General features: G+C 36.8%; 4 protein-coding genes across 4 annotated transcripts; 1 reads left to right on the top strand and 3 right to left on the bottom strand.

The window, feature by feature from the left end:
• Positions 1–40785: 40785 nt before the first annotated feature.
• On the bottom strand, positions 40786–41522 carry LOC132309642 (uncharacterized). The gene is made up of 2 exons (XM_059807931.1): positions 41359–41522; positions 40786–41186 (listed from the first exon to the last, which is right to left on the bottom strand). Exons 1-2 carry the CDS (start codon positions 41465–41467, stop codon positions 40786–40788), a joined length of 510 nt encoding a protein of 169 aa, XP_059663914.1. The 5' UTR covers positions 41468–41522.
• A 5367-nt stretch (positions 41523–46889) lies between these two features.
• Positions 46890–49727, bottom strand: LOC132309641 (uncharacterized). Its single transcript, XM_059807930.1, has 5 exons — positions 49112–49727; positions 48550–48612; positions 47732–48459; positions 47412–47642; positions 46890–47072 (listed from the first exon to the last, which is right to left on the bottom strand). Exons 1-5 carry the CDS (start codon positions 49725–49727, stop codon positions 46890–46892), a joined length of 1821 nt encoding a protein of 606 aa, XP_059663913.1.
• Positions 49728–50629: 902 nt separating this feature from the next.
• LOC132309640 (uncharacterized) lies at positions 50630–51076 on the top strand. The gene has a single exon (XM_059807929.1). It carries the CDS (start codon positions 50651–50653, stop codon positions 51074–51076), a length of 426 nt encoding a protein of 141 aa, XP_059663912.1. The 5' UTR covers positions 50630–50650.
• Positions 51077–62760: 11684 nt separating this feature from the next.
• Positions 62761–63658, bottom strand: LOC132309639 (uncharacterized). The gene is made up of 2 exons (XM_059807928.1): positions 63383–63658; positions 62761–63279 (listed from the first exon to the last, which is right to left on the bottom strand). The coding sequence occupies exons 1-2, from the start codon at positions 63656–63658 to the stop codon at positions 62761–62763; spliced, it is 795 nt and encodes a 264-aa protein (XP_059663911.1).
• Between the last annotated feature and the right edge of the window lie 8431 nt (positions 63659–72089).

Here is a 72089-nt window from a genome sequence, read left to right as displayed (position 1 = left end):
CCATTTAGACACATAATCCACCGCTACAAGGATGTACTCATAGCCATAAGAAGATGGAAATGGTCCCATGAAGTCAATCCCCCACACATCAAAAATTTCAACAATTAAAATGTTGGTGAGGGGCATCATGTCTCTTCGGGACATGGATCCAAGTTTTTGACATCGTTCACACGATTTGCAAAAATTGTATGCATCCCGGAACAAGGTAGGCCAAAAGAATCCGCTTTGAAGGATTTTGTTAGCGGTCTTTTTGGCACTGAAATGGCCTCCACAAGCAAGAGTATGGCAAAAATTTAAAATGCTCGTGGCCTCGGTTTCAGGAATACATCGCCGGATGATTTGGTCCGGGCAATACTTGAATAATTCCGGATCTTCCCAAAAGAAATGCTTGACTTGGGAGAAAAACCGGTCCCTCTCTTGTTTGGACCAATGAGCTGGAATTTTGCCAACCGCAAGATAATTGACAATATCCGCAAACCACGGAAGAGTAGAATGTGAAACTTGAAGAAGTTGCTCATCCGGAAAGGAATCACGGATGGCTGCAAATTCTGAAGATTTCTCAATAAGCAAGCGAGAGAGATGATCGGCGACAACATTATCGGTCCCTTTTTTGTCCCGGATGTCAATGTCAAACTCTTGAAGTAAGAGGATCCATCGAATTAAGCGGGGTTTTGTCTCTTTTTTCGCTAACAAATGCCTAAGAGCGGCATGATCTGAAAAGACGATGACCTTGGAGCCAAGAAGATAGGAGCGAAATTTATCCAAGGCGTACACCACAGCTAGCAATTCTTTTTCAGTGGTGGTGTAGTTCAATTGGGCATCGCAGAGAGTTTTGCTAGCATAATAAATGACATGCGGAAGTTTATCCACACGTTGGCCCAAAACCGCCCCTAATGCATAGTCGGATGCATCACACATGATCTCAAAGGGAAGAGACCAATTAGGGGGTTTCATGATCGGGCCAGAGGAGAGGAGAATGCGAAGTTTGATGAAAGCTTCCATGCAAGCGTCATCAAAATTGAACGGAACATCCTTGGCTAAGAGATTACACAAGGGCCGTGAGATTTTGCTAAAATCTTTGATGAAGCGACGATAGAATCCGGCATGGCCAAGAAAAGAACGGACTTGACGGACGGAATTCGGAGGAGGAAGATTAGAGATTAACTCAACTTTTGCCTTGTCTACCTCGATTCCCCGCTTAGAAATGACATGTCCTAAAACAATGCCTTCTTGGACCATAAAGTGGCTTTTCTCCCAACTTAGAATGAGATTCGTCTCTTTGCATCTTTGGAGCACAAGAGATAAATTTTTGAGACACGAGTCAAAGGAGGAGCCAAATACGGAAAAGTCATCCATGAAAACTTCCAAGAACCTTTCAACCATATCGGAGAATATGGACATCATGCACCTTTGGAACGTTGCCGGTGCATTGCATAGACCAAAAGGCATGCGTCGATAGGCAAAAGTACCAAAGGGACATGTGAATGTTGTTTTCTCTTGATCTTGGGGGGCGATGGCCACTTGGTTATAGCCGGAATAACCATCAAGAAAACAATAGAAGCTTTGGCCGGCTAACCTTTCTAGGATTTGATCAATAAATGGGAGTGGGAAATGATCCTTCCTAGTTGATGAGTTGAGTTTACGATAGTCAATGCACACACGCCACCCGGTGGTGGTTCGTTGTGGCACGAGCTCGCCCGCTGAATTTTCAACAACGGTGAGCCCGGATTTCTTGGGGACAACTTGTGTGGGGCTCACCCACTTGCTATCAGAGATAGGATAGATGATTCCCGCATCTAGCAATTTGATCACCTCTTTCATGACCACTTCCTTCATGTTTGGATTTAACCGGCGCTGGACCTCTCTAGTAGGCTTTGCGTCATCCTCCATATGAATGCGGTGCATACAAATGAAGGGGTCAATTCCTTTCAAATCTGCCACTGTCCAACCAATAGCTTCTTTATGCTCTTGGAGCACCGCTAAAAGGTTGGTCTCTTGGTCTTTTTGAAGGTCCGAGGCAATAATGACCGGAAGGGTTTGCTTTGGACCAAGGAACACATACTTGAGATGGGCCGGGAGCGGCTTAAGCTCAAGTTGTGGCGGAGATAACAATGATGGGACCGGAGGAGTGGTGGAAAGTTGGGGAAGTGGTTCTTTTGGAATTTTCCAAGGAGGTACATCCATGATAGCATTAATATCAAGCAAGGAATTGACTTCTTGAATGGCTTGATCAACATCAAAGTTTGAGAAGTCAAAATGAGACATGCAAGTTTCAAGGGGATCTTTGCTTAGGATGAAGGGGAGAGATTCTTCGACCACTTCATCAATGACATCCACAAGAAAACAATCATCCTCATTGGAGGGATGTTGAGTTGCATGAAAGATGTGGAGTTTGACTTGCATGTTGCCAAAAGCAATGTCCATCACCCCGGTTCGGCAATTAATTGATGCATTAGCCGTAGCTAAAAATGGCCTACCAAGGATCACGGGAATGTGCTTTTTTGGGTCATGGACTGGTTCGGTATCAAGAACCACAAAATCTACCGGGAAGTAGAATTTGTCCACTTTGATGATGACGTCCTCAAGAATACCTCGTGGATGCTTGACCGATCTATCGGCAAGTTGCAAAACCACGGAAGTTGGCTTAAGATCGCCCAAACCAAGTTGTAGGTAAACCGAGTATGGAATTAAATTCACACTAGCTCCTAAGTCAAGGAGGGCCCTCTCGATTTTGCTGTCACCAATGACGCACGAGATTGTGGGGGCACCCGGATCCTTATACTTCGGGGGAGTGTTGTGCTGAATAATAGCACTAACATTTTCAGTCAACCTCACTTTTTTTGGCAAATGATTTTTAGAAGTGCACTTTTGAGTGCACAAATCTTTGAGAAATTTTGCATAGGGAGGGATTTGCTTGATAGCATCCAACAGGGGCAAGTTAATCTTCACTTGCTTGAAAACTTCCCACATGTCTTGAATTTTACAATTCTTGTTCCCAAAATGTGTCGACTCTTGAAGACGTTGAGGAAACGGAGCTTTTGGCTCATAAGTAGTTTCCACATTTGGGGAGACATGTGTGGGATATCCGTGAATGGTATTGGGACAAGAATATGGATTAGAAGAGCTTGAATTTGGATTTTTCAACGGCGAAACTTCCTCACTTTTGTCTCCATCGACCTTGTTGTCCACCACTCTACCACTCCGAAGGGTGGTGATAGCTTGAACTTGTTCATGAGTCGGCCCACTCGGAGGAGGGGTTTCGTCAATCACATGCATTCCTCTAGGATTTTCAAAAGGTTGAGAGGGAAGCTTGCCCTTGTCCTTTTGAAGCAATTGATTCACCGAGTTAGCTATTTGGCCCACTTGATTTTCGAGATTAGCTATGGATTGAGTATGAGAGTGAACCATTTGGAGAGTAGGCTGCAAGGATGTCAAGAGTTGCTTGTTGGCATCCATTATTTGCTTATTTAATGATTCCATCATTTGCTTGTTTGCAGCTACTATCTCGTCAGTTGGACACACAGGAGGTTGATTGGAGACATTTGGATTGTAAGGAGGACGGTAGCTTGAAGAAGCTTGGAAAGGTCTACCTTGATATTGAGAAGAGGGCTGATTTTGCCGCCCTTGGTTTTGGAATTGGGAATTCTGTGGGGCTTGTTGCCGCCACGAGAAATTCGGATGATCTCGCCAACCCGGATTGTAGGTGTTGGAATATGGATTGTTCCCGGGCCGCGAGAATATGGCATTAGCTTGCTCTTGGTTGGGACTAGGAAATTGCTCCGGTGTGGGGCAATCTTCCGAGAGATGGAATGGACTAGTACATGAAGCACAAACTGAACTTGCCGAATTTTGAGACAATGAAGGAGGAAGATGTGGTGCCATCAATTGATAGAATTTATGAGCGATGGCATCCACTTGAGATGATTCCTCCCTTATTGACTTTGGTTGACAAGGGTTGGTGTTGTTTGGAGTGGTTGCGGTCGGAGCCCTACGAGAATTGTGTTGAAGTGAATTTTCACTCAAATTCTCAAGTAAGGTCCAAGCCTCATCCGCATTCTTGGACATGAACATCCCACCACAAGAAGAATCAACCATGAATCTATGGGTTTCGGTCAAGCCAGCATAGAAAGCTTGCACTAATTGCCATTTTGGGATCAAATGATGAGGACACTTCCGAAGAAGATCTTGTAACCTTTCCCAAGTCTCGTGGAGTTGTTCTCCATCAACTTGAGAAAAGCTTAGAATGGAACGCCTCATTTGGTTGGTTTTACTCACCGGATAATACTTCTTAAAAAATTCTTGTTGCAATTGAGCCCAAGAAGTAATAGAGTTGGGAGCGAGTGAGTTCAACCAATATTTTGCCCTATCCTTTAGGGAGAATGGGAAAAGATGGAGATGAAGTGCATTGTCCGGAAAACCTCTCAACCGGATGGTTGAACAGATTTCAAGGAACTCATCAAGATGCTTATATGGATCTTCATTATCAAAGCCATGAAATGATGGAAGCATTTGAATGGTACTAGACTTGATCTCATATTGAGCTGCATCGATGTTTGGCATCACTATGCAAGATGGAGAAGCATAGGTGGTAGGGATGAAATGATCTCTAAGAGTCATTGGCTCGATATTAGGAATTTCAGCCCTTTCATTCCCCGGATTTCCTACGTTATCCCCCATTATATTGAATTCAGTTTCAAGGTCCCTTGTAAGAGTGGGTTCCCTAAGGTTCCGTCTAAGAGTTCTTTCAAGAGAATTGATATCAATGGGCGAATCGATTGTGGGTAAGGAAAGTGACCTACGACCGAACATCAACAACAAAACATATACTCAACAAAGCAATTCATCAACCACAACTCCACATACGATGTTCCCTTTCTCCTCAATTATCAAGACGGAAAATGTAAATGGCCACGACAAGGACCGATGCTTTAACACAAAATTTAAACAGGATAAGAGCCTCAACAAGGGCTTCACAACTAAACTAAAACTAAATTTAACACATGCACAATATTCACAACTCGAAACTAGAAGTCACGAGACTTACCTGGGGTCCTCTAGACTTACAATTTGCTAGCATTCCCACAGCGAGCTTCGAGTCCCTAGAATCTTACAACACTTAAAACACAAAGGTGGTCAAAACACACAAGGAATATTCACAAGACACAATATTCACAATCAAACTAAATTTAACCCTAGAAACTTCGGTTGCTAAACCGTTTGCAGTCCCCGGCAACGGCGCCAAAAATTGATCGGTTGGTCAATTAACATCAACCTTCGCAATAGCACGAATCATTGTAAAATAGGGCTATTGGTCGGGTAAGTCGAACCACAGGGACTGCGCTAGTCTAATACAACCTAAATGTCTAGACTCATTCTTAGAATGATGAAGGGTGTATAGAGGTTTTGTTGGATGTCACTTAAGCTAGGAAATTAAAAGTGCATAAAACAATAAATTGCAAGAATTCAAGGGAGTGAAGTACAAGTAAAGAAGGCTAGGGAAATGAATCCACCTCCATCCCTATACACATGCTAGGTTAAGATTAATTTAAGGGGAAAACAACATATATGATAGTCATGATACATAACAATACTAGGTTGCTATAATATCCTTAAGAAGTTCATTTAAATAGAAAGGCAAGAATAAACCATCAAAGGTTCACATGATCAACTACCTAAACTAAAATGTAGCTTAGAACATGCTTACTAAGCCAAGGATTATCAAGCCCTAATTTAAATGGTGAATGCACATAAAGCTAAGAATCAAGTATAGCCCATCAAAGGGAAACCCTAAGCCATGAACTATCTAGGTTCTCCAACTCCATGCCATTAAAACCATTCCATGATCTAACTTCCATTGTCACCATGGAAGTGCAAGCAATATGATTAAGAAAAGCAACCATCCAAGACAAGATGAAGAACTCACAATAATCATTTAAAACATTCAACATTCATTACAACAAAAATGAGGCTCTTGACCATGGAAAGACTATCAAAAATACATTGTAATCCCCAAAAATAAACTATACTAACACATGCTTACAAGGGAAGGGTTTCATCACCTCCCTAGATGAGGTTTAGTTGCCCATTGGTGAGCTAGAAGAAGGAAGAAGCATCATCCTCATCTCCATTTTCGAGCTCCTACTGTAGCACTCAAGAACACCCTTCTCCTTGCTCTCTTCTCTCTCCTCTATCTTGCTAAAGATGAAGCTTAATCATATATGTGGCCTTTGGGTAGCCTTTTATGCTCCAACAATACCCTCTCTCCTCCAAGGAACACCTCCAACCACTTCATAAAGAAGGAAGATGGCATTGAGGAAACCAATGTGCAAGTGGGCTGAAATGAGCCATTTCCGAAGGGCATTCTGCCTGATTTTTGAGCACACGCTTGGTGATCTCGAGCACTCTAACTTAGTGCAATGTGCAACATGCTCCTCTTGCTCAGCGCTGACCTATTTTGGGAAAACTGCTATAACTTTGTGCCCCAAACTCCAAATGATGATCTGTTTGAAGATTTGGAGAGCTGATTCAGTGCTTTAAAAACTTCATGTTTTGATGAAGACCCAATTCTCAAGTCTGGTTGGTCGAAAATGGGGAGAGAGGCAGTACATCAGTGCTGCTAGGCAGTTCTGCACACCTCTGTTGTGAAGATCATAACTCTCTGCTCCGAACTCCGAATGATGAACCAATTGAAGAGTTGGAAAGCTGATTCAGAGATCTAAATCTTTCATGTTATGATGGAAGTCTAGTTCTTGAGTTTGCTAGGTCGAAAAATGGCGACAAAAGTCAGGATCACCGCTGCCAGAAAATCAGAAGTGGCATCCTTTTTGTTCAAAATTCCACAAGGCCTCATTTTTTGCTTCCTTTTTGCACTTCAACCTGAAAATGAATAAAAACATGCAAATGGAGTTAATCTACATAAAATAATTAATAACTGGACTTTTTTAATGTAATTTAGGGCGCTTGAATATACAATATTCGGCGCTTATCAGGGCCTAACCCACTCCCTTATTTTTCAGGTGTTCGTCACTTCCAGGGTTAGAGCTTGATCATGCAGAGTAGATATAGTCACTCACTCCTCCGACTACATAGGATTGCTTTTTATGTTTCGCTTTAGATCTTATTACAGTTGTTTCCTTTTCAGAGTGGGATTTGGATAGGGGTTCACTAGATAGATTCCCGAGTTGTACAGATATTGGAAAGTTTGGAATTTATATTAATTTATAAATTTTGAAGATTTTATAATTAGAATTCTTTTCAGCATATTATTTTATTCTTATTTTATTTTAGTATTCTGTACTTATTTACATATTAATTATCTGGTATCTCTCAGATCTGTGCTCGGACTTGATCACATGTGGCTCTAGAATCGAGGGGTATCACAGACAACCTCTTGAACAGAGGGATCAATCTAAACATTGTGCTTTTCATAGTGACTTTGGTCATCAGACTAATGAATGCAGGAACTTAAGGAGGCAAGTGGAGATGCTGATCGCAAGGGGAGACTTTGCAGGATATGTTCAAGGACCAGCATAGGAACAGAATCGACCAGCTGAGCAAGTCAAGAGAAATCAGAAGCCAAATCACTATAACGCTCAGCCCGTTTAGATTATAAATGCAATTCATGGCTGACCTGAACAGACAACAGAATCTGAAGAGTTGCTCCGAACGCGTCTCCGTTAAGCACAGATGAAGAGGAGAATAGGCAGCGTGAACGCTCTGCACCAGCAGCATGCAGTAACGCAGATAAAGTTCGACAGAACGGATTTGTTGTGAGTTCAGGTTCCTCATAAAGACCCTTTGGTTGTTAGCTTGACGGTCGCAGAATGCTTGGTACGAAAGGTGCTAATTGATCCAAGGAGCAGTGCGAATGTTATGCCAAGGGTCACTTTCGATTGGCTAGAGATCAAGCTGGAGGCGCTTAAATGCACTGGAAATCCGTTGTTGGGATTCGATGGAAAATGAGTAGAATCGATGGGCATGGTAGAATTGCTTATCCGAGCTGCCGAGAGGGAACTTGTTGAAAGCTTTGTGGTAGTTGAAATCCATCCATCGTACAATCTGTTAATGGGAAGAGGGTGGATTCATAGGGTCCATGGAGTCCCATCGACCCTGCACCAGGTAATGCGATGTTTGAGCCCAGATGGAAGCAAGGTGATTGATATCCATGGGGATCAAGTTGCTGCCAAGGAATGTTACTCGGTAACTCTAAAAGCCGCAGGGAAGGGAAAAGCTCCCGTCTACTCTGCTAGCCCAGGATAGATATTACAGAAGCCTCCCCCCAGCACGAACGGGGAGGAAGAACCTCCGATGTTGACCGAGGAGCCTTTAATTGACGTCCAAATTGATTATTTGAGGCCAGACCGAACCACAAAAGTAGGTTTAGGGCTTACAGAGGAAGAAAAAAGCCAGTTAGTTGATTTCCTCTCTCAGAACACAGATGTGTTCGCTTGGAGTCATTCGGACATGTCGAGGATCCACCCCTCTGTCTCTTGTCATTCCCTTAATATAGATCCGAGCGTTAAGCCTGTATGGCAGAAGCAAATGAGGTTTGCCTTGGAGCACAACCAAATAATCACTGATGAAGTTGATAGATTGCTAGAAGCTGGGTTCATCAGAGAGGTTCAATATCCATCTTGGCTGTCGAACGTGGTTGTAGTGCAAAAGAAGAATGGAAAGTGGAGAGTTTGTATTGACTTCACCAATCTGAATAAAGTCTGCCTGAATGATAACTTTCCACTTTCAAAGATTGATCAAATGGTGGATGCTATAACTGGATATGAATGACTAACCTTTCTGGATGCCTATTCAGGCTACAATCAAATCCCAATAGATCCGAATGATGAGTAAAAAATCTCTTTTATCACTGAACGAGGGATCTATTGTTATAAGGTCATGCCGTTGGGTCTAAAGAATGCCGGAGCTATGTATCAGAGGTTGGTCAGCAGGATTTTCAAGAATCAAATGGGCAAGACTGTAGAGGCTTACATCGATGACATGGTAGTAAAAAGCAAACAAAAGGACCATCATTTGCAACATTTGCAAGAGGTGTTCGGAGTACTGAGAAAATATAGAATGAGGTTGAACCCAACCAAGTGCTCGTTCGGCGTAGGATCTGGGCAATTTCTTGGCCACGTAGTCAACAACAGAGGGATTGAAGTTAGCCCAACCCAAGCAGAAGTTCTACTAAAAAATGCGGAACCAAGTACTGTCAAGGAAGTAGAAGCTCTCACCGGACGCATAGCGGCATTGAGTAGATTCATCTTTAAGTTGTCAGACCGATACAAGCCATTCTTTGATACAATAAGAGGTCACGGAAAGCAATCTTAGGGGGGTGAGCAGAGGCAAACATTGACCAGGTTGAAAGAGTCTATGCAAAATCCACTAGTTCTGACTGCCCTAAAACCAGGTGAGAAGCTTTCCTGTACATTGGAGTTTCTAACATTGCAACTAGCGGCGTTTTGATACGATGTGAAGAGGGTAAGCAGTTTCCAGTTTTCTATGTTAGCAAGACACTGAACGAATAGGAAAGAAGGTATTCGAAGGCCAAATGAATAATCTTATCTTTGGTAAATGCGAAGAGGAAACTCAGGCATTACTTCGAATCCCATCCTGTAGTCGTTCTGACCACATTTCCCATAAGGGCGATCCTACATAAGCTAGATTTGTCCAGACGAATGACAAAGTAAGCAATAGAGTTGAGCTCCTTTGACATAACGTATGAACCCCGAACGGCCATCAAAGGGCAAGCAGTGGCTGATTTCCTACTGGAGTGTGATGCGGCAGAGCCAGAGGAAAATCCTGAAAACTCTTCATGGAAGCTTTTTGTTGATGGTTCTTCAAATCAGATGGGGGCAGGAATTGAGGTCAAGTTACAAACACCAGAAGGCACCACACTGAGCCAAGCGATCAGACTTGAGTTCAAGGCAACCAATAATGAAGCAAAATATGAAGCACTACTGGCTGGGTTGAAGTTGGCCAAGGAACTAAAAGTTAAAAGCTTAGTCACTTTTAGTGATTCGCAGCTGGTCGTTTGGCAAGTGACTGGGGAGTATGGAACCAAGGATGAAACAATGGAGGCATATTGTTCGGCCGTTGTGTGTGAGGCAGACAGTTTTGATTAAATCAAGTTTATCCAATTATCGAGAGAGCATAACGAGGACGCCGATCGGTTGGCATGCAGTGCGTCGAGTTCTGGGGAAACACTGACAAGGGTGATTCCAGTTGGTGTGTTGTGCCAGCCGTTTATCCTTGAAGAACCGTCAAGCTCGGATCTTTGGCAAGTGAATGTCATACCATATGAGCCGAGCTGGATAGATCCAATTATGATATATATATGAGATAGTGTTTTGCCCGAACAGAGGGATGAAGCAAGGAAGGTCAGATTGAATGCTGCAAAGTATGCCATAGTACACAACCAGTTGTATAAAAGGTTTTTCTTAGGACCTTACTTGAAATGTGTTACCCCCATGGAAGCTCGGCAGATACTGCGAACCATCCACGAAGGAGTTTGTGGAAATCATTCAGGGGGGAGGTCTCTAGCGCACAAAGCAATGACACGGGTATTTTTGGCCGAACATATCGCAAGATGCGGAGGAATTCTCAAGAAGATACTATAAGTGCCAAAGGTTCGGACCACTGATCCACCAACCACCAGAAGACTTGCACGTAATGGCCAAACCATAGCCTTTTGCGCAATGGGGGATGGATGTGGTTGGCCTGCTACCGACTGCCAGATCACAGAATAGTTCATTCTGCTTACGACAGACTACTTTACCAAATGGGTGGAGGCAGAACTGTATCCCAGAGTGACTCAAACTCAAGTGAGGCGCTTCATTTGGAGTAATATCATATGTTGATTTACTGTGCCGAGGTCGATTGTTATGGACAATGGGACTAATTTTGATAGCAAGCAAGTGAGGGAGTTATTAGAAGAATATGGAATCAACCGGAAATTAGTAGCGGTCAGCCATCCACAGTCAAATGGTCAAGCTGAGATCACGAACAGAACTATTTTTGCTTGTATAAAGAAGAAGCTTGAAAAAGAAAAAGGGAAATGGTTGGATGAGCTCCTGAACGTCCTGTAGGCATACAGAACAACTCCGAGACGACCGACAGGAAAGAGCCCATTCGCCATGGCATATGGTATTGAGGCAGTAATACCGGTCGAGAACCTATTTCCCACCATTTGAAGCTTAACATGGAATCAAGAGCAGAATGATCACATGTTGAAATTCAACCTCGACCTGCTTGAAGAGAAGAGGAATGCAACGGCAGTAAAGCTTGTATCATATCAGCAGACGCTTATGAATAGTCACAACAGAAATGTGAGGCATAAGGACTTTGCACCTGCTGATTTGGTTTTAAAAAGAAAGGTTAGAATTATCAAGAAAATGGTGTCACCTTGCGAAGGATGGTATAGAGTTGCAGAAGTCATAGGAAATGGGGCATATATCCCAGAGACCATGGCTGGAAAGCTGGTAAACAAGCCATGGAACGCCACATCTTTGAAAAGGTATTACCAATAGAAAATTGAGTATTGAGTTTTAGTCTGGGCAATGTTTATTTCCAATTGTGTGTGCCTACAAATGTATAGAACCTTAAAAGATCTATAGAAAGTATTATTTTCTTCCAAAAAGGTGACTGAACTCCAAACACTCGCCAAAATAAAAAAGCCGAATGGCAAGTGGCATCTGGCCGAGCCCCAGGCACTTAAGCAAAGTAAGTGGTAGCTGGTACAATGAGTCGAACGCCAAAAACTTGCTAAAAATAAAAAAGCCAAATGGCAAGTGACACTCTGGCCGAGCGCCAGGCACTTAAGCAAAGTAAGTGGCAGCTGGCACAATGAGCCAAACGCCAAACACTTACTAAAAATAAAAAAAAGCCAAGTAGTAAGTGGCAATCTAGCCGAGCGCCAAACACTTAAGCAAAGTAAGTGGCAACTAACACAATGAGCCGAACGCCAAACACTTACTAAAAATAAAAAAAAAAGCCAAGTGGCAAGTGGCATTCTGGCAGAGCTCCAGGCACTTAAGCAAAGTAAGTGGCAGCTAGCATAATGAGACGAACACCAAACATTTGCGATAAATGATGTTCATATGTGACAATGAAATGTTAAAAGCACTATGAGACAAGAATTGGTCAAAAAACATTCATTCCATTGAATTTATAACCAGTTTACACTTATAAAGACTGTTTTGATGAAACAAATACAATGGAAAAGGAAAAGATACATTTGCTTGCAGGATGTTATTCAATCCTATCTATGCCCTTAGTTTATTGACAGTCCTCGAAGTTCCCCCTACCATCGTTAACTGTACTCTCCCCATGGGGAGGAGAGTCAAGTTGGATGATCGCTCCATCTTGTTAGATTCTGCCCTCAACAGCTAGAGCAAGGGGAACCATGGTGGATAAAGGAGGAACGTGTAATACTCCTAATTTTAAAAGGATAGTGTCGGCATTTTATTTATTTTATTTATTGTTTTTGGGTGATTATTTGGTTTAATTATTTTTATTTATTAATTTGATTTAATTGTTTACCTATGTGTTATTTTTATTTATTAATTTGATTTAATTGTTTACCTATGTGACATGTGTTTTAAATTGAATTAAGTAAGTTATCTTTTATTATTTAATTGGCATTTATTGTTTAAGTGTTTTTAATTGTTTAATTGGGTTATTTAATTGGAATTAATTGGTTAAGTGTATTAAATTATTTGATTGGATTTTTAATTTAATTATGGTTTAAGTTACAGTTAGCTTTGGGTTGTAATTCACGTATAGGTAAGCCGCACTATGGTAACAAAGATAGGTTCATGGGCCGACTAGGCTTAGAATTAGGACTCTGTCTCTAATTAAACAAGGATTAGGGTTTAGGATTTTTACACCTATATATACACGGTTATAATCTGTATCAAGGGTTGGAAAAACCCTATTCACATACAAAAGATACAGAGAGAGAAACCGAGAGCAGTTGTGGGAAACCAGAGTGAGGCTTAAGAGGAATTGTACAGAGAGGACCAAGGGGGTTGAGTAAGGATTAGAGACGGAGTTATAGGAAGCTTGACGGCGTTCGGAATTGCCGGAAAACTTAAAGACGACGCAGGGATTTCATAATTGAAATCACAGGCAAGTTCTTCTCTTTCTCCTTCTCTTTGGCTCGTGTTCTGTGCACCTGGATAATCTCTAGGGTTTAATCAATCAATAACTGGAAGATATATGTTTAATATATGTCATATGAATGATCTGTTTATGTTGAAAACCATTATGTTACAGTTCATGCATGGCTCGTTTCAGTTTTCTGTTCTTTAAACATGTTGCTCTGTTGTAACTCTAGTCTTTAGAATTGTTTTTAGTCTCTGTAAATGAACCATGGGGATGTTATTGGGATTGATATAAGATCCTTAGGTTCAGTGGTGAAGAGGAACAGAGGGTTTGAAAGAGAACTGAAATTTTTTGAAACCTATTCCAGTGTTGTTTTCCAAGCATGCTAGTTTAATGATTTTGTTTAAACTCTGTAATTGTTTTCAAATTTATTGTAAGAAACCTTGGGGATGCTTCTAGAATTAATTAAGACTCCTAAGATTAGTTTTAGAAACCAACAGAGTGGTAGAAATTGATCAGAGAGGGAGTAGACGGACTGAAACGAAGCAACGGGGACAGAGGCTCTCAAAGGAGGTGAGAGTCGGCTCCATGGATGTGGGAGCCGGCTCCCACAACAAGTAGAGCCAGCTCTAAGGACTCCTAGAGCCGGCTCTAGGCTGAAAGAGCCTGCTCCCAAAATTTGGAGCAGGCTCCCTTTTCAATTCACGGTTAATTTTATTTTTTTTTTAGTTTTCTAAGACACTGTTTGGTATTCTGGACACTGTTTGAGCCTTTGGATGTTTCTAATGGATTGTGGGGACTTTACAGAGGATCTAAATACTTGATTCTAAATGTGATTAAACTAGTTTTTATATGGTTTAAATCTCTAAGATAAAGGATGAAACAGTATAAAAACGTATAACTTAGTGCACTGTTATTGGATGGGACGAAATAATTTGTTTAGGTTAATTTAGCAATTTATTGGACTATAATAGGATTATAGAATTTATTTTTAAACGCATGATAAAGTCATTGATATATTGGATTGGGTCTATGCATGCTTTAGATGCTAATTGTGTAAACTATTAAACCGTTTCCTGCAATTACATGGTTTAATTCTTGGATTTAAATTGCTGAAACTTTAAATACTTTTTTGTAATTATTTGGATAGTGGTTTTGAACTGTAAATTACTTGTTCATTATGTATACATTGTAGTTTACCTGGATATGGAGGATTGTATGCACCGGTATGGGACGGTGACATACTAGGGACGGTTTAGCTTAAAACCCCTAAACCTAACCTAACAGATTTAAGGAATGGATTTATAAATATTAAATCCTAATCTTGGTTAAGTCATATCAACTGCAACTAAGTTGAGTGGCTTCCTGGATTAATGGACGGTAGTTAAGTCACATCAACTGAATAAGTTGAGTGACTAACTAGTTGGTTTGTTGTATGTCAGTTTATTTAATATTTGAACTACATACCCTGGATTTGGATAGACTTTATATTTATGTTTATGGTACCACAAGCTGAGCTTGAGTCTCAGACTTGTTGGTTAGGGTGCGTATATGCGATGGATGTGTAGTTGGTTATAATAGGTTGAGGTGTACCCTGTTAGGTCTAGGTACTCATGCCCACCTTTGGGTGCGTATTCGCATGTTGCTTTCTATTCAGGTTGAGACCCCTATTATAGACTAGTGAATGTCCCTTAGTGTGGATATATTTATACGTATGGACTAGATAGATATTGTGAGGTGTCTACAGTATATCTGCTTATCGGGTCACTGTATGGGTTGCAGTTAGATTAGAACTTGCTCGTGGGTCTGACCCACTCCTTTATTATTCTTTTCAGGTACAGGACGGTTCCAGCCTTAGAGCTTGATCGTGTTTGTCGAGGACAGTCTCATATTCATCTGATTACGTAGGACTTCTCTCGATGTTTCTAGCATCATCTATTTTCAGTTTTCAGTTTCAGTTGAACTTTTGGTTAGGGGTCCACCAGTGGATTCCCAAGTTGTAACCTTGAGGTTTTGAAGGATTAGAGTTTCATTTTTCAGTTATACATGGAGGGTTTTATTATTATTATTTCTTTCAATTTTATTCTATCTTTATTGTTTCTTTTTGTCATCTGTGTTCGCTTTAAAATACTTAAATTGTTTGATATTCCCTCGGGTTTGGGCCTGGGCCTGATCAACCAATGTCTCGGATCTGAGGGGTATCACAGAACGTCTAGAGGTTGGACAACAGAAGGGATAGGAATGACCCCGGAAGTAACAAACTCTTGGCACTCGTCAAAGATGTTCTCGGCAGAAGTAGGGTCTGGGTCAGTATAAACTCCTAGGGGATTTATCTCCAGTTCCTTGTCAATATCATTTGGACCGGCGTAGGAGCTGGTCTGACCCTCAGTAGGAAAACGGTCGCTGTAACCATCCCTGTATCCCTCAGTATACCAGAGGGCTTCGATCCGGGAGAAGCGACCATGCAAAGCCGTTACTCCACCATTAACCTTGTCAATGACGTTGAGTAAGGCATTGCACTCGTCCAAAGCCCTCCTCTCAAAAGCCAGCTGCTCTGCCTGTTCATCACCAAACAAGCGTTGGAGATTTTCTCGTTCAGCTATAAGTGTTTCACGCTCGATTTATAGGACGCTCTTCTCGATCTGAAGGGTGTTCTTTCATCCTTGAGGGAGTCCGCTTCTTTCTTCAGAGCATCCCTTTCATTCTCAACTTTATTTAGTTGCACCATCAGTTCAGCGTTTTTGGTGCTAATGATTTTGTTTTCTTTTTGGGTTGAGTCAAGACCGTTGGAAAGCCTGCGTGCCCATGCATTAGCTGATTCAATGTGCTTCTGCATTGTCATCATGCCAAACAGAGTCTGCAAGTAGATGTATGAATACTAATTAAGCCGAACGTATATCCAGAAAAATTAGAATATGAAGACATTTCTAAAGTAACCAATAGAGGGGTAAGGAATTACCTCCATAGCAGCCAAAGGAAAGTGACTGAACACCCTTTCTGAGTCTGAGCTTTGGCAACTTCAATGTCTTTGGGGGACCACAGGTGTTTATAATAGGCCATAGCGGTTGGACCTTCTTTGAATATGGTCTCGTTTGATTTAACAACTGATTCATCCGCTCAGATGAATCGGGGGCTCCATGGAACCACCCCAGAGGGAGAGGCGGTGGCTGAGCCAGACCCAAAGGGAACAGTTGGTCTGTTTTGGGAAGGTGTGGGCATACTCGGCCCAGAAGTTCGAATCCTTCTTGTCAGAGGGACATCATCAAGACTGGGTTCACTGTCAGGCTGAGGCCTTTTTCCTCGCTCCTTATCCTGGGCAGATACAATGATGGCAGGGGTATTACTAACTTTATGAGAGGCGTTCGGGTTGGTAGGTAAAGCAGTGATGATTGGGTTAGTAGCCATTATATTCGGAATGGTGCTGGATGTAGTGGTAGAAGAAGATGCCGAAGCTAGAGAAGAAGTAACTGCAGAAGCAGCAACAACCCTAGGAGGGTCCTTCTTCCTATTGAAGGAAGGAATCCGAAGTTGACTCATGGTGCTGCCGAGGAGTGAGATGTCAGCAAGGTTCTTGGACACAAGAAGATCAGAACAGGAAGGAACGTTGTTCAGATCATATTTCTTCAGGTGATTGATTATATCCTTACAAATACCATAGCTTAATTCGTTATAAGGAATACCTAGGGAACGGCATAGAAAAGTGCAAAAATGAGGAGTGCAAACTTCACTAGGGTAATCACTTTTATGGGTTTTGAATTTTTGGTACGAGGAGACAGAACATTCACCAAAAGCGGTCGGGATAGGGTAATCCCTAGCAGCCGGAGCAAACCAGGTCCCTTTAACCCCAACTATGTTGTCTTTCTAACCTTTCTTCGAGTCAAGTTTGTCCTTACAGATTGACCTCTTTTCGATCGGGTAAAAATGATAATACACGTCGTTCTGCCTGATTTTACTAACCTTGTAACAGAGAAGAAGATCTATAATATCCAGATCTAGACCCCTGTCACGGTTCAAAAGTAGCAGAACGGACAGAACCTTAAGAAAATTGGGGTTCACCTGAATAGGGGAAAACCCCAACCTATTAAAGACATAACTGAAGAAGGGATGCAGAGGGAATCTAATAACATTTAGATGAAAGAGGGAAAACAAGATCTCGCAGGGAAGAAGGCCGGCGCCAATCCTAATATCCACGCTACTAGGGCACTCCCTAATGTGAATGTCACTAGGAAGTTGAAGTTTCATGCGAAGAACATCTAAATCAATGGGCATGGCGAAAGCGAGTAGAGATCACAAGGAAGTATGTAAAGGTTTTTTTTTTTTTTTTTTTTAAAAAAAAAAAAGAAGAAAAAGAAGAAGATGAAGGAAAGCGAAACTAACCTCGACAGAATTGAAGATCACAAAAGTGCTGCAAGATAACTGAAAAGGGAAAATTTTGTATAAGAATTCACCGATGAGGATTTAATTTACTTGGAAGGGCTAAACAGTAGAGTTGATTGACAGTGATGTGTAATAGAGACAATAAAGAGATGTATGAGTACGGGTTCCTTGGTTTATAAAGAGAAAGTGGACCTAAAAGCCGAGACATCAAGAGACTGAAGAGTTTTTGAAATTCAAAACATTGATTCTTGAGCCGACCACTCATTCCCCTCACGTGATCATCTTGAGCTACGCGAGTCATGATTGATTGCCATTAATAATCACACCTTAATTAGTTAGAGAGTGATTATGGGGGCAGTTGAGGACACCAAGTACAGCGGAGATCGGATACGGCCCACATGACACAAAATGGGCCAAGTAGGTGATCCTGATCCCAACCAACCAGTTTCAAGCTAGGCCCAAGATTGAATAGTGGTGTTGAAGGCCTGCTAAAAATAATCGAGCCCATGTCAAGGGAGGCCCGGAACATGGCCTAGCGCGAGGAATTAGCTAGGAAACCTCTAGGACCATGTAACAGTCTATAAATAGACTGAAAATAGAGGGAAAAATGTGAGAAAAATTATTGAAATGGAATGAAACTTGTTAAAATCAAGAGAGAAATTTCTTGCATCTTCAGCTATGTTAATGATTTTGATTAAAGCAAGTACCTTATTTCACATATTTTTATGAGACAAATCGTTTGTTTCATGAGGTTTTGCACAAAATCTTTACCACTAATTGAATAAGTCTTAGTTACATATTTTTCTACAAGATATAACTATAACATATTAGGTTTTAACCAGTGGTCTTTAAAGAACTATTAGTAGCGTTTACTAGAAAAACACTGGTAAGTGCGAAATTTAGCAATATTATTTCATTTTACTATTCTGTTTCAAACTTTACCAATTTCATCCGAGCCCTAGGTTTCTCTTCAGCCTCCCTAATCGCCTCTATCTCTATTCTCGTTCTCAACTTTGAACTTGCCCCCCCTCTCTCTCTGTAACTCCCCAATCGCCTCTATCTTTATTCTTGTTCTCAACTCTGAACTTACCCCCTCCCTCTCTCTACAACTCCCCTATTGCCTCCATCTCTATTATCTTTTCCCAACTCCGAACTTGCCCCCCCTCATCTCTCTGCAACTGCTAGCTAGAAAATCTACAAGAATCAGAAGTTCAAAACCCATATATTTTAGTTTATCTATCTGTCTGCAAGAATCAAAAGTTCAAAACCTATTACCTAATCAAAACCCATATCTAATATGCCAGATTGTTTAAAAAAATAAAACCCATATCTTTCAGTTTCCATCGCTTGCTATTCCTAATTGTATTTTTTTTTTTTTTTTTTTTCATTTGATGAATACATGACTCATCTATGTGATTTTGATGTTAGAGTTGGGCAGAGGAGTTCAATTTTTGAAGAGGATGCCTACTAACAGGTTAGGGATTTCAATTTTTGAAGAGGATGCCTACTAGGAAAGGGTTTCGAAGAAGTGGATTTTGAAGGAAAGTCGGAGACCAACATTGATTGCAGTCGTCGTGGACTTGGATCTAGAGGACGTATTCAAAGACGATAATGACGACCTACAAAATGAATTCCATCAGGTCTCTTTTTCTTAGTACATATTCTTTTTTTTTTGTACATTTATTTGGTTAATTTATGTTTATTCCCTTTCTCCGAGTTCTTGTGCAAATATTCCATTTGATTTTGATTTTGATTTTTATCCTATTCCGAATTAATAAATGAGTCTTGAATATATATATATATATATATATATATAGGTGAGAGAGTCTAACAAAGAGCTGGTGGTGTTCCTGGTGGATGTTTCGCCCAAAATGTTCAGCATTACTTGTCTCGGGGTTTGTACTTTAATTCTTCATTCTTCCTTTTTCTTTTAGCTCTCTCTATGTTATATATTTGTGTGGAATTGTTTGAGTTTTAATGGCAGAGTGGCTATTTATTAACAAAAAATTACAAGATTGAGATTGTTGTTTGAGTAGTGCAATACATATTAGTGCTTCAGTTATAAATTCTTCATTATTGTAGAGTGAGAACTTGATTATGTTTTTGAACAATCTTTTCTTACTCTGAGTGATGAGCGCTAAAAAGTGCATATTTAACCCCCTTAAGCTTAGGCATTCTAGTACCTTTATCTATCTTATTTTATCGTTTTAGATTAATTTCGTATTATTTCCATTTTCAGGCACTTATCCCGAAAATAAGCTAACTTAGCCAAATAAGAGTTTAATTGAAACAATTCTGGGATTAAATGAAGAAAGGAGCAAAGTAGAGAAAGAAAAAAGCAAATGAAGCCAAAGGTGGGAAGGAGCAAAGTTCGATCGATCCAAGTTCAAGGTTCGATCGATCGAACAATGATCGATCTCAGCACTTCAAGATAGATCCAAGCCTTGGCCCAAAAGCATAAAGTCTAAAAGTTCGATCAATCCAACACCACCCTTCGATCGATCGAACACTTTTGTCCTTATTCAAATGATTGATCCTATCCACAGCTGTACCACCCACTAACCACTTTTGTCCTTTTTCCCAAAAATATCTCCCAAAATATCTCAGATTTGTCTTTTCCCCAAAAGCTCAACCAGTTGGATCGATCCAGCCTAAGTTCGATGGATCTCAGCCAGTTCGATCGATCCAAGTCCAAGGTTCGATCGATCGAACTTCTTCCAGTGCGAAAAAGTTAAATTTCCATCTCATTGAAAGTTGTCCTTTATCCAATCATTAGGGAATATTGTGTGCACGACCCCATCTCATTTTGGGTGTCATTTTGACCTACCTATATAAGGATACTGATTATTTTTTACAAATGGAGCCAATATCATTTTCATATTATTTCTTGGAGAGCAAGCTTAGAGAAGGAGGAGGCTAGAGACACCATTGGAGTTCTTCATCAACAAGGAGCAAATTTCAACCATGGAGTTAGCCCTTGAGGGTTGGAGCAACATCACCATGAGTGGCTAGACATCCTCTTAGGGCTAGAGTTAGCCCCAAGCATGTTTTCTATATCTTAATCTTGTGTATTATTGAGGGATTAATATTGTAATTAATGTTTTGATACTTTGATATATATAGATCTTGTTTATTCAATGATTTATGTGGTTTAATGCTTCCAATTGATCATTTCATTCTATCCATATGTCTATGTATGTTAGAATAGATGTTCATGTGCTTGTCTCTAGATTTTGTGTTATTGATGCATGTCATTGTGTATTGATGCTATAGATTTGGAGATTGTCAAGACATAGTGCTTAAAAGAATGCTCTTGTGATTTTCTTGATGGTTCATACTTATTCCTTGATGGATTGTGTAATACCCCTAATTTTAAAAGGACAGTTCTGGAATTTAATTATTGTATTTAATTGCATTTTATTTTATTATGTGTCATTTTATTGGATTATTTGTTTGATAATTGATTATCTGTTTGTTTGTCCTTTTATTTGAATTAATTGTTTTCTTTCATTAATATTATTATTTTTGTTATTGGATTATTTTGAATTGGGTTAAGTTAAATGTTAATTTATTTTAGATTAGGATTATATTTCTGTGGAAGTTATTTAAATGTTAAATTATATAATTAAGTTGATTTACGTATATGTCAGTTAGGGTTGGAGTTACTGTAGCCGACCTAGGTTGTATTAAGTCGCCGTGTATTGTAACTTGGACAATTGCATGGGCCGACTAAGGGTTTGCATTAGGGCTCTAGCTATATACGGATTAGGATTGGAGAATTAAGCCTATAAATATATTTCTTCATGTGGGTTTAGGGTTTAGCAAACAAACATTACACAACCTGCATTCACGTATCAGGTTTTCAGAGAGGGAAAAACAGAGAGTTGTAGAGAGTTTCAGAGAGAACCTTTGGGGATTGAAGGAAGAATTCAAGGAGAAGGTTGGGGATTGAATTAGGAGCAGCAGAGGGAGATAAGACAACCATCATTGCCAGAGTTGACAGAGGTCTGCAGTTCCACAGTCTGAAACTGAAGGCAAGTTCTGTTTCCACTCTATCTCTTTAATTTGTGTTCTGTACAGGCTTAGAAAGACTCTAAGGATTAAACCAAGATTAAAAACAGATTAATGATTAAATTTATCTTGTATGCATGTTCAAACGGAAATAAATCTCGTGAATCAAACTGTGCAAATTTTTAAAGAACTGTGAACTGATGCATGTTGTGTCTTGGGTTCAAGCTTGGTTAATTGGGATTATTGATGCATGTTGGGGGGTTTCTCATATAATCTAGGATAGTGTATAAACACTGGAACAAGGTTTTAAAATACTAAATAGGTTTTGAACTTAGCCAGAGGCGAGGAAGACAACCAGAGAAGGAATTACGGCTCTCAAAGGAGGAGAGCTAGCTCACCAAAGGAGGGAGCCAGCTCTAGGGGGGTGAGAGCCGGCTCCACAAGGGATTGGAGCCGGCTCCACAAGGGTAAAGCCGGCTCCAATAAGGGAGGAGCCGGCTCTACCAAGAAGGGAGGCGGCTCCAATATTCTGGAGGCGGCTCTAGCTTCTTTTCTTGCTTCTGCGTGATTTTGGGTTATTTCTGGACCTATGGGAAGATGACTGGGTTGTTTCAGTGGGTAAAATTGGGTTGTATAATAGTTCCAGAGATGTAAAAATGGTTGGAAGTATTGTTAATGGTATTGTGTTGAACCTTGAAGCAACCTAAGGTTAAACGAAGAAACTGCATATGTGAAGTTGTCTTTGAAATCTTTGTAAACTGTTTACTGCTTTGAGCAATGTTTTGGGTTCTTCTGCATGTTTAAATTTATCAAGCATGTTCAAATATGTTATAAGCATATGTTTATCTATCTAGAAGATTAAGTATGCTGAAATGGAATTAATGGATGTTTTAAATTTATCAACTATTGCATCAGATATGGTTGTGCAGGAGGAGTGGTAGGTTTCAGTCTTACTTAATAAAATGGGACTGGAAAGGGATTTCTAAACCTTATGTAGGATGATTAATGTGTTGTACACATGTTAAACTGTTTATATGCAAATCTTGAAGTATGGTGGATTGGTATTTATTACTGTTCCGTCAACTATATTAACTGGAGGAACTACATGTACAGTCTTTTCATATATATATAAAGCACTGTAATGTGATATTTAAATGGTATATTGGATGCATAAATTGGTTGTAAATATGTTAAACTATATTTATGTTTCTTTTGGAAATTAGTTGATACATGTTTATGCTGTGTTATTAACTATGGAACTGGAGGATTGTATGTACCAGTATGGGACGGTGGCATACTAGGTATGGATTAGTACAAATACTAAGTCCTACCTAATTTGGAATGAGTTGGATTAACCATAAAGAGTTTAAGTCCTACTTATATGGATGTATATGAATCGGTATGGGACGGTGTCATATTAGGGATGGCTTAGTTCAAAACACTAAGGCCTACCTATATTGGGAAGGGATTAGTTCAAAACACTAAGTCCGACCCAATTTGGATTAAGGTATGGATTAACCATAAATGTTAAGTCCATCTCCTACTTGTGTCATGTCAATCAAATAAAGTGAATGACCTACTATGGTTCAGGATGAATTTGTGCTACATATATCAGACCACTATACAGATGGATGATATTTTGTATTAGGAGTACGGACTTTATATATTTATTTTATGTGCCATGGTATGAGTTTGAGTCTCAGGACCATGGTTAGGGCGCGTATATCGCTTGGAATGGATAACTGGACATAGGTATTGTTCCCTGGTAGGTCTAGGTACTCATGCCCACCTTAGGGTGCGTATTTGCATGTTGCCTTCTATTCAGGCTGAGACAAACCTATTGGACTAGCGAGCGTCCTATTAGTGTGCACTATATACATATATGGACTACTCTAGATATGGTTGAGTCTTCCTAGGATGTATCTGCGTATCGGATTACTGTTTGGATTGTAGTAGATCAGGACTTGCATGTGGGCCTGACCCACTCCTTTATTTTTTAGGTGTTCGTCAGTTCCAGGGTTAGAGCTTGGACGTGCAGAGCAGATACAGATATTCATTCCTCCAGCTATGTAGGAATCTTCTCTATGTTAGCTGTAGAATTTATTTCTATGATTTAAACTCCTATTTGAGAATTTTATAAGGGGTCCAATCGATGGATTCCCGAGTTGTAAACTTACAGAGGTTTTGAAGCTTGGATTTTTATAATTATATTTGGAAGATATTTATTTCTAGTTCCTTTCAGCTTTTAAAATTTTATTTCTTAAATCAATTTTGTATTCCGTGTTCGATTTAAAATACTTTAAATTGTTTGATATCCCTCGGACTCGGGTCGGACTTGATCAACCCGTGTCTCGGATCCGAGGGGTATCACAGTTGGTATCAGAGCACTCCAGGTTCAAGTGTCTCTAGGGTGTTTCATATTAAGTCTTCCGCGTAGCGTTTTCTCTTGATTAGAGCTTAAGTTTAGGATTCGTTGAATTCCTTTACGGTTCGTTTAGAAGGTACTGATGTCAAGTTTATTCTGTAATTTCAGAATGGTTGGGACTAGGAAGAGGATGGGGTCCGTGATGAAAGCAAAGACGGGCCTAAGGCCGATGACGGTTACTCCGGCGATTCCCCTGAAAAGGTCGATCAAGAAGGAAGAATTGTAAAATAAGGAATTGATTCCAATGGGTGTTGCTTCGGAGTACACGTCAAGGAAGGTTTCTGGTGTGCGAGATTGGCCACCATACTGTGGACCTAACACAACTTCGGTGGTGCTCAAAGCTGAGCCAAGCGGAGAGGAAGACCCCGAAGAAGATCCAGATGGAGAAGACACCGGAGCATCCACGAAGGAGAGCACCGGAGTTCAAGGATAAATGCTCTTTTAAGAGTACTATGATTTTATCTACTAGTAGGAGTATAAGTATTATTTAAAGAATAGTACTGTTTACACTAGTTTTGGTTTTAAAGAATTTAAGATAATTATTCTTTTGGAGGTTTATGGATTTGAAGGAGTTTTAATAACGTAAACTAGTGGTTTTGGCTATCTTCATTGTGTTTTACGATAGTATTTTTGGATATAAATATACATATGGGTTTGTTAAACTATATTGGTATGTGTATAGTACGATAATGGAGGATTATCACAGTGGAGTGATTGGTTTTGGACAAACAAACAAATATTTGTTTACGTGTATGATGTGTTAAGACAGGACGATTACCAAGGAGTTTATAAATGAACAGGTGTAAGTCGATAGAGTAATTTTGTTTCCGAATGTTGAATCCCCAGGATAGTACGATGGTCTAAAAGGGAATAGCGGCAGTTTTGGTGGGCAGGTATAGAGAGAGACATTGCTCTTTTCGTTTTTCAGTATAGTACTTGTCAGATGGTCAAGATTGATCATCAGAGGTCGCCAGGAACTCTACAGCCACTGCTGATACCGGAGTGGAATTTGGCGAGAGCATATTCTTGGGTCTTGAGTTCATCAAGGATTCTTCTGAGAGGATAGTTTTCTTAGGGATTGCTTGCGTCCGCCCAGGGTAGGCAGATGAGTTGTGCAGATCATTGCACACGTGCTTTGGAAATTTCAAGTTGGGGATCAGGTTTTACTTAGAGTGTAGCCTATGAAATGTGTCATGCGCTTTGGGAAGAAAGGGAAGTTGTCACCGTAATTTATCAGTTCATAAATTACGGATCACGTTGGAGCTGTCGCTTATAAGTTGGCACTTCCAGATAATTTGGATCACGTCCACAATGTGTCCCATGTTTTCATGTTGTGGAATTATCAGCGAGATGAGAGGCGGTATCAACATATCAATGTTGGGAAGTTTGAGTTGTAGCCGGATGCAACTTATGTGGAGCCACCGTGTCGTATTGTCGACCGTCTGGATCAGATCCTTCGTAATAAGGTTATTCCTTTAGTTCATGTGCAGTGGAGTCATCACAATGAGGCTGAATCCACTTGGGAACGGGAGGATGTCATTCGCTCGCAGTTTCCTGGATTACTGGAAGAAGGTGAGAGCGAATTCCAAGGACGGAATTTCTTTTGTTAGGGGGGAAGAATGTAATACCCCTAATTTTAAAAGGACAGTTCTGGAATTTAATTATTGTATTTAATTGCATTTTATTTTATTATGTGTCATTTTATTGGATTATTTGTTTGATAATTGATTATCTGTTTGTTTGTCCTTTTATTTGAATTAATTGTTTTCTTTCATTAATATTATTGTTTTTGTTATTGGATTATTTTGAATTGGGTTAAGTTAAATGTTAATTTATTTTAGATTAGGATTATATTTCTATGGAAGTTATTTAAATGCTAAATTATATAATTAAGTTGATTTACGTATATGTCAGTTAGGGTTGGAGTTACTGTAGCCGACCTAGGTTGTATTAAGTCGCCGTGTATTGTAACTTGGACAATTGCATGGGCCGACTAAGGGTTTGCATTAGGGCTCTAGCTATATACGGATTAGGGTTGGAGAATTAAGCCTATAAATATATTTCTTCATGTGGGTTTAGGGTTTAGCAAACAAACATCACACAACCTGCATTCACGTATCAGGTTTTCAGAGGGGGAAAAACAGAGAGTTGTAGAGAGTTTCAGAGAGAACCTTTGGGGATTGAAGGAAGAATTCAAGGAGAAGGTTGGGGATTAAATTAGGAGCAGCAGAGGGAGTTAAGACAACCATCGTTGCTAGTTCTCTCTAGGCCTGCTAGTTGGGTTGGCCCAACCCAGCCCAGTCCCAACCCAACCTCAACCCGAATCGGGTTAGGTTGAGCCAGCCTAATTGTACTCAACATGGATTATGGTCATAACCCAATCCGAATATTTTCGGGCTGGTTGGGTCGGGTTGACGGGTTTTTTTTTGAAATTTATATATATATATATATATTAAATATATTTGATTATATTATTATTAAAAAATAAATTATATATATATATATATATATATTATATATTTTATTTAGGGCAAATCATTTTAGCCTCCCCAATCGCCTCTCTCTGAACTCCACCCCCCCTCTCGCTCTCTCTCTCTCTCTCTGTGCAACAACTACAAACTACAAAATCTACAAGAATTAGAACTTTAAAACCATATATTTCAGTTTTATATATCTGTCTGCAAGAATCAAAAGTTCAATACTTATATCGGCATATCATTTCAGATTGTTCAAAAAATCAAAACCCAGATCTTTCAGTTTCCATCGCTCGCTGTTCTAGTTTGGGTTCGCCATTCGCAAGCTTCAGTTGCTGTCTCTCAACTCTCAAGCTTCCCCCCCCCCCCCTGCAACTGCTAACTTGAATGTATGGGGGCGGCGGTAGAGAGAGAAAGAGAAAGAAGAGAAAGGAGAAAAAAAAAATGACTAAGAAGAGAGAGGAGAGAGAAAGGAGAAAAAAAAAATGAAGTATATACCAGCGCTCTTTTAAAGAGTGCTGGTAAAGGGTCTATACCAGCGTAAAAGCGCTAGTATAGACCCTATATGTAATACCCCTCGGATCCGAAACACGGGTTGATCAGGCCCAGGCCCGAACCCGAGGAAATAGCAAATAATTAATATTTAAAACGAATACGGAATACAAAATGAAATAAGAAATAAATAAAAGCTGTATGAATTCTAAAAATACAATCCTTTAAAAATTAAATACTTAAAATTCCAAAACCTCCAATAGTTAAACAACTCGGGAATCCATCCATGGGACCCCTAATACGAAAATCCAAACTGAAGTATAAATACTCAAAAGAACATCCGAAATGAAACCATAGAGAGAAGTCCTACGTCGTCGGAAGAATGAGTAATAGTCTCTGCTCAGCACGATCAGGTCTAAGTCTAAAACTGACAAGTACCAGAAAAATAGAAGTGGGTCAGGCCCACGAACAAGTTCTAACCTACTACAATCCAAGCAGAGACTCGATACACATATACATCCTAAGAAACTCAACAATAACTAATAGTCTGTATGTAAGTATATCCACACTACAGGACTCTCACTGGACTATGGAGAGGGTCTCAACCTGAATAGAAGGTAACATGCGAAAACGCACCCAAAGGTGGGCATGAGTACCTAGACCTAACAGGGTATACCTCAACCTCTCATATCTAGCTACGCATCCTTCTGCATATACGCTCCCTAACCAACGACTCTGAGGCTCAAGCTTAGATCGCGGTACCATAAACATATATTTAAAGTCCGTCCTATCTATCCAAAGTAAGTCCAGTTAGTCATTCAGCTTATGCAGCTTCTTTGACTTAACATATATAGTTTGTAATCCAATTAGTCATTCAGCTTGTGCAGCTTCTTTGACTCAAATATAAGTAGGATTTTAATTATATAATCCGTTCCCTTATTCCGATATAGGTAGGACTTAGCGTTTCGAGCTAATCCAAACCTAGTATGCCACCGTCCCATACCGGTGCATACATTCCATACCATCCAGCAGTTGATAATACTAATAATAAAAGTAAATACCAACTAGTCCATAACAAATATAACAAGAATTTATTACAAGTATGATAAGAATATGTATATGACATGCTTGTTATGTACTACCGATACATAATTCTCCAATAAGTTTAAAACACAGGGAATAGGTATAATCCAGCATGTAATTCACTATGAGCATAATAATAACAATATCAGAGTTAACATGCTCACTTTAAACTATTCCACGATATCCAGTAAGTTGATAAGATACAATACTGTATGGTTAGCAACTAAGTTCCCATTAAGCATAACAGAGAATTATCATAATTGGCATGCTTATTTTTATAACACTGCGAGATGATTTAAACCTTAAATTCCTTAAGTCAATTGCTAATTTAGGCATGAGCAACTTGAATCATTCGCATCCAAGCCAAACTCAAACTTTCTGTAGAATTTCCTACTGTTTTCTATATTAGTTTCCTATGGTATCTTACGTATTACCATATTTTCTGAAGCTTTAATAAGGGTTTAGACATCACTGTACTCCCCTAAAATAACTCCTAATTCAACCTGGAACTTTAAAAATCCAACCATAGTAGCCCAAAACTCGCACAAAACCAAAATAACTGAAAAACCATGAGGGAACCGGCTCCAAACAAGTTGGAGCCGCCTCCAAACCCTTTAGAGCCGGCTCCATGCTTCCATGGAGCCACCTCTTTCCCCCTCTCTTCTTATCTGCTTGTTTCCTTCAACTGTGTCCTCTCCCGCGACGTCCAGTTCATCCGTTCTAAATTGCTAAGGCTGCTACTAGTTTAAGTTATGTACCAGTGTGATCCAAAAATAGTTTAATGCTTTAGTCATTCACCGACAACAATCGAAACAAGAATTATGCAACAAGAAGGTAGAACGAGCAGTTTACCATTCAAGAACACGCACTGTTCTAAGTAAATCAATCATGCGAACCAGAGTAATATTAAGGCTTCCCAGAATGTTATAAACTAATTCAACTCTTTATACATCAGTTTACATGACTTAGATTATGAGTTTCGTAGGAAAGAATGTAAAAGAAACAGTACACAACTCATGACCAGGTTCAGTTTAAAAGCATCAAAGATATGAAAACCAGTTTAATTTTAATTCTTCTCTATCCTTGGGGTTGCATTAGACATGTAAAGAACACGAGCCAAAGGAATAAAGTTAGGATTAGAACTTGCCTGTTAAACTTTGGTTCAAAGTCTTAGCGCCGTCTTCCTAAGGTTTCTGGCAATCCTTACTGTAATCCTCCCCTGTTCTCTCTCTGCCTCCACAGTCATGAGTAGGGTTCTAAAACCCTTGGCAAAACCTTATACGTATATTTATAGGCCAAACCAATCCTAGGTTCAATCAAACCCTAAACTGACTTACTCGGCCCATAGAGCAAAACCTAATTTATAACTATGTGTGTTACCAATTAATCCCGTCACGTTAATACTTAAAACATTTAAATTTAAATTCAATTAAAACAAAACATCAAGTAATGAAATGTAAATACACGATTAACCAGGTAAAGAGCTAATTAAATGAAAACAATTACATAATTATTAAACACAATGAAACAGTTTAAATCCAAGAATTTAATTAATACAATTAATTCAAAATTCACAATTACAATTAAGTCAATTAAATAATTTAAAATCCAATTAATTAAAATAACAATCAATTAAACCATTAAACAAATAAATATGCACTTAAACAATTAAAAAATGCCACACAAACAATAAATTAAATACCGGGACTATCCTTTTGAAATTAGGGGTATTACACTATACCAGTGCACTTGAAAAAACGCTGGTAAAGGCCTACCGACGTTGGAATCACCAGCGCTTTTTCAAAAGCGCTGGTAAAATGCTGGTAATTGAATTACGAGCGTTTTTTTGGACTTTGAGCAGCGTTTTTGAGCGCTGGTGAAAGCAATAACTGTTGTAGTGAAAATTTGTAATTGGCAAATTTTATTATCAAAATAAGTCCGATCGAGTTGTAATTTTAAGATCAAATTTCAAGTACGATATCAGAAAGTTATTTGTGATTGATAGCTTGATGATTTCGAAAAGGGTAAGAACAATACTTTAGGAAGCTTAGTTAGAAGGTAAGGGCAATTGCATATTAAGCATTGCAGAATTTTTCTAAGAGTAAAGCCGTCAGTTCAGGTGTGGCTAACTTGAACTGGTTCAAGTGTTAAAACTTTGTTTTTGAAAAATACACTGGCCAACTTGAATCGGTTCAAGTGCAGCTGAATCGGTTCAAGTCTTTTGGTATATTATGGCAACTTTATTTCCTACTCTGTTTTAACTTCTTATATTGTATAGACTTTCTCCTAAAAGCTTATGCATGAAATTGACTTATTTTCCAAGTACAATTAGGGTTTCAAATGCATGTATATAAAAACATACTTTTCTCACTTAGGGTGGTGTGGTTTTTTGTATTAAAATTTTGATTTTCATTAAGAGTCTCTTTGTCATATTTTTAAAAACATATATACTATATACACACACAAGTGAATTAAGGCATTGTTCAATTCTTGATCGAGTTCAAGTCTATTGAAGATTGCATCCATAACGATCAGAGAAGCCGATCTTATTTCTACTATAACAAATTCAGATTTGAAAAAGAATATTTTTCGATCACACTTTGAAGGGATCAAGGCAATTGCGGAATGTTGTTGATCTACCAGCAATCCTTCTAATGATTTGCTATTATTACAATGCTACCATATAACGCTGCCACAACTTCCACGACCACCACTGCTGCCATATCCGCCACCATTGGCATAATCTAGCCCATTTGTCTCACTAGCTGCACATAAACATGTTATTTAATGTAATGACCAAATTGCTTTAGTTACAAATGATAGTATTTAAACTTAAAGGACGTACATAGTGACATGAAAATTAAGATGCATGAAATTTTGTGATACAAATTGTAGATAAAATTACTATATTGTGTGTATATGTGAGAGAGATCAATGTACAACTTAAACTCACTCATTTTCTCAGTGGCAGTTTTAGTCAAGTCTTTAGTTGCCACCTCCGACATAATGAGAAAAACAAGAGCCAATGCAAGAGCAGGGAAAATTGATAACTTTGCCCTTGCAACTCTCTTTGAGATGTAATTTTTGTAATTGGCTAATTTCGGTGTCAAAACAAGTCCGATCGAGTTGTAATTTTTAAGATACCATATCAAGATTAAGATCGATTACGGAATTGGAAAGTTGTTCAAGGTTGATAAACTATGATCTACGAAAAAGGTATGAACAACATTTGAGGGAGTTGTTTTCCACTTAGGACATTATACATACATGGTATGTTCATTCAAAGTTTCAAATTCTTCAAAGTTTCCAAAAACAGAATTTTTCCAAAACTGGTTTTAGCCTTTGTTGTCAATTATGTCAAGTGGGAACCGGTACCACACTTCTTCTACCGGTTCAGATATCTTAACTACGAAGAATACATTTTGTCCTTTGGGAACCAGTTCCAAAGTTGGTTACCAATTCCACTTGCTGATACAGCTTAGGATTCTAGTTTCCTATGCTGCCTAAACTTCCTATTTGATATAGAATTCTTTCCAAAAGTCATATGCACGACAATTACCTTTTCCTATGCATATCTAGGTCTTTGAAAATTCTATATAAACTTTGATTTTCATATAGGTTGATACGACTTTTGTATTACATCTTCTAATTCTTAAAAAGCCTATTTGAGAGATATTTTGCAGAAAATCAAATCTGATTTTTCTGTCTTTATTTCTAGAATATACACATAAACACAAGAGTGAGTTTAGAGTGTTTGTTCAATTCCTGATTGTGTTCAAGGTTTATTGAATATTGCATCTACAACGATCAGAGAAAGCAGATCTATTCTTTTACATCAAATTCAGATCTTGAAGAACAAAAGTGAAATGATCACACTTTGAAAAGGTCAAAGTATTTGAGGAGTGTTGTTTATCCTTCTACAAAGATCAAGAGTAAGCCTGAAATCAAGAGCTGTTATACGGGACGTCGCAAAGCCAGAAGATTGTCAGCGATTGGTGTTTAATAGAATGATAAGTGTGAGCCTAAGTCAAAGTCCATTGTACTTTGTTTCAAACATAGTGTGATTTACTTTGGACTGCACAGTCCACGATGTTTTTCCCACAACAGTTGGTCTATTATACCAATTGAGGTTTCCTCGCTAAAAATCCCGGTGTTATCTCTCAAACTCTATTTGGTTTACTTTACTTTAATTTTTGAATATGATTAATTGCTAAATAAAGTAAAGTTGATTAAAATAGAAAGATACATTTTTTAATCTTTTTCTTGAAAACTCAAACTTTCCACATATATCTTCTGCTGCATAAACTCATATTTGGTATCAGAGCCAATCTCTACACATTGAGTTGATCCTAGTAGAAATTTTTTTATTGTTTTTTTAAAAAAATTCATCATGTGTTATACGTTGAAAGAGGGTGGATCTAATCAACGTGGTCTTTTATTTGAAGGAAATAATTACAATCTTTGGAAAAAAATAATGAGATCTTATTTGCAAAATCAGGAGGTAAAGTGTGGGCTATTGTTAAGACATGCTATACACTTCTTACTGAGGAAAAGATTGTGGATGGTAAGGCTGTTCAAATGTTAAAAGATGTTGTTGCCCTATAATGGACTCTAGAAGGGGGGTGAATAGAGTCCTTGTCTAATAATGGCAGATTTAAAAACCAAGTATATAAACAATATGCTATTTCAGTTTTGACAAGTATGAGCTAAACAAAATCAGCAAATAGATGTAGTAGCAAGCTGTGACTGATTTTTAATTTATGCAACTTCAATTTCCAACAATTAAATTGTAGGTATTGTGCAATACTAGAGATATGAATTGAGTTAGTTAATGGCACAATAAGAAGATAGATAAGGGAAGAGAAATTGCAAACATGGACACCGCGATTTTAGCGAGATTCAGAAACTTCTACTCCTCAGCTCAAGACCCCTCTTGAGACTTCCCAATCCACTATGGCTCCTCCTTACGGGTGGAGAACAAACCTTGTCTTGAAGTAACTCCTTACTTCACCTTGCTAAGAGACAACCTCTCTTAGACTTCCTTTAGGCCAAACCAGCCTTTATAATAGCTCTGCTAAGAGAACCTCTTTCTCTTAGGCTTATATCAGATTTGATAGAAATATGGAGGTGTTACAAACTCTCCCTCTCTCTCAAATATACATAATACACACACTATAGAGAATTAATGAATACAATTGAAACTCTTTCTTTAAGTATGAAATGTATGTGAGATATACAGAACAACAGCTCTGTGGGGAGAGGAAAATGCAGAACAAAAGTCATGCTGAAATGCTAGAACAAAAGTTCAGCAAAGGCTCACGAAATACTCTCTGAAGTTCACTCTGGTTCAGCTATGGAAGCTTGTATATGAAATGAAGATTGATGTCCAGAACAGAGGCTCTATGAATGAGTAAAACCAGAACAAAAGCTCTGTATAATGGTAGAGCAAAAGCTCTCTTGGATGCACGAAAATGGCTTTCACAGCTCTGTCTTTTGAGGCTCAAGCACACACTTTACAGATAACTTATCACAGCATATATAGAACTCTTCCTTGGTTAATAGCCGTTGTAAACCCTCCTCAAGATTAAGACATATCAGTGCTTCATTTGGCAGAGTAACTTCATTTGATAGAGAACCTTATTTTGGCAGAGATGCTCTGTGCATTGGGCAGACATTTGATTTGGAATCACGTGTATGGCTCTTTTATAGACAAAATAGCTGTTGACCTTAACACAAAACATTAACATAACTAGAAGACAGTCAACATGTCAATATACACATTGGCAAGAAACTGCAAAAGCATAAAGTGAAGCATGGGTTAAAAGATAGAAGAGTTCTGCATCAGTTTTCTTTGACCATCAAAAGAAATCGACCTAGTTGAGAACTAAGTCGGCTCAGTTCAAGAACAAGTTGACTCTGTTGATAACTGAGTCGGCTGAGTTGGCTAGTCTCAGGGTTTTGAAAGTGACGAGCCTCGGCCTAATCGAGTCGACTGGGTTGTTAAAGGGAGTCGGCTTAGTTGTGAACTGAGTTGGCTGGATTGCCAATTGAGTTAGCTGAGTTGGCTTGCCTGTAGATTTCTGAAAGTGATACCTCTCGGTCTAAGCGAGTCGACTTAGTTGAAAAAGGGAGTCGGCTCAATTTAATTTTACCAGAAAATGAAACTGTTTATGGTTTGTAACAGGCTTCTGGCTCAATTTAATTTTACCAGAAAATGAAACTGTTTATGGTTTGTAACAGGCTTCTGCACACAGCTTATTTCCATTGAAAACATTTAAGTAAATGTCTTTACAGTATTTATCTGTCCATTTACTTTAAGTTTACAATGTAAATAAGGAAGTACCCCCATTTGGATTCAATAAAAAAGATAAGAAATTTGAAATCTAACTAAATCAAAATGTGAAAATTCAGTTTTAGTACAAATTTGGATTTTTGACAGTTGTGGTAAAAATAAATCCTTATGTAGACCAATATAGACTTGGTTATAAAATCCCATAAAATCAATTTTGGCTATTTGAAGTGTAAGGAGTAATTACCGGGAAAAATTATTTTGAAAAAATGTTTTCTTCAAAAATCTATTTTTCACACTTAGTAAAAAACACAGTTTTCATGATGCGCATACAACGGTCTTAAGGCATATGAAAGCTTCATATGCCTTAATTATTGACTAATATGAATCATGTGATTGATGTGCATGGTATTAACATTTCTAGCACAAGTGATGAGTTCTTTCAAAGCTTAAGCAAGTTTGAACTAACTCATTCTTTAGCAATTACTTCATGTGCAAATATATGAATGAAGTGCATAGTCGATTGCTAATGGATATATAAGCATATGAATGAGATATAGAGATGAGCTTCAAATGGATTCATAAATATTTTGACAATGAATCCTAAACACTCACTAACCTATCTACCCCTTTCTTCATGCTTTGTCCATGGTTGTGTAGGCTTTGAGGTAGTCATGCTTTGTTCCTTTCTTAGACTTGCTTTTTTGCTTGTTGTAGTCCAAGCTATCTTTCCTTGCAACTTCAAGTCTTCTTTGTGTCTATTTCTTTTATTAATGTGATATTGAGTAATGGAATACTTAGAATGATCTTTATGATCTTCATTGAGGTTCTTCTTTGAATGTAAATCATCTATAACACTCAATATAAACATTAGTCCTTAAACACCATTAATGGTTTGTAATCATCAAAACACTTAGATTGTCCTTGGATGAAATCCTTATGGTCAACAGATGCTTTTAACTTCACTACAATTGAATCTGAGCGTAATGATGCTAATGGAAAAACTTTATATATAATTATAAATTCTGTTGTTCCTTCTGAATATGTTAGAATTTTTTATTGTAAAACTATTACAGATGCTTGGGATATTTTTCAGGTTACTCATGAAGGAACTTCGAAAGTGAAGCTATCTAAAATTCAAATGTTTTCTCATAAGTTTGGGAACACTGTGATGAAAGAAGATGAATCATTTTCTGATTTTTATTCTAGTCTTCTTAAATTATTTCTGAACTGCGTCACTTAGGCAAAAGAGTTAATGATAAGAAAATTTGTGAGAAAATCTTAAGGTCTTTATCTTAAAGATTTCAGATAAGAGTACGTAGAAACTATCACTGAACAATGGGATTTGTCTAGTTCTAAAGTAGATAAAGTTGTAGGTTCATTGAAAAAATTTGAGATACAAAATTTTGATCTAAATCAAAAGGAAAAGAATTTTGCTTTAAAATCAACTCAAGTTGATAATTCTATTGATGAAAATTCTAATGAAGATGTGGCTTTTATCACAAGGCAATTTAATCAGTTTTTGCAAAGACAAATAGAGGAGAATGAATGGCAATGGGCCAATCCTAGAAAATTTAATAAGGGGTCAAAATTGAGAATAAATGAAAAGAAATTAAGTAGAAAAGTAAAAAAAAACTGAATTCGGATTCGAGCAAATAATGGTGTAAGTCGAAATTGGTTTATGGAGACGTTACTATAGGGCAATACGATGAACTATGATATATAGATCTAGAGATTTCTAACTTTTATCTCTTCAAATTATGGCACTTTTTCGATCAACTTTTGCATCTTAGAAGCAAAGATTTCATGTTGCATGGAGTACAAATTAGTGAAACAAGACATGCATTAGTTATATTTAGTACACATGGATTATCTTCTTATAACATAACAATTAAGATTGTGTATATTTGATATTAGAAAATTGTTTTCACACCGATGTCGGGCACACTAATTCTAAGTTCCATGTGCAAACTTTTTCACCATATATGTAACTTAATTGCTCATGTATATATTACATTTATTAGTTAACATGTTCAGCTTTGACATGATATATATTACATTTATTAGTAACTGTGAAACCATAATATATATATATGTTGTGCCTTATATGAAAATTAATGCTAAGCCTGAGGTTATTGTCTCTGTAGACATTACATGCCCACGTAGTTTTTTTATTTTTTATTTTATCCACACATGCGTAGGTTAAAGAGAATAGCTAAGACCATCTTTAATGCTAAAAGTCCTTTTCACATGTCAAATCTATAATTTGACAGATGCTACAGTGTCAAAATGCTACATTTTAGTAATTTTGCTCCAATGGTGCATTTCATGCAAAATACTATTTTTTTTACAGAATTACCATTCCTACCGTTCATATTTGCATCAATAATATTAATATTAGACACATTTCAAGTCAAGTTGTAAACATTATAAGGAAACTAAAATTAAACCTAATTAAAAAGAAGCAAAAATCTAAAATATCTGGTCAAAAAAGGACAAAAAAAAAAAAAAAAAATTATTATTTTTTTACCACTATTTGTGAATTAATTTTTTTATATAACATTTTTTTTTTCTTTTTCAAAAATTTATATATATATATATATTATATATATATGTATATTATATATATTTGATTATATTATTATTAAAAATATATATATTTTTAGGGCAAATCATTTCAGCCTCCCCAATCGCCTCCATCTCTATTCTCGTTCTCAACTCTGAGAACTTGCCCCCTCTCTCTGTCTCTGTGCAACTGCAAACTACAAAATCTACAAGAATCAGAAGTTCAAAACCCATATATTTCAGTTTATCTATCTGTCCGCAAGAATCAAAAGTTCAAAACCCATATCGGCATATCATTTCAGATTGCTTAAAAAATCAAAAACCATATCTTTCAGTTTCCATTGCCCGCTGTTCCAGATGGCCCCCCCCCCCCCCCCCCCTCTGCAACTACTAACTTATATGTATGGGTTTTGTTTTAATTTTTTTCCTAAATGATTTTGTGTGTGTGTGTGTATATATATATATATCATCAAGGTCTGTAATTCTTATTTTGTAATCAAAAGTTCAAAACCCATACATTTATGTTAGATTTGGCACAAAATATAGAAATAACTATTGCTATTGGTTTTGTTAGATTTGGCACAAAAAATAGCAAAGGCAAATTTTGACAGCCAATATAGCAGGCCATTGGAGAACCCAATTTTAACCCACATGCTATATTTTGAATTGGTAGCTCATATGGTAACCCCATTGAAGATGCTCTAAGAGCATCTCCAATGCTCTCTCATTATGAGCTCTCAAACTCATAATTTGAGAAATGGGTAAATAAAGCTACTCCAATGGCTTTTCATTTGGCCTCTCAAAATTTGAAAATCTCAAAATTTCTCTCAAATATAAGAGTTGCCAAATTTTTTTGGCAGTTCTCTAACACCAATCCCCCACACACACACACATATATAATTTCAAACACACACACATAATTTCAACCCAAATTCGTCTATATATATATATATATATTTAAAAAAGATCATAAAAAATTTCACCAAATAGGATTTAGTTTGCAAAACAAGAATTACAGACCTTGATTAGTTGATTTAGGAAAAAAATTAAAACAAAAACCATAAATACAATTTAGCAGTTACAAAGATAGAGAGGCCAAGCTTGAGAGTTAGCGGTTGAAGCTTGTGAACGGCGAACCCGAACTGGAACAGCAGGCGATGTAAACTAAAAGATATGGGTTTTTGAACAATCTGAAATGATATGCCGATATGGGTTTTGATCTTTTGATTCTTGCAGACAAATAGATAAACTGAAATATATGGGTTTTGAACTTCTGATTCTTGTAGATTTTGTAGTTTGCAGTTGCACAGAGACAGAGAGAGGGGGCAAGTTCTCAGAGTTGAGAACGAGAATAGAGATGGAGGCGATTGGGTAGGCTAAAATGATTTGCCCTAAAAATATATATATATTTTTAATAATAATATACTCAAATATATATAATATATATATATATATATATATATATATATATAAAATATATGAATTTTCGAAAAAGAAAAAAAAATTATATAACAATATAACCATATATATATATATATATATATATATATATATATTGGTCCTTTTTTTTTACCAGATATTTTAGATTTTTGTTTCTTTTTTAATTAGGTTTAATTTTAGTTTCCTTATGATGTCTATAACTTGACTTAGAAAGTGCCTAATATTAATATTCCTGATACAAATATGAATAGTGGGAATGATAATTAAAAAAAAATGATGGTTGTGTCAAGAAATAACATTTTGCATAAAATGCATTATTGGAGCAGAATTACTAAAATGTAGACTTTCAACACTATAACACCTGTCAAAATATAAATTTGACAACTAAAAATAACTTTTAGTATTGGAGATGCTCCAAGTCCTTAAAAAGTTTATATTTCATCCATCTTAAAAATATATATATATTTTGTTTGAGAAGACGTCAGTTTTCACATTAAATAAATAAGTAAATAAAATTTTCTTTTTGAAAAGAGGAAGTATTAGTATATCATATTGACCCATGAATTATATAGTTGGTAGTTGAACTATTGATTTGTAATTAATTCAACCTTATCTTTTTCCCTTCCTTTTTAGGTAGTATGTGACAAAATATCTATATGTGTATGTTCAGCTTGTGCTTGACGTTTGAAATGACAAACTGCCTCAATCAATGGTTGCAAATTATAGGATATAACATCGCCAAGTGTCAACTTAGGGAGGGTACTCAATAAGCATTAAAATCGTATCTAATTTTTCTTCTTTTTCTGTAAAAAAAAGTCGCATCCAATCCAGTGAGTGAACGATGGTCATATCTAATTTTTTTCCTAATGAAATAATTAGTCTCCACTCTCTAACAATTTTTTACTAAAATTTAATTATTTGAAGATGATTATCAAAAAAATTCAGTGAAAACAATCAAAATAGATATGCTGTCTATAGTTAAGTAAAAAGAAAGAAAAGAAAAAACCTAAATTAAATATTATAGAGTTTTATTTTTATGTAACTATTTACCTCGAAATATATTTGTTCTCAATTATTTCAAACTATTATAATATATCATTTCCTCTGCGTTATTTTATTGAAAAAGACAAATTCAGGTGACTTTTTATCAAAACTATGGTAAATTTAACATATACTGAAAACTATGTATATTTATATTTTTATATACTGAAAACTTTGTTATAAACGTCCATATTACTGTATATACACATATGTTACAAGAAGCATAATTATGAAACACGTCAAAAAAATAAACATATCACATAAAGATTTATACGTGATTCAACAAAACCTATGTCTACGATGAAAATTCAGCAAAAGTGTTTAATATGTGTAAAATCTTGAGATTTCAAGTTTCAGTCCCTCACTCTCAATTCTATATTAATTTCAGTGTCTCTCTCACACCCATTTTAAACACTAAACGGTCTTATATATTAGATTACAACAAAGTACTAATTAGGATCCATAACCATGAGCACATTAAAACAAATCAAAAAATTTGAAACGAAATGTCAAGTTGTATGCGGGTTGCGACCTGATACCAACTTTAGGCACACCATCACAATGTATTTACATATATAAAATTTTGTTCCCAACGATAGCAGCATGTCATCATTCTTGTTACAAATCTTTTTCTTTTTTTTTTTTTTTTGAAAAAAAAAAAAAAAAAAAAAATTGTATCACTAAAGGGATTGCGAAAATAAATTCTCACTTAATTTATTGTAACTATTTGTTTATGGGTAGGAATGGCTACAGAATGCTTATATGAGGTTCTCTTACTCGAAAATTTGCTATGTTGTTTATTTATTTATTTTTTATTTTTTAATTTTTAATTTTTAGTGACGAATTTTACAAATTTTGCTTGACTAACGTGAGCTGAGACTAGCTAGGAGATTTCTCTTCATACATATCTCATATATTGCATGAATTTGACTTCTTACCCTTTGTAAAAATTACACGAGACACGTAATTAAATATTACTATCTCCGTCCCTTATTAATTATCTATCTTTGGTTTTATAACTTTTGAGAGGGACATGTAATTAATGTATTGTTCTCTTTTAAAATTATCAAATTATTTTTTTAATTTAAATATATACAATTATAAAGTTTGAAATTTTTTAAAAAGATAAAAGGACAATAATAAAAAAATAAAGAAAAAATGTTTTGACTTTTCAAAGAAGACAACTAATTTAGAACATGTAATAATAGAAAAATAGACTTATAATAAGGGACGGAAGGAGTACTTAATACCTTAAAAGCTTATCATTATAAACTGATATATATATATATATATATATATATATATATATATATATATATACTCAAAATACATCACAATCCAAACATAATCCAAACTCGTGGTACGTACGTACTCATGCCCTTTATTTAAGCTTCTAATGACCTGCTATTAAGTAGTACTGTACTACAAATGCACACCATATCAGGAGTGCACATATACATTGCAGATAATTATAGATATATGAAGCTTTAGTTTCGGTCTCCATCAGCACCATCGCCATCGCCATGACCACCACCTCGGTTCCCGCCACCATATCCACCACCTCGGTTTCCACCACCGTCTCCGCCACCACCACCATATCCACCACCATATCCGCCGCCTCTGTTCCCACCACCGTATCCACCGCCACCGCCACCACCATAACCACCCCCATATCCGCCACCTCTGTTCCCTCCACCATATCCTCCACCTCGGTTCCCACCACCGTATCTGCCACCACCACCATATCCGCCACCTCGGTTCCCACCACCGTATCCGCCGCCACCACCATATCCACCTCCTCTATTCCAACCACCGTATCCGCCACCACCTCGGTTCCCGCGATACCCTTCATGCTTGGCATCATCTACCCCATTTGTCTCAGTAGCTGCTGCACATACACACATTATTTAATATTGCAAATGTTACTTTAAACTCATTGGACGTTAATTGTGACATGAAAAATATGATGCATGAAACATTGTGATAGAGAGATTGTAGACAATATTACCATCTTGTGTGTGTGTGTGTGTGTGATTAATGCACATGCAGCTTAAACTCACTCATTTTCTCAGTGGTAGTTTCAGCCAAGTCTCTAGCTGCCACCTCTGAAGTAATGAGAAGAACAAGAGCCAATGCAAGGCCAAGGAAAAGAAATGCCTTGGAACCCATTTTCTGATGACTTTATACTATTTCAAAGATATCAACTTGGAGAAGGATGAGAAAGCTAGTATGTTCATATCTCTATTTATAGGCTCACAGACTGAGAGTACGCGTATAGACATTAAAAGGAATAATAATATATAATATACATATATAGATATACGTCTAGGTCATACTGTAGTTGGCCGTTGGAGGGTTGGCTTTTAATTCATACCAAGTCAATCTTATCTTATTAATTAATTAAATTCAATCAATGTGAAAAGGAACTTCTTCTGTAACAGCAATACTTGCTAAGACTCCAGCGTCCTCACGTCTTCGAGTTTGATCCGAGTGTTTGACATTACAAAAAAACAAAGTTGATGTCCCACTCAACTTGAGAGAGAGACAGAGACCCAAAAAAGGCTTTTCTTTAATCTCATGAAAGAGACAAAATAACCAATGGGACTAATACCCATCATTTTGGTCACCATGGACTTGCATTTTAGGCCATTTATGGACTCTTGGGTTATACTTCCATAGTGCTATTATATTGGCCCAAAAGAATATGACATGGGTTGCAACCTTGTAGAATGGCACTTTTCTTTGGTATATGGCATGTCATCTCTCTCTCTCTCTCTCTCACGATTTTCAAGTCGGAGACCAAAATAATGATACATATAAATACAACGCAATCGCCCTTTTAATGGAGTTTTGATTTCAAAATTGAGCATCGAAGACGAGTGCCTAGCTTAGTGGTTTGAACTAGAGTCAGCCTTCGATCATATATTTTTCGTGGCCACCAATTGTGGCACTGTCCTCGACTAATTTGTTACAATAAATTACTTAACCGAAAGTCTATAATTGATTATTTATATATAATACAAGTAAATATTCATTTTTGTATTTATTGTATAAGTAATCAATTAAGACAAATAGGTCCGATAATTTATTGAAACAAATTGAGTCCGGAACCCTTTGGACGTAAGAATCATCTTCGTTGCATTCTATATTGCTTTTTCCACTTCAGGCAATATCCATCAAATATATCTATTAATTATCGCAAAAGATCAAGAGAATTAATTAGCTTGTGTTTGACCTTTAAATGCCAAACTGCCTCAATCTTCAACTTAGGGAGGCAGGTCAGTCAATCAGCATTAATTGAAATCGTGACAAGATGTTGACACTTACCCTTATTCTAAATTTTAGAATAAATTGATAAAAAAAAAAAAAAAAAAAAAAAAAAAAAGGCTAAATCAGACCCTATCATTGCTAAAAAATGAAAGATTAAAATTTCACACTTTTATGAAATACCACCTTAGGCAAAAATAGTTCCTCAATGTTTTAAAAATGACTAAATAATTCTCAGCCCGAGATTATGAAATTACAAAAGTACTTTAATGTGTGCAAACAATTTGTAACACTTAAAAATATAGATTACGAAACTACTAAAGTACCTCTATATGTGAAAACATACTGTAAAACTTAAAAAAAGGATAAAATGCAATAATTTCACCTTGGCATGTTGCAACAAACTCTCTTAACTACAAGAAGTTCACCTAAACTATTAAGTTGTTACAAGAAATTCTCTAAACTATTGATTTATTGCATTTCAGCAGATGATTTGCTCGGAAATATTAAGAAACAAATTTTCTCTTATTTAATACTACGTAGTTTTGAGAGTTATACCCTTAACTTGATGACGTTGCAGATGATAATTTTAGAAACCAATCAAAATGCAACAACAAAGCCAATCTTATCTTCAGCAATAATAATAATAAGGGTTAAAATCATAAAAGTTCCCACTACTTTCAAATTTTGATCATGAAACTTCAATCTATTTAAAAAAAACTCTTACGTTTTTAAAAAGTGATCACATAACCGGTTAATCAGGTTGTAATATGTCGAATTTGACCTTAATATATAATATTAAATTAAAAATTATAATTATTATTTTTGAAGTTACAAAAATACCACCGTAAGCAGTTAACCGGGTGTGAAGAGGAGGAAGAATATGAAGTATTTTTGTAATTTCAAAAATAATAATTATATTTTTTAGTTTAATATTAAATAGCAAGTTTAAATTTTACATTTCATAGCTCAATTAACGAGTCAAACATTAATATTAGAATAATGTGATCACTTTAAAATTAAGGAAACGATTGACATAGCCAAAAAAAAAAAAAAGCAAGGAGGGGGAAACATAAACATCACTTAATAACTTAAAAGCTTATCACTATAAAGTGCTTCAAAATACTAGTACATGGTAATCCAAACACAGAAAAAGGACATTCCCTTTCAAGGGGAACAAACGAATACTTCCTATATGCGTACGTTACCGGACACAAGGACAAGGTTATTATTACTCATGCCTTTATTTAAACGTACTTCTAATGACTTGGTATCAGTACCCATGCACCATATAATGAGTCCACATATATAGTACAGATAAAGATGCTTCAGTTTCCGCCTCCATGACCACCACCGCCATGGTTTCCTCGTCCACCGCCGCCACTGCCTCCGCCACCGCCACTGCCGCCGCTGCCTCCCCCATTGTTCCCACGGCCACCGCCACTGCCTCCACCTCCGCTGCCACCACCATTGTTCCCACGGCCACCACCACTGCCTCCACCATTGTTCCCACGGCCTCCACCTCCACCACCGCCACCGCCACCGCCACCACTGCCTCCACCATTGTTCCCACGGCCACCACCACTGCCACCACCATTGTTCCCACGGCCGCCACCACTGCCTCCACCTCTGCTGCCACCACCATTGTTCCCACGGCCACCGCCACCACCTCCACCACCGCCGCCGCCACCACCACCACCGCTGCCTCCACCATTGTTCCCACGGCCGCCGCCACCACCTCCGCTGCCGCCACCATTGTTCCCACGGCCGCCCCCGCCTCCACCACCTCCACCACCACCACCTCCACCACCTCCGCCGCCACCACCACCACCACCACCACCTTGGTTGCCACCATTATTTCCACCGCCACCTCGGTTCCCACCATCATCTACCTCATTTATCTCAGTAGCTGCACATAAACACGTTATTTAATGTGATGGCCAAATTGCTTTAGTTTGATCAAATGGTGCTCTTGAAACGTGTTTAAAAATTAAGCTCATTGTACATAGTACCATGAAAATTAAAATGCATGGAACATTGTGACACAGACTGTACTTGGACAAAATTATGTACATGAAACATTGTGACACAGAGTGTACTTGGACAAAATTATGTACATGAAACATTGTGACACAGACTGTACTTGGACAAAATTATGTACATGAAACATTGTGACACAGACTGTACTTGGACAAAATTATGTGATATGTGTGTTGCGTGATTAATGTAGAGCCTAAACTCACTCTCTCTCTCAGTGGTAGTTTCAGCCAAGTCTCTAGCTGCCACCTCTGAAGTAATGAGAAGAAGAAGAGCAAATGCAAGACCAAGGAAAAGAAATGCCTTGGAACCCATTTTCTTATACTATTTCAAACTAAACTGGAGAAGGATGAGAAAGCTAGTCTGTTACTTGTCTCAATTTATAGGCTAGCTCAAAGAGTGAGACTGACGTGAAAAGCCATTAAAGGGTTTATATATAATATATATTTATCTAAGTCATAATATGGTTAGGTGTTGAAGGGTTAGCTTTTAATTCATAAAAAGTCAAATCTTATCTTATTAATTAAATTCAATCAACTTGACAAAGAATTTGTATTAGAGCAATACTAGCCAAGACACCAGCGTGCTCACCCCTTCATCTATTCGATTGTGTAACATCACAAAATAGTCCACTCAACTTGAGAGAGACACACAGAAAAACAAGGCTTCTTCTGAATCTGAAGAGGAAAATTAACGGATGGGACTAATACCCAACATTTTTGTCCACAATGGACTTTCATTTCAGCCCATTAATGGGCTCTTCAATCGCCCTCAGGGGTCATACTGTGGGCCAAAACAATCACCATTTCTTTATAATTTAGGGCTTAATTGGGTGGGCCACAACGGCGGGTTTCTTTGCTATAGCATTTCATCCATTGAAGAGTAATAGGGTAAGAACTCCATACCAATGCAACTATACAAAGGATTCTTAAAATAAGGACGCGTACATTTATATAGCAACAAACATGTTAAATATACGAGAAAAAGAGGGGCCTTGTTAACACTTTAGCAGCTCAAATCGGGAAAATATATACTTCAAATGACTTTTAAATGTAACTAATTTTATATTAATATATCATGAGATAATTAACAATATGTTAAAAAATAATTAATTAAACATGTAAATTAAAGTAATAAAATAATAATAATAAATAAAGAACTTGGCTGAGGCTAATATTGGATAATATATCCTTAAGACAATTTACAACCCGCATAGTGCTGATGGACTCTGTGGCGCTTATCTCTCAGGATACAACGGTATATATCTACCAGTAGCAGCACTATAAACTCGTGGATGCGGTGAACCTCTTTTGTGTAATACTCTCTCTAACTAAAAAATGCATCTATACTATATAAATGCTAAATTGGGTGCAATTTGAATCAAATGATTCGAACCAATCTTAATATGCCTTGATGAAATTGGATTAGGGTCTAAGTGGCTCAAATCACTTGACCTATGGTTTGAACCTACTTGGGACGTTGGGTTCAAGTCTAGAGAGGGAGAAAGAAGAAAATAAATTGAACGATTGAATTATGGCAGCCCAAAAGGGTATTTATAAAAATAGAAGTGTCTTTTCGGATTGTGTGTGTTTCTTCATCATTAAACATAACCATTTATATGTGTCTATTCATCACTAGACACAACCATTTATATATCTCTATTCATCATGACTAGACACACCCATTACAAAAGGTTGCAATGGTTCACATTGAATAGATTATATTTGTTGGTTTTGAGTTGCATCTTTTCATCTCACAATTAACCAGTAATCATATATGTTCAGTCCAACACATCTGTTCATGACTATTCAAACAATTTTCATTCACAATTTCTAACATGTACTTCTACCCTTTTAATTAGTACCACCACTATGTGTTTGTGCATCATATCTGTGTATTATAATATTGGTAAAAATATCTCTTTAGCAATACAATTCTTTAACACGTTTAAATCATGTTATAGTTTCAACTTTCAACACATTTGTTTTTTTTTTTTTCGAATGGTTAAGCAAATATATTAATAATAATAAAGAGATACAAAGGGCCCAAGAGAGGCCCAGAGGGAAAAGGAACACAAAAAGCCAATCCAAACAGGGAAAGGTCAACCAAATTAAAGAAGATACATAGTAGCCAAACCCAAAAGAGGGGAACAACAACAACGAGGAAGAGAATCCTCAGCAACAATGTGGAGGATAGCCGTTGCTAACGGTGTTAACCGTTAGAAATGGATGTCCTAACAATTCCGGTAACTAAGTTGCTTCCAGCCCCCTTGATGCTTCACCTCTGTTCACTGATCAGGAGGGAGTGGTGAAGGACGAGCTGCGACTGGAGAATAAGACCATTCCAAAGCAAATTGAGAGTAGGAATCCTTGTGGCGAGATCTTAGAGCTTCAGCAACTGAATTACATACAATCTTTAGCACAGATGATTGAGAAGAAGGGGAGGATCTGAATATCCTATTGTTCCTTTCCTGCCAAATGTGATACACCATGGAGGCAAGGGCTAAACGGCAAATATCTATTCTGGGGGAAGAGTGATTCCAGTGGTGAGCAGCCCAGAAGACAAATTGAGGCCAACTTTCACTTCTTGTGTAAAAACAACATTTGTGTTGAATGAACTTCTATAAGGGGGAGACAAATTCACAATCAAAGAAAAGGTGAGAGTGTGATTCGGGTAGGGTTGAGCATAGGTGGCATACATTAGCAGAATCAAGATAAGACATACATTTAGAGTCCAATATGGAGAGTTTGGATTGAACTACAATCCATAGAATCATTTTGTGTTTAGGGATGGCCATGGAGTTCCATACCTGGTTTGACCAAGGTACAGGGTAGTGGGCTTGGGAAATGGCTGCTATAGTATGCTTAAGGCTATATTTTCCATTAGGACCTGCTAACCAAATAAATTGGTCTGGTTCTGAGGGATTGGGAGGTGAAACACTGTTCAGATCAGGAATTTGGGAGGAGAGGGGTTGAGGGAAGCTCCATGAGCTAGCATCAACAAAGTCACTAACCATAGCAGAGGGCGATATACTTGCTGACTGGGCAATGGAAATAGGGTAGAGCAGAGAGAGAGGACCTCTGTCAAGCCAAAATCAAACTAGAGATGGGTGGATTCACCATTGCCTACCTTGTGTTTGATGAGTTTCCATGCAAGAGGCCTTAACTGGAGGATTTTCCTCCAACTCCATGAACATGATTGTGGGATTTTGGTGGTCCAGAAATACTGATCTTTGATTAGACTAGTCCTGCACCAGTGGATCCAAATTCTCTGATTGCTTTCAACTCTGAGTTCCCAAATGTGCTTGAGAATTGCAGCCCTATTTGCAACTTCCAAGTTAGGGAGCCCAAGACCACCATCAGAAATAGGCTTACATACATTACACCATTTAACCCTAGCACTAGTCTTCTTAAGGTCAGGACCAGTCCAGAGAAATCTCCTCAGCAATGCAGAGAGGTCATTGATCACTTTCTGTGGCAGAATAAAAATACTTGACCAGTACAATTGGGTGGACAGTAGGACAGATTTGATGAGAACTAATCTTCCAGCATAAGAGAGGCTTCTAGAGGACCAATGACGGATTCTTACTGTGATTTTTTCAAGCAGCAGATTGTAATCAGCAGCTTTGAGCCTAGTGGAGATGAGGGGAACCCCAAGATGCTTGATGGGAAGTGACCCAATTCCAACACCAAGAAAATTAGAGAACAGAATCTCACTTGAATGATCAATACCTGAAAGGAAGACTGAGCTTTTGGAGGGGTTAGTAGCCAAACCAGAGAGTGAGGAGAAAAGGTCCATAGCTGATTTAAGAATAGAGATGGAGGTGATATCAGCATGACAGAAGAGAATTAAATCATCTGCAAATGTGAGATGTGTTATACCAACTTATTTGCATCTCCAACGATATTTGAACCTTGGAACTTGGGAGATGAACTTCTGGAGGATACCTGAGAGAACTTCCATAGATATAACAAACAGTGTAGGAGACAGTGGATCACCTTGCCTTAAGCCTTTAACACTATTAAAATAGCCATGAAATTCACCATTGATGGCTATTGTAAAGGAGGGTGATGTAATATAGGCCTTAATCCATTGTATAGTTTTGGATGGGTAGCCAAAAAGGGCAAGGGAGTCAAGTATAAAACTCCAACTAACTGTGTCGAAGGCTTTCCTTAGGTCAACTTTCCAAGCACATCTAGGAGATGGTGTAGAGGTATGGTATCGTCTCAAAAGTTTTTGAGCAAGAAGAACAGAATCAGTGATTTTCCTTCCAAGGACAAAGTTAGGCTGTCTGTGTTGGTTCAATTATATGTGGTAGTGAGGGCTACATTTTCAGTGCAATGAGTTTTGCAATGCATTTGTAAATGAAATTGCAACAGCTAATTGGTCTAAAGTCATTGAGAGTGGTAGGGTTTTGGCATTTAGGGACAAGGGAAATGTAGGTAGAGTTGCATTCTTTCAACAATTTCCTATTAAGGAAGAATTCTCTTACTGCCTTGGTGATGGTACCTCCTATAATTGGCCAAGCTTGATGGAAAAAATAGGCATTGAAACCATCTAGTCTCGGAGCTTTATCTTTGCTCATTGAGAAGATGCATTGTTTGATTTCAAGATCAGTGGGGATGGATTCAAGGAGTGGGATGTGTTGTGGAGGGATAGTTTTGGTGATAAAAGGGCTCAGGATCTCTTGACCATGCTGGGGAGGAGGATTATCACCTAGAAGGTGCTTGAAGAATGCAAGTGCTTCAGCTTTTATACCTTCAGGGGTAGTAATAGGTTCACCTGTGGTAGAGGTGAGGCTCAAAATCCTTTTAGAGTTGGACCTTGAAAGAAATGACTTGTGGAAGTAAGATGTGTTAGAATCACCAAGCTTGAGCCAGGTGATCCTTGATTTCTGCCTAATTACATCTTCCTCAGCCAATAGGAGCCTAGAATGTTCTGCTGAAAGAGTCTTTTCTAAGTTCCTGAGGTCAGCATCAAAGGTATTATGATCAAGTTCAGCTTGGCATCTGTCCAATTCCAACTTAACCTTGGAAATTTTCTCCTGCAGGTTAGAAAACTTATCCCTACATTCATCTCTGAGTGGCTGCTTCAGGGATTTGAATTTTTGGACAGCTTGAAACATTGAAGTACCATGGATAAACATAAAACATGTTTCAAAACCTTTATTTTACATTCAAACGCATAAAATATATATTGAAATTTAGAACAAATGTATTAAAAAATAAATTTAAACATGTTAATAATAATAATATACATTATAATAAAAATTAATTATACTTCATCTCCTTCTAAAAAATAAAAGATTGATAATTCAAGTAGCCTTAAAAATAAAAAGCAAGTGCTCACTTGTCCAACTTGGGACCATGTATACCCTAACAATAATCTATGGGTCCTCATGTCCTTGACTATAAACCATAGCGGTGAGCCCATCACGCGTTGTATTGAGGCTATTGGATCAGTTGTCTCTTTAATTATTACGAATATAATGGTTTTCACTTCATATTCAACTTCTAATGCTAACGACTTTCTAATAAGTGTAGTACATACGTATTATATAATAATTATTATTTTTTCCCCATATAAGGGTCTAATATATAATTTTAAAACTGTTCACTGGTCTACGTGGAAAGAATTAATCCACAATTAAATCCTCACAACGGAAAGCAGAAACACACACACATATGGACGAGGGCTGCAATCTATTTTAGGCCCATTGAAAATGTTAGTTTTACGATGCAAAAATTTAGGGTTACTAGCCCACTGATATTTGTTTCTGTGGATCATCCCGTTACCTTGTTTTATACCCATATATATATATATATATATGTTCAGAAAACTATGGCAGGGTCAAACAACAGGCTGAAAAGTAATAGCTTTAGTGTTTCAAATAGCTTATATATATGCATTTGGAATGTACAACTAAAGTCATAACCACCATAACTATATATATATATATATATATATATATATATATATAAGCACATAACCATCTAAGCTTCCTTTTGATCATCATATAAGCCTCAGGTGAGAAGCAGATTATAGAAAATGAGTATAGAAGTGTTAGATGGTGCCACCATTGTTAGCTTTGTAGAAGATGAAGAAGCATTCAACGGTTCAATCCATGACCACTTCACCTGCCTTGACACAGACCATGACGGCCTCCTATCCTATGCAGAGTTGCTGAAGAAGCTGCAGAGTCTCACGGTGTTCGAGACCCACTTCGGTATTGATGTCAAGACCGAACCAGACGAGCTCTCCCGCGTGTACACTTCCCTCTTCGTGCAGTTTTATCACGACTCGAATGGATCAGTGGATTTTGAGGAGTTCAAGGCCGAGAAGAAGCAGATGATGCTCGCCATGGCAAACGGGCTAGGATTCTTGCCCGTCCAAATGGTCCTGGAAGAAGACAGCTTCCTCAAAAAGGCAGTTGAACGCGAGTCCTCCAGGATAGCTGCTGCTGAACTTGTTTAAATCAACTATATAATACATTCCTCTACATTGAATTCAATCTAATGAAGTCACCTGTTTTAATTTCCTTGTCTTTGTATTTTGAATTTTACATGAATATTTTCCAGAGAACCATGCAAATTTTTTCTTTATTTCGTAAAATACTAAAACTAATCCTTACAACGGCTGTTTACTCCAAATTGTCACAAAAAAATAAATGACATTTTTAAGAGTTCATGAAATGTCAAAAAAATCCCGTATAAGAATTCTAACCCAAAATGAGACACTTTGTCTTGGCTTCGTTAATTGAACAAAAGTTTCTCACTCAAAATATCTCAAAAGATAATCGCATTAATTATTGCCTCAGAATAAAAATATCTCCAAAAAATAATCGCACTAAAAAGCCAAAATAAAAATACCTCCAAAATATAATTCACTAAAACCCCAAAATAAAAATATCTCTAAAAGATATTCATATAAAGACCCCAAAAATAGAAATGTCAACCAAATGAAATCGCACAAATACCCCAAGCACCAAAAGGTAAAGTATAAACAAGTGCAACACAAATCCAATTTGATACGAGGGTCAAGCACACAAGTATGAAATAAAAGAAGTGACGGGAACTATTCCCGAGCACTTGACTTAATCCGGTCCAGCCAGACCCGATCCCAAAAAATAAACTGAAAAAGAAAATACTGAAAAATAAACAAAAAAAAGGGACAGGTCCTTATAGTCTCGCAGCCAACCGAATATGGGTTATGTTCTTATTTATCCACGTAGGCCTCTAACCTAGCGGATTATTCCGATGATGAGAAGTTCATATCCAGTGATCGAGACAGACACAACAATCGTGAATTTCAGGTAAAATTTGATCTATTTACTTTCCATAGAAGTATTATTATTAAAGATGTCTTGGACTGGCTTGAAGAAATTGAAGAATTTTTCAAGTATTTTGATGTACCTGAAAACAAGCAAGTTTCACTTGTTGCCTTCAAACTTAAAGGATGGGCTTAAGCTTAGTGGTAACAAACACGGATTCACATGAGGAGGCAAGGAAAACAGCATGTGCGGTTTTGGTACAATGTGAAAAAGGTTAGTAATGGCTAAATTCCTACCACCAAATTATGAGGAGCTGATATTTCAAAAAAATCAGAATTGTCAGAAAAATAATCCATCTATCAAAAAACCTTCAGAAATTTTTTATAAAAAAGAGAGTTGTAATACCTAGGGATGGCAAAATCTCCATACCCAGCGGGTCCCCTCCCCACCCCGCCCCTGTTATGGCAGGTTTGGGGACCCATTTATGTAAATGGGGAGGGGATGAAGATTGTATTTGAAACCCCGGCGGGGACAGGGCGGGACTGAGGAGGGGTAATCCCGCCCCTCCCCACCCCGTTTATATTACATTTTTACAAAACTATCCTTACATGTTATAAAATATTACTAAATTTCATAGCTATATATATAGTATATTCACTTCTGAAACCCTAGATCTATTCCCTCGCAGTATAGTCGTTGTTGGAAGAATGTTATTTGTTTTGATTGATCATGTTGAAAATTTCCAGACTATTCCAAAAAATGTTATTTATGGTTTTGCTATAAGTTTGATCGAGTTGAAATGATATATTTTAAATTGTTATAATTGTGCTAAAGCTTTATTAAATTATTAGGTTCAAAAATATTATAATTGTGTTGATTTTGTTGAAGGTAAATTAGAATTTTAGAAAAGTTATACGGGCGGGGTGGGGCGGGGACGGGGGATAATGTGGCGAGGCAGGGAGGGGATGGGGGAGGGGGTTGAAATTTAAACGGGTATGGGAGCGGGGATGGGGGTAAAAAATTTGACTAGAGATGGGGATGGGGAAGGGGAATAAGATCCCCGCTCCACCGCGCCCCATTGCCATCCCTAGTAATACCCTAAGTTTTCAAAATGATATAAAAGGGATTTCATTATTTATTTTATTGTATTTTAGGTATTTACGTGGTTATGTGCTTATGTGGTTTCATGTTATATGTTTATTTGTTTTAATTGCTATGTGATGTATTTGATTTTTGAGGTGTTAAATGATGTGTTGTTTAATTGAATTATTTGTTTTAATTTAATTGTATACTTATGTGGTAATTGAAGTAATTGTTTATTTGTTTTATTAAATACTATTTTGCATTTAAATTTTAAGGATGGACTTGGATAGTAGTAATGGACCAATAGTTAGGTCTCATGGACTACTTGAATATGGGTTACTTATGGGTACGGATAATTACCCATATATGGTTGGTTGTATATATACTTGGGTGTATATGTTTAAGAGGATAGAATATTATTATTATTAATTATTTATTTTTGTGATAATAATAGTAATATTATGTTAATAGGTTATATATATATATAATTATAAATTATATGTATATATTAGGTTAGCACGTATAGGGCTGTATATGTATATGTAATTATATTTTTATTTTATTTTATGATTAGCCGACATATTATCAGGTTGGGATTAGGGTTGTATTAATCTATATATATGTAAGGTTATGTCTACCAAGGGTTTTAGAACCCTATTCACTTAAGAGTGGAGGCAGAGAGAAGGAACAGAGAGGAGAGAAGAGAAACCGTGAGACAAGAGAGAGGGTTTAGGCAAAGTAATTAGGCTAGAACAAGGAAGAAGGTTGAGGGCTATTCGAGGGTTAGAATCAGAGCAGTAAAAGGCTTGGACGACGGCCAAGGATTGCCGGAAAGAAACTAGGAAGAAGAAGTTAAGGTTTCAATTTGAAACCTAGAGGCAAATTCTAATTCTTGCTCCTTCCCTTTGACTTGTGTTCTGTGCATGCCTAGATAATCTCCAGGGTTTAATCAGATTTTTAAAACTGTTCTGGTATGCATATTAATTTAGAATTTTAACTGGATTCTGTATGGTTAATTGAAAATTTTGATGTAATGTATTAATCGTTTCATATTAGGGATTCTAAATTATTATTAATAATGCGTACTGTGTTTTATAAACTTTTGGGATTTATTGGGATATAGATTGAAGTCTAGGAACCTTAATAAAATATTATAGAGGGTTCACACGTCGCCGGAGGTGAAGAAGATGACGAAATTTGGTAGACGGCTCTCAAGGGAGAGAGAACTGGCTCCCTAATGGACAGAGCCGGCTCCCACTTAGAGGGAGCCGGCTCCCAGCACTACAGAGTTGGCTTCCACTTATGGGGAGCCAGCTCCAAAGAGGGTAGAGCTTGCTCTCGAAGTTTGGGAGCTTGCTCTCGCGCTGGAACTTGCAGAAATTGATTTTTTTTTTAAGTTCTATTTGACAGTTTGGGTTGTTCCAATGACATTGTGACAATTTAAATGAGTCAGATGGTTGAGATGATGGGACTAACTCCTACAATGCATAGTCTACATTAATAGGTTAATGGACTTGAACAATACGACACTTTAAATAGGTTTGCGTATTGTTATTTAAGGAATTAATTGCTTGCTATTATTTAGCAATTTAAATGGAGGAATAGTGGAGTTAAACTAATTCAATCAATTAATTGAATTTAAATAGTTGAACTATGTCTTGGAAGTTAAAATAATCTATTTGAGATGCATGTTAATTTATGATTGTAAAAATTAAATGCATTCTACTTAGAGTTATTATTTTGCTTGAGTAGATATCTGATTTTTATTATGCTTGTTTATGGGATTAATTGATGTGTTATGTTAATAATTTTCATCAATTATTGGACTGGATGGATGTAATGCACCTGTATGGGACGGTGGCATATTAGGTACGGATTAGATCAAAACGCTAATTCCTACCTATTCTGGAATAAGGAAATGGATTAATTATAATATTAAATCCTAATTATATGTCGTGTCAAGATAACGAACAGTTGAGCAGTACTACTTTAGTTTTGGATGGATTTTAAATATATAATTATGGTACTGCGATATGAGCTTGAGTCTCAGAGTCGATGGTTAGAGAGCGTATATACAGTGGGATGCATAACTGGCTATGATAGGTTGAGGTATACCCTGTTAGGCTTAGGTACTCATGCCCACTTCAGGTGTGTTTTGCATGTTGCCTTCTATTCAGGTTGAGACTTCCTTTGTAGTCCAGTGAGAGTTCCTTAGTGTGGATATATATATATATGGACTAGATAGCTATTGTTGAGTTGTTTAGAATGTATCTGCGTATCGTATCTCTGTTCGGAATATATTAGTATAGAACTTGTTCGTGGGCCTGACCCACTATTATTTTTTTAGGTTTCAGACGGTTCCAGTCTTAGAACTTGTTCGTGCTTAGCAGAGACAGTCACTCACTCTTCCGACTATGTAGGATTATTAGTTATGTTTTAGTTTTGGTTTTCCTTTTTAGATCAGTTTGTTCAATTGGGATTTTATAGGGGTCCACATAGTATGGATTCCCGAGTTGTATTATTATTTGGAGGATTACTTGTATTAGAAGAAATTGTTTATTAATGAAAGTTATTCTGAGGATTAATTATTGGTTTATCATTTTAGTTTCTTTTCAGCGTTTTATTTATTCTTGTTAATTATATTTATATTCTGTGTTTGATTATTGCCATTTGTTTTTTATATCCTCGGGCGTTCGGGTGTGGGCCTGGCCAACCCGCATTCGAAAATCCGGGAGTATCACAGTTGGCATCAGAGCACTCCAGGTTCAAGTGTCCTTAGGAGTGTTTTCGTTATATGACTTCCGCGTTGCATATCTTAAAACTTAGAGCCCATATTAGGATTCGTAGTACTCTATCTACGGTTCATTAGGAGGAGCTGATGTCAATTATATTCTGTAGTCATAGAATGGTTGACACTAGGAAAAGGATGTGGTCCAGGGCGAAAGCGATAGAGACCCAAAGGAGTATGTTATTGAGTTCTTTGCCAGAAGCAGAACTTGGGATCAAAGGTTTAGTTCCAGGGTTGGCATTACTTTGAAAGTATAAGCCAAAAAAGGATTAAGGTGTACGTGTTAGGTCACCGCATATCGGGACCAGCACGACTTCAGTTGATCTCAACAATGAGACAAGTGAGGAGTAGGAGTCCGAAGAGGATCCTAATGGAAGAGATTGCAGCGTATCTAAGAAAGAGGGTACTAAATCTTGAAGATGAATGATCTTAATTGCTAGTAGTATAGCGATTATTATTATTATTTTTTTTTGTAGAATTGGTATTGATCAATCTACAAATAGTTAAGATTTCTTATCATCTTTAAAAGAGATATACTCTTCAGGAGTTTGGGGATCGGAGGGAGTTCTTATCAGAACGAAGCAATGATTTTATGTCACATTCAAAAGAGCATTGGTAGTATGTTGTGACGTTCTAAGTTGCTTTATAAAGTCAAGTTAGACGGTTTGCATTCCGCATATATGGAGGCTGAGGGTTAAATCATTGGTATTTGCTTAGGCAAACATATTTTGCTTTTAAGCTATGTTTAAAGGATATGTTTCGAGGTTGGATGATTACCTACGAAACTATAAAAGGAAATTTTGTGAAACAATTTTGCAAGTTGATTTTGGAAGAGACTTTCTTTTCTAGGTTGAACGATGTCTTAAGTAGGAATATATTTTTGTGTTGTTAGGTTTTGTCATACGTGTTTTATTTTCGTTAATTATTCAGGATTGGGAAAACAGTTTAGTTAGGGACACAAGTTAGTGATCAATCAACTACTGTTTTTAATAACGTGGAGTAATAGCGCTATTTATGCTAGGATTGTGAGCATGTGGTCATAGGATTTGGTAGATATACATAATTCTAGCCAATCTATTAGACCTGGACATGCGTCATTGTGATATACTATTTGGGATGAGATAGTTAAACCATTACTACGAGTCAAATAATCTAGTATGATTAGTTTGACATACTTTACACTAGGTATGGATTCGTATAATATTACAACGCCATATTAATGGTGGTTATTAATATTTCGGTATTCGTGAGGTTGTGGTAAATAAAGACCACTATAACGCCACAATGGTTTGTCTGAGGTGCTGGAGTTGCAGAACATTTTCTTGAAAATTCCAGAACTCGTCACCAAGTCGGAAGGAGGATTTTGTACTGATTTAAGTACTTATTGGAATGATGACAAGTGTGTACATTAGTGACACACCCCAACCCAATTTACACTATTAAATAAATTGAACAATTGGAATGTATCTAACCATCTGCATTAACCTCATACATACATGACGTCATCATATATCAGAGTGCCTGCTTAAAAGGTTATAATAAAAAATAAACTATAAATCCACCTTACAAGTTCTAAGAAAACTAAACCGTTAATTATAAATCACAATATTAAATTCTACTATAATATTTACATTTTATACAAAAGACGTTCCATTGTTATTTTCCCCAGTTACACTCAAGATTCTAGACCTGGCAGTAGCAACCCAACCTGATACCTGAAAAAAATATAAATATGGAAGGAATGAGCTTAAAGCCCAGTGAATGCAACACTACCACATCAGAGTAATATAAACAAATATTATCTGATAACTTCAATTAAACTTCATTAACATATTACTGTATTAAAATATAGTACTTTCCTTCTAGGCCAGAGTATGGACCTTATATAATATAGTACTCTCCTTTTAGGCCAGAGTATAGACCTTATTTAAATATAGTACTCTCCTTCTTGGTTAGAGTATGGACCTTATTTAATGTAGTACTCTTCTTCCAGGCCAGAGTATAGACCTTATATAATATATTACTCTCCTTCCAGGCCAGAGTATGGACCTTATATAATATAATCAAGTTATATATATATATTCATCTTCAATTCACATAAACAGCTTCAATACGTCCATTAAACATATCCAAGTATAAACTTCCAGTGAGTACACTCACCTTGGCTACTTCCCAAATTATTTACTTATCCCTTGGTAATGTCAAAGCTTCCGTTTCTTTCTCTTTACCTGAATAAAATTGAAATCACATCATACCCATTTCTAAAGAGAATTAAATCACAATTATCACTTATATAATAAATCTCAACCTTTCTATACAATTATAATTAAAATTGTAATCACCACTCTTTATATGCAATCTCGACTTCACAATTCCATCTAACTAACCATTAATAACTTCGTACTTTGAATCAAGTGATATATGTAAAGAACTATATGCAGTTTATATAATCCGTACAAACAGATTATTCATGAATAATTTAAATAATTAAACATCCACTATATAAATGAAAATATAAATTTTTTACCTGTACTTGAATTCAATAGAGATTGCAGAGAGAAAACTTTTTCCGTTTCCTAATATTATTATTATTTTTTCCCCTGACCATCCCTATTTAACTTGCTGCTCTCAGTTTGTTCTTTTGTGTTTTTCAAAACAGTACCTCAAAGTGAGCCTTTCACTTAAACTGGTGTGTCGTCAATCCTAACCAAAGTTTGTGTACTAGAAGATAATGGTGTAGAGTTATGATGAATGTGGCCAAGTTTTATATTTAGAAATTGCCACTACTACCTTTCACTAAAAATATAGCTAGGGCAAGTAGGGATCGTCCCAAAGGATTGGTGGGTCGTACTAGGTTAAGGAATCAAGATTAGGGTTAGTAGGTCGAGTGATCAAAAGATTGGTTGATGGTTGAATTACACTAAGATGCAATTTAAACTAAAGTAGGCAATTAAATGTAAATAAGAGAAAATAAGATAGAGATCTTGGGATTTAGAGATCACCACTAAGCATAACTTTTCTACACCCTTAATGAATGATTAATGAGGGGGAAAACATGTATTGCAACAAAGTGTGTGTGTGTGGTTATTTCAACAAGCATGGATGACAAATTAAGCATATATTGTCTAAGCAACATGGTGGATAGCACAATATATCAAACTAAGCCATTAATCCTTTCTTAAAGCTCACAATCTAAACACAACACAAGGTTAGAGATATATGTTACTTACTTTCATAAGTATGGAACATCAAACAACAAGCATGGATTGTCCTCCCATTTAACATCTAAACTACAACTACATTAAAATTAAGCTAATGACATGAAATTAAACTAATTAAACTAAGGAAGAGGTACATTCCATCAAGAAATGAGTATGAACCATTAAATAAACTACAAGAACATTTCATTAAGCACTATGTCTTGACAATCTCAAGATCTATAGTATTAATACACATAGACATGCATTAATAACACAAGAAATAGAGACAAACACATGAACATCTATTCTAGCATACATAGACATATGGATAGAATCAAATGATCAATTGGAAGCATTAAACCACATAAATCATTGAATAAACAAGATCTATATATATATAAGTGTCAAAACATGTATCACAATACAAATCCCCTAAAAAATATATAAATCAAGATGTAGAAAGCATACTTAGGGCTAACTCTAGCCCCAAGAGGATGTCTAGCCACTCATGGATGGTGTCCTCCAACCCTCAAGGGCTAACTCCATGGTAGAGATTGCTCCTCTTCTTGGTTGATGGAAGAACTCCAAGCTTGTATCTCTAGCCTCCTCCTTTCTTTTCTTCTTAACTAAGATATGAAAATTATGCTTCTCAAGTATATCAAATGTCTCTAGTTTCTTCTTTCAAAAAGTGGCTCATATTCCTTATATAGATAGGTCAAATATCACCCCAAATGAACTGGGCTCGTACACCAATATTCCTCCAATGATTGGATATGAGACAACTTTTAATGAGCTGGAATTTGGATTTTCTCGGGATTTGAGAAGTTCGATCGATCGAACATGGTTGAGATCTATCGAATTGAAGCTAGATTGATCCTCTATGGCGGCTTCTTTTTAGATAAAAATAAATCTGAGATATTTTGAAGATATTTTTGAGAAAAGGACAAAAGTGGTTGGTAGGATGGTACAACTGGATAAGATCTAGTATGTGGATAAGGACAAGAAAGTTCGATCGATCAGAGAATCAAGTTGGATCGATCGAACTTTTAGATCTTTGAATAGGGACAAACATGCCTCAGATCCATCTTGAAGTGCTGAGATCGATGAAAGTTCGATCGATCGAACTTTTCTTGAGATCGATCGAAGTTGCTGAAATTCCACCATTTGCTTCCTTTTGCTCTACTTTGCTCCTTTCTTTGATTCATCCCAGAGTTGCTTCATTTTTGCTCTTATTTGGCTGAGTTAGCTTATTTTAGGGATAAGTACCTAAAAATGGAAATAACATGAAATCAATACAAAGCGGGAAAATAAGATAGATAAAGGTTCTAGAATACCTAAGCTTAAGGGGTTTAAATGCGCACTTTTCAGCGCTCATCATATACCTACGAATTCTATAAGGCGATTCCAAAGCTTCCAGTAAAAAAATTTAAAATTAATAATTATACACCATATATTATTTTAACACTAGCACATATCTATTACACCCCAACTTACCTTCAACTGCACACACTACACCAACACATGTTCCATGACTCATCAGATATATATATATATATATATATATATATATATACACATACATATATCTTTTATTTTTAAAAAACAAACTTTGAAAGACAAAAAGGCTCTACCACACTTCATTCTTATCAATCATATATATATATATATACACAAATACAACTTTAACACTAACACATCACCAGCCTATATTCCACAACAACACTACATCACCACGTGTCCAATAGTCATCATAATTTCCTTCCACTGGTTTCCTTACTAGGTGATTCTACTAGCTTCCAAAGGAAACTTACCCAATTCTTTATACCCACAAATCTATATGCATAAATAAGTGTACAGTGTATGTGGGTGAACTAATAGCTTGACCATATTCTATATTTAGTGAGACAAAATATAAAGCTTCATGGTAATCACACATAGCCAAAACTTTTAGTAAGCTTTAATTGACAACACATCTATAAATAATATCACAATTATGTATAACCCAATCTAGGTGTTATATAAAATATCCACATATAATTCATGTTTAGTAAAAAATTTAATTATGCTAATGAAAATGATTATGTATTGGGGCCTTACAATTCTTTCCCCCTTAATTAATTTCGTCCTCAAAATTAAAATGTATGAAACATACCGAATAAGTGAGGATATTGCCTTCTCATAGTTTCCTCACTTTCCGAAGTCACTTCTTCAACCGTGTGACTCCTCCATAATACTTTTACCAGTGGTATAGTCTTATTTCGAAGTACTTGTTCTCGGCGATCCAAAATCTGTACAGGTTCCTCTACATACGTTAAATCCTCCTTCAACTCTATCGATTCTATAACTAAAATATGAGATGGATCCGATGCCTCTGTCTCAAATTTAAGTCCTTCTGTGTAGACAAATACTTTAAACTCTGATGATCAGTGAATATTTCACAAATTTCACCATACAGATAACGCCTTCACAATTTCAAAGCAAAAACAATAGCAGCTAACTCCAAGTCATGTGTAGGATAATTCAATTCATGATTCTTTAATTGTCTAGAAGCATATGCAATTACCTTTCCATTCTACATCAAAACATATCCTAGACATTGATATGAAGCATCAGTGTAAATTACAAAACCTTCACCACCACACGGAATAGTTAACACTGGAGCTGATGTTAACTTTTTCTTTAATTCTTCAAAACTTCTTTGGCATTCCTCACTCCACATAAACTTTACTTTCTTTCGGGTCAACTTTGTTAATGGCATGCAATACTAGAAAACCCTTAGATGAACCTCCTAATCCCAGAAAACTTCTGACTTCTATCACATTAGTAGGCCTTTCCCATTTCACCACAGCTTCCACTTTTGACGGGTCAATATAAATACCATCCCCAGATACCACATACCCCAAAAATACAACTTTATCAAGCCAAAACTCACATTTGTTGAACTTAGCAAAAAGTTGTTTTCCCGTAGAATCTGTAGCACAATTCTTAAATGCTTCTCATGTTCATCCACACTCCGAGAATATATCAAAATATCATTGATGAAGACAATAATAAACGAGTCAACATACGGATGAAATACTCGATTCATTAAATCCATAAACACCACTAGAGCATTGGTTAACCCAAAAGGCATTACCAAAAACTCATAATGACCGTATCGAGTCCGAAAAACAGTTTTAGAAATATCAGTATCCTTTACCTTCAATTGGTGATATCCTGACCTCAAATCAATTTTAGAAAACACATTTGCCCCTTGCAACTGATCAAACAGATCACTAATTCGTGGCAATGGATACTCGTTTCTGATGGTTACTTTATTTAACTGTCTGTAGTCAATACACAACCGCATATTACCATCCTTCTTCTTAACAAATAACACCGGTGCACCCCACGGTGAAATACTAAGTCGAATGAAGCCCTTATCCAGTAAATCTTGTAACTGTATCTTCAACTCTTTCAATTATATCGGTGCCATTTGATACGGAACAATAGAAATTAGAGTTGTTCCCGATACTAACTCAATGGTAAAATCTATCTCTCTGTCCACTGGCAACCCCAGTAATTCTTCCGGAAACACATCTGTGAATTCCCTTACCACTAGTGCATTTTTAAGTGTCACACCTTTATTTTCAATATCAACCATATAAGCCAAGTAACCCTAACACCTTTTCTTCAACAACTTTCTGGTTTGTATAGCTGAGATAAGGCAGTTTGGAATAACATTTCTTTCTCCGGTAAATCTGAATTCTGGCTCCCCTGGTATCTGAAATACAACTTCTTTCCAGAAACAATCTATTGAAGCATGATGCGCAGACAGCTAATTCATACCCAAAATGACATCAAAATCTGGTATACCCAACGGTATCAAATTCACCTTTAACTGTTTATCTCCCAATTGTAAAACACAATCCCGATATTCATTTGTAACCACTACCACTTCCCCCATTGGGGTAGAAATAAACAATTTACTATCTAATGATGAAAGTGGTTTACCCAAATGCATAGCAATAGATGATGCAACAAATGAATGGGTTGAGTCAGGATCAATAAGCACAGTAACATTTCTATCTAAAATAGAAAGTGTACCTGTCACCACTTTTGGTGTTGCTTGAGCATCCTGAAGTGTCATAGCAAACACTCTTCCCTGGGCTTGCGAACCACTTGTAGCAACCCTACCTCCTCTTAACGAGCTCCCCTTTGCAAATCCTCTACCAAAACCAGCAACACTACCCACTGAGGTCACTCCTTCAGCTGATGGCAATGATAGCACTCTTTTGCTTTTAACACAGGACAATCTTTCTTCTGGTGGCCTTCCCTTCCGCACTGAAAACACCCCCTGCCAGTACCACGTCCTCTAAAGCTACCTTGTTGTATAGATTGTTGTTCAGAAAACCCTTGACCTCTTCCAATACCTAACGTCTACCCTTGAGATTCACTACCCTTTCCCCTTCCATACCGTTACTTTTGACCTCCCTGACTTGAAATTCCTTCACCTCCTCTTGATTGTAATGACTCAGATCTATTTCTTTTGAATTGTTCCTTCTTTCTTGCACAAGTCTATTATAATTTGTTTCCTCAAAAACTGAAACTCTGGACTTAATAGCCACCTCTAAACCATCCTGGAATTTTGTACATTTATCTTCTTCGTTCTGTACGAACTTAGGTGCAAACCTCGATAAAGCTGTAAACTTAACTTCATAATCAGTTACAGACATTCTATCTTATTTTAAGAGAATAAACTCCTGTTCCTTCTCTTTTCTATAAATTGGAGGGAAATACCTCTTATAAAAATATTTAACAAATCAATTCCAGAATATCACATTTTTTTCTCCTAGAGTAAGTAATAAATGTTTTGTTGTGTCCTACCAATAACTAGTTTCATTTTTGAACATAAATGTAGCTAACTTCACTTTCTGGTCTTCCGTTGCACCCATCATTGCAAATATTGATTCCATTTTACTTACCCACTTTTCTACTTGTTCTGGTTTGGTAGTACCTGAAAATTCTGGGAGTGTTAACTTTATAAACCTTTCATAATCCGAGCTTTTATTTCCTTTCTATTGCCTCTCCAGCCATTCTTGCATTATGATTTGATTTGCCATAAATTATTTATTTTGTTATGCCAAATCTGTTATTGTAACGACCCGAATCCGTGGATCCGGACTGTTACCCGGGTCTTTACCCAAACCCGAGGTTAACTAAGTCATACACTCTATTTCCTATGTTCAAACCTGTCATAAGACTCATTCCGGAGCTCAGAATACCCAGGGATACAAACTTACAATGCTGGTCAGCATTACAGGTCAAAAGGGATAGTCAGCCGGCTGATAGGCCTTCGTCGGCCGGTTGCCAAGGCATGATTGGTCGACCAACATGGCAGGATTGGTCGGCCAAAACGATCCCAAAAACTGAAGGCTCTCGGGACTTTCACTGTGCAAGCCATCTGTCAACTAGAGAATGGGGTTCGGTCGGCCGAACCTGGGGTTTCGGTCGGCTGATGGTGAGGGTCAGCCGGCTGAAACATGCTTTCCTGGGATTACTCTCACTGAATGTGCATACTGACTATGTATCAACCTATTAAGGACTGAAATTTCGCGGCACATACTCATCATTATACAAGAATAGGTGTCACTATATTTGCCAACAACACATCATCTTTCTCCCATTCAACACGAGCAATTACATAATTTTCATTTGCATCAAAATATAATCAAGTGTCTTAATTATATTACATGGCCATGATTTACAAAATAAATAAACTTTTCTAGAACAGGGGCTTTACAAAGGAATGGAAATTAAACAAAAGGGTACAAAATAAACTCCTAGTCATTCTCATGCTTATGGAAGGTCGGCATCCACTACTTCTTTTTTGGGTCCTGAAAAAAAATATTAAATAATAGGGTGAGCGTAAAGCTCAGTAGGTAGTGCCTAAAACACATCTCTTGTGGCCCCGTGAATCCAAATAGTGAATAGATCAATAGAAACGGGGTCATACATAGTAGGGTAAAAATACCATATCAATCCCGAATTCCGAATAATTAAATGTCATGCCGTCAATGTAATGTTATGCATGTCACTCCCCATTTTCAGGAAAATTCATCAATTCATAAACTATTAATATAACCCGCCCTTTGGTGACTCTGCAGCGACACGAGAGAAGGATTGGCTACTGTCCCTGACCTTTGGTACCCCCGCAGTGTCATTTTGGGCCTAGATAGCTCAACCACGCTAGGGTAATCTCCCTGGTTCCCTCTAGGCTATATTAACACACTGGCCCTTTGGTGACTCCGCAGCGACCGGGTTTTTCTCAAAACACCTTATCAAAATTTCTCCCCAAAATCCCCTTTCACTTTTATTTCATGCCCAATGCTATGAAATGCATGTCATGTACTTCACCAATAATATCAGCGTAAAAGAAATTTACACTACACAATTTAACATGTTCCTTCATAGCATCTTCTAGAAAATTAATAAACACCGTAGGCATGTAAATTTACATTTAAACATGCTTTTCACATAATTGCACCAACACACACAGGTATAGATTTCCAAATACAACAAATATATCATTCTCAAGACAATTAACTTAAAATTAAGCATACTTTGCAACAATTAAAGAGAGATGACTCACAAAAGAACAAGAAAAGTGTGAAATAAGAACCCCTACCTCAAGATTGTGCAAAAGCCCCAATTTTCACCTCAAACCCTAGGATTAGAGATCCTCCAAATGGTGGCCAAATGAAAATTGGCTCTGATCAACTCGTAGGCCTCGTTGTGGGCTTCGATTTACCGCAAACGGCTATTAAAAACACTAAGTATTGAGAGAGAGATCTAGGATTGAAGTTGGAAGCAAAAAGAAAAAGAAAAACTGAAGCTAAGGAAGAGAGAGAGAAAACCAGCGGGGAGAGTGAGACTAGAGACCAAATGTGGTCTCAAAGCCTTTAAGGTGGTGGTGGTGGGTCCCACCAATTTTCTTTTTATTTTATTTTTTTCTCTTGTCTTCATTTCACAGCACACACAACATATATACACATGTGATAATTTACATCCACAGAAAATACATCAGTAAAATGCATGAAATGCTAATGGACCCGACTAAAATCCCCATACACGATACTACTAGTAACGGGTCCCACATGGGTCCGTCCGGTCCGAAAACTGAAAAATGCACAAATGATCACCCTTACATTTCAAAGAGTCCTAGACTCAATGAAATGTCCTAAACAACTCTAGGACATAACCGGTACACCCCGTAGTGTCCGGTTCACAAAATGACAAAAGATGAAAATGCCTTTGCGGCGGCAAAGTTCCCAAAAAAAAAAAGAAAAATGTCGAAAATTGGAAACATCACAGTTATAGCCTTCTCCATTTTCTGCAAACCAGTTAACTGCTCCAGTTCTCTTCCCATATCACCCTGAATAGGTTGTTCTACTTCAGCCTCAATAGGAACATAAAAGGCTTCTTCCTCGATTCTATGATAACCACTTCATCCTTCCATTACTTTTTATCTCCAATGAATCTCAAATATAACAACATATATATATATTGATACATAATTACCACATATATTTGTTAGTATAAAATTAAGTCAAATAAATGACTCTACTACACACTTCCTACTGCCACTGCCAGTCTAGACTCTTACTACCTCTAGAACCTAGAAAACCTAGGCTCTGATACCAAAAGTTGACATACCCCAACCCAATTTACACTATTAAATAATTTAAACAATTGGAATGTATCTAACCATCTGCATTAACCTCATACATACATAACGTCATCGTATATCAGAGTGCCTGCTTAAAAGGTCACAATAAAAAATAAACTATAAATCCACCTTGCAAGTTCTAAGAAAACTAAACCGTTAATTACAAATCACAGTATTAAATTCTACTACAATATTTACATTTTATACAAAAGACATTCCATTGTTATTTTTCCTAGTCACACTCAAGATTTTAGACCTGGCAGTAGCAACCCAACCTGATACCTGAAAAAAATATAAATATAGAAGGAATGAGCTTAAAGCCCAGTGAATGCAACACTACCACATCAGAGTAATATAAATAAATATTATCTGATAACTTCAATTAAACTTCATTAACATATTACAGGCATTAAAATATAGTACTCTCCATCTAGGCCAGGTATGGACTTTATATAATATAGTACTCTCCTTCTAGACCAGAGTATGGACCATATTTAAATATAGGACTCTCCTTCTTGGCCAGAGTATGGACCTTATTTAATGTAGTACTCTCCTTCCAGGCCAGAGTATGGACCTTATTTAATGTAGTACTCTCCTTCCAGGCCAGAGTATGGACCTTATATAATATATTACTCTCCTTCCAAGTCAGAGTATGAACCTTATATAATATAAACAAGTTATATATATATTCATCTTTAATTCACATAAACAGCTTTAATACGTCCATTAAACATATCAAAGTATAAACTTCCAGTGAGTACACTCACCTTGGCTACTTCCCAAATTATTTACTTATCCCTTCATAATGTCGAAGCTTCCGTCTCCTTCTTTTTGCCTGAATAAAATTGAAATCACATCATACCCATTTCCAAAGAGAATTGAATCACAATTATCACTTCTATAATAAATCTCAACCTTTCTATAAAATTATAATTAAAATTGTAATCACCACTCTTTATACGCAATCTCGACTTCACAATTCCATCTAACTAGCCATTAATAACTTCGTACTTTGAATCAAGTGATATATGTAAAGAACTATATGCAGTTTATATAATCCCTACAAATAGATTATTCATGAAAATTTTAAATAATTAAACATCCACTATATAAATAAAAATATAAATTCTTTTACCTGTACTTGAATTCAATAGAGATTGCAGAGAGAACTCATTTTCCATTTCCTAATCTTAGTATTATTTTTTCCCCTGATCGTCCCTATTTACCTTGCTGCTCTTAGTTTGTTCTTTTGTGTTTTTCAAAACAATACCTCAAAGTGAGCCTTTCACTTATACCTATGAATTCTATAAGGCGGTTCCAAAGCTTCCAGTAAAAAAATTTAAAATTAAGAACTATACACCATATATTATTTTAACACCAGCACATATCTATTACACCCCAACTTACTTTCAACTGCACACACTACACCAACACGTGTTCCATGACTCATCAGATATGTATATACATATATCTTTTATTTTTTAAAAAAAACTTTGAAAGACAAAAAGGCTCCACCACACTTCATTCTTATCAAACATATATATATATATATATATATATATATATATATATATATATATATATATATATATATGCAAATACAACTTTAACACTAACACATCACCAGCCTACATTCCACAACAACATTACATCACCACGTGTCCATTAGTCATTATAATTTCCTTCCACTGGTTTCCTTACTAGGTGATTCTACTAGTTTCCAAAATAAACTTTACACTCACATATCTATATGCATAAGTAAGTGTACAGTGTACGTGGGTGAACTAGTAGCTTGACCATATTCTATATTTAGTGAGATAAAATATAAAGCTTCATGGTAATCACACACAGCCAAAACTTTTAGTGAGCTTTTATTGACAACACATCCATAAATAATATCACAATTATGTATAACCCAATCTAGGTGTCATATAAAATATCCACATATAATTCATGTTTAGTAAAAAATTTAATTATGCCAATGAAAATGATTATGTATTGGGGCCTTACAATTAGACTGGATAAATTTTCATTAGTCTATTCTTAATCAAGAATCTTTTCACGAGGGCGTGTCATTAAGAGGAGTTGCCGGTGTTGCACATGGATGAGGAAACTAAGTCTTTTCACTTGCGTAAATAATATGATTTTTTTTTTTTTAAGTCATAATTCGCAACAATTAGCTGTTGCTACAAAATTCATGACTTGTTTAGATGATAGAGAGGTTCCATATTCTTTTGAAGTTAGACAAGAAGTCAGATTGACACTTACTTATGTTAAAGAAGTAGGATGTGTCAAAGACATGAAGGTGAGACCGAACACCTAAATAAAGAAGAGGTGCACGGTGTATATGGAAAATATGTAGTTAGTTAACTTTTGATAATTGGAATTACCGATTGACTTTCCATATTAGTAAGTTTATCAAGGATCAGTATGCAAGAATTTAGTTGCAGAGTTAGCTTTTGAAGATGCTTCAATTTAAACAATGGGTGCAAACAAAAGCTGGTGGTACCAGACTAACGGTACTTTCTGTAGACAAATTGGAAGGATGATGTAAGGACTGAGGTTCACAACTCTTAATACTTTATTTATCCTGGTAGAAACATAATGTTTCACAATATAAAACAGATGTTTGGGGGACAGGCAGGAAGAGGGACATGGTGATTTTGTATCCAAGTCTAATATTTATTAGATAATCGAGATGGACCATCAGAGATCACTAGATCCTTGCAGTCATTTCCTATATTGAAGTGGAAATGACAAAGCATTCTCTATGAATTTAGTTGAGAGATTGCTGATTTTACACAAGGGTCAGGATTTCCTATACTGAAGTGGAAATGACAGAGCATTTTTCACGGATTTAGTTGAGAGATTGCTGGTTGGGCCATTGGTTGACTGATAAATTAAATCAGTTTTATTTTATCTATTTTAAACTATTAAGATATTAGTTCATACAAATAGAACGGATCATGAGATGACTTAGATGGATAGAAATGGTGATTCACACTTTGCATTAAGTTCCATCTGGTGGAAGTAGATATGGAAGTAGATACTCTTAACAACCGATATGGTAATTAAACCTTCAGGTAGTTGTTGAGAAATCAGTTGAATTAATAACATGTATAATAATGACACTTGCTATTACCAAGGAAATTAAGGAAGTCAACTTCAAAAAAAAATCGGAGTTGACCTTAGTGGGGGTGTTACCTTACTCATATAGAGCTTAAGGTACTGGAGGAGGATTAGTAGTTTCTGTAAATGATGTCGGAGTGAATGAGAGGTATCATTCGTAAATTTTTCTCGATGCACTCATATGGTTATAAGGTACATCAAGACATCGAATGTCAGTTCTAGTGAACAGGGTAGAGACATGTACATGATTGTCTATGAGAGTAACACCTGTTAGAAAGTGGAAAATTGGTAATCGGATATCATTAGAGATTTTTGCCACTTCCTATGGGGAGTAGGACTAATCAGGATTGGATGGTCGGTAGGAATTATTAACATTGAATTGGAATTTTTAAATTCATATAGGTTAAAGAATGGTGGATTGAACAGGTTCTCTTATGGACATTGTTCGAGTAGTATTCACTTTGGAGCTTCATATCAGTTCTACATCGCACTGATAGTAGTGTTATAGCATGTGGATGTCTATTATAATGGATAAAAATTGCTATTTAGAAGGAGCTTTATGAGGATTTTGGAGCAGCAGTTTTGCTTCATATCTCTAGACAGAGGATTTGATCAAGAACATAAATTTGATCATGGAGGATATGCTTGGGATATATACCCTAGGTTTTCATGGTTAATTGGAAGTGTTTACATTGCTTTTTCAATTTTTGTCTGTCATATTGTTGGCACAAGGAAGGTGGTATGACAACGTTTGCGGTTTTGTATATTATATAGTGCAAACTTCTTATTTGTTGGTTTGAAATAGAAGCGAGGGTTATACAATAAGACCTTAACTTCATTTAAGGATACATCGAAGGGAAATACTCTCCTTTGTAATGGACGGCGCGTGGTTTGGAGGCGGCAGTAGGATGTTGTAAATAGTTGAACTCGTACACTAGAGTTTTCTATCAGGAAATGGTTGCTTGGGATGTCTTCAATATAGGAAGCAATGTGCTTTTTGGAGGAAGGTCAGTTTTTACGTATTAAATTGACTTTTTACGGATTATGTTTTTTTTTTTAATTGAGGCAGTAGCCTATAGATTAGCGTTACCGCCTAGTTAGTGCTAGATGCATAGGAATTTTGTGCGTATATCCTTTGGAACTTGGAGGAATCGGGATCGTTACCCTTAACTAAATATATGGTAAGGTTGGTTCGTTGTTCGATATAACCTAGGAGTTGTACATTTATGGTGTTTCCTAACTATAGGAACCTTGTATATTGTTGGATGTAATGGAATTCGTGGAGCCCATATAAAACGGTTGTGCCCACACGAGAACGGAAATAAATTTTAAATGAAAATAATTCAGAGATTCGTGAATTCAGAGGACGGAATTTCTTTTGTTAGGGGGGAAGAATGTAATACCCCTAGTTTTCAAGAGGACATAAAAGGGATTTCATTATTTATTTTATTGTATTTTAGGTACTTACGTGGCTATGTGCTTATGTGGTTTCATGTTATATGCTTATTTGTTTTAATTGCTATGTGATTTGTTTGATTTTTGAGGTGTTAAATGATGTGTTGTTTAATTGAATTATTTGTTTTAATTTAATTGTATGCTTATGTGGTAATTGAAATAACTGTTTATTTGTTTTATTAAATAGTGTTTTGTATTTAAATTTTAAGGATGGACTTGGATAGTAGTAATGGACCAACAGTTAGGTCTCATGGACTACTTGAATAGAGGTTGCTTATGGGTACGGATAATTACCCATACATGGTTGGTTATATATATACTTGGGTATATATGTTTAAGAGGATAGAATATTATTATTATTAATTTTTTTTTTATGATAATAATAGTAATATTATGTTAATAGGTTATATATATATATATAATTATAAATTATATGTATATATTAGGTTAGCACGTATATGGCTGTATATGTATATATAATTATATTTTTATTTTATTTTCTTTTCTTTTATGATTAGCCGACTTATTATCGAGTTGGGATTAGGGTTATATTAATCTATATATATGTAAGGTTGTGTCTGCCAAGGGTTTTAGAACCCTATTCACGTAACAGTGGAGGCAGAAAGAAGGAACAGAGAGGAGAGAAGAGAAACTGTAAGACAAGAGAGAGGGTTTGGGCAAAATAATTAGGTCAGACCAAGGAGGAAGGTCGAGGGCTATTCGAGGGTTAGAACTAGAGTAGTAGGAGGCTTGGACGGCGGCCAAGGATCGCCGGAAAGAAACTAGGAAGAAGAAGTTAAGTTCTCAATTCAAAACCTAGAGGCAAGTTCTAATTCTTGCTCCTTCCCTTTGAC

This window comes from Cornus florida, unplaced genomic scaffold (genome assembly GCF_030987335.1).
Source record: "Cornus florida cultivar Cherokee Brave unplaced genomic scaffold, ASM3098733v1 CherokeeBrave_3.0.0_Hap2_Chr05, whole genome shotgun sequence".
NCBI classification, from domain to species: Eukaryota; Viridiplantae; Streptophyta; class Magnoliopsida; order Cornales; family Cornaceae; genus Cornus; species Cornus florida.
Note: the sequence above shows the minus strand (reverse complement) of the source record. Positions and strands in the feature narration are given on the sequence as shown.

Bases quoted from the DNA above. Each gene is read 5' to 3' on its own strand.
- LOC132309642 (XM_059807931.1), bottom strand. From the start codon at position 41,467: ATGGGTTCCAAGGCATTTCTTTTCCTTGGCCTTGCATTGGCTCTTGTT. The intron at 41,187-41,358 runs GTGAGTTTAAGC...GTGTATGTGCAG, and splicing joins AACTACCACTGAGAAAATGA to CAGCTACTGAGACAAATGGG.
- LOC132309641 (XM_059807930.1), bottom strand. From the start codon at position 49,727: ATGTTTCAAGCTGTCCAAAAATTCAAATCCCTGAAGCAGCCACTCAGA. The intron at 48,460-48,549 runs GTATCCTCCAGA...TCACATTTGCAG, and splicing joins ATCTATGGAAGTTCTCTCAG to ATGATTTAATTCTCTTCTGT. The intron at 47,643-47,731 runs GTAGGCAATGGT...TCCATTGCCCAG, and splicing joins GGAAACTCATCAAACACAAG to TCAGCAAGTATATCGCCCTC.
- LOC132309640 (XM_059807929.1), top strand. From the start codon at position 50,651: ATGAGTATAGAAGTGTTAGATGGTGCCACCATTGTTAGCTTTGTAGAA.
- LOC132309639 (XM_059807928.1), bottom strand. From the start codon at position 63,658: ATGTCTGTAACTGATTATGAAGTTAAGTTTACAGCTTTATCGAGGTTT. The intron at 63,280-63,382 runs GTAGTGAATCTC...TGGTACTGGCAG, and splicing joins ACGGTATGGAAGGGGAAAGG to GGGGTGTTTTCAGTGCGGAA.